This window comes from Oratosquilla oratoria, chromosome 26 (genome assembly GCF_046742065.1).
Source record: "Oratosquilla oratoria isolate Oo_2021 chromosome 26, ASM4674206v1, whole genome shotgun sequence".
In the NCBI taxonomy this organism is placed as follows: Eukaryota; Metazoa; Arthropoda; class Malacostraca; order Stomatopoda; family Squillidae; genus Oratosquilla; species Oratosquilla oratoria.
In genome coordinates, this window is record NC_134802.1 from 52,816,884 (window position 1) to 52,886,642 (window position 69,759).

The window sequence follows — 69,759 nt, forward strand, 5'->3', positions numbered from 1 at the left end:
CGTGACGTCCAGCAATTTTGTGCAACAATTTGCAACAATTTTCATTTCTCTTTCTCTCTTCGTCGTCTTCTTCCACTTTCCTCCATCTTCCCCTTCCCCTTAGCAAGTGGATTTGTTTTCTCAAAGTTTGTATCATGTCAAGACTTTTTTTTTCTCGCTAAATTGGTTACAGGAATGGCCTTGAATTGCTTGTCTTTATGATGATATTCCAAGGTGATTGAATGAAATATTCAGTTCCTTAGATGTCCAACCTGGACACGCAGACACACACACATTTTAGCTATAGTACGTCAGATCATGACCTCTTCAGAAACTCCTGTGGGACCCCCTGTTGTGTTGGACCTCACCCATGGTCAGTTGGGCTGAGCGCAAAATGACACCTGCGTTCTCTATTGCCAACTCCAAGTCGTCATACAACCGATACCATTATTACTATTTTCACTATGAATACTGAGAATCTTAATGACTACAGAAGCTGTGTCAATAGAAAAGAAATCTCTGCAGGGTCACCCATATTGAACAGGTTTTGTAAGAAAAATCAGACAAAGAGCAGCTCTCACACACAGTCGCAGGACTCACAGCTAACTGGCACATCCCTAATGGCAAACGGAAATTCCTCATATATACATGGGGTACCGTCATAATGACGACGTGGACCATTGGGCACTTCACCGAATATAATGAATAAGGTGACACCAGAGAAATATCTTGCCAGAAACCAGTTGGCACAGAGGTGAGATTACTGCCAAAAAACCCCTTCATAGCAACCATGAACAGCACAACCAAAAGAAAACCGGGAATTCCTGTTGGATCATCATCATCTAAAGGTCCTACTGCATTGCCTTGTGTGCTTACGGGCAGTGTACCACTGAATGTGAGTAAGTACTGTTCAAGTAGATCCAAGTCTTGGACATTAAATGACATGAAAAAAATGAAGATCTATACTTACAATGTAAGAAGTCTCTCAGAAGACCATAGGTTGGAGAGTTTAATGGAAGAACTAGACAACATCAAGTGGGACATCGTAGGACTGAGTGAAGTCTGAAGAACGGAAGAAAAGCTGATACAATTACAAGATGGTTACCACCTGTTCTACTATCGAGGTAAGGACAAAGAAAGATCTAGTGGAGTAAGATTCTTGATCAACTGAGAGGTTGCCGGTAATGTAGTCAAGTTCAGCAGTCTGTCAGACAGGGTAGCTTGGATTGTGATTAGGCTGTGTAAAAGGTACACTCTAAAAATAGTTCAAGTTTATGCACCAGTTTCACAGGGTTCAGATGATGAAATCAAGTCATTCTATGATGATTTAAGTCTGGTAATGGATCAAGAAAAAAGTACACATTGGTAATAGGTGACTTTAATGCTAAAGTGGGGAAGAAGGTGGGAGATGAGTCGTCCATTGGGAAGTTTGCAGTAGGTGAAAGAAATAATAGAGGCGAGATGTCAGTAAATTTTGGAGAGAACTACAACATGAGGATAATAAACACTTTCTTCCAAAGGCATAGGTCATAAATGGATGTGGAGAAGTCCAATTGGAACAACAAAGAACGAAATAGATTTCATATTGGAAGATGAGAGCAAAAGCGTTAGCAACGTTATGGTGAAAAAGTCCACACAGGTAGTGATCATAGAATGGTAGGTTGCACAGCTAAATTCAATTTCAGAACCGAGAGAAATAAACTAGTTTTAAGAAAGAAAATAAGCCTTGCAAAGGAGAAATTTCAGTTAGAAATTAAAAATAGAAGCTCTAAGAACTAAGGAAGATATTAATTTGAATTTAGTGAATAACATAAGAGAATTGGCAAAGAAAGTAGGAAGTACAAAAACATTAGAGAAAACAAATACTCCATAGCTACAAATGACCTAATTAAAAGAAGAAGGCCCATGCAGATTAAAAGCAGGAGAGACAAAAGAGAAAGAGTAGAACTAAACAAGCTTATCAACAAAATGTAGAGATTAGAGAAAAGAAAGAGAAACATGGATGAAATAGAGAAAATTATTCGGAAAGGTAAAAGTATTAAAGGGACTGAGCGCAGACATGCTTTAGGAAGACAGCAAATGATATGTTTGAAAGATGGAAATGGAGAAATCATTAAACGCAGAGACAGAATGGCAAAAAGAGTGAGTTTTACCAAAAGCTTTACTCATCAAAGACTGTAGTTGAGTCAGTAAATTCATCTGTAGACGTAGACGTTAGTAGTGTACCAGAGATTACAAAGGAAGAAGTAGAATTTGCTCTAAAAAATGAAACGGAGAAAAGCACCTGGGGAAGATGATATATTGATAGATCTGTTGAAAGACGCAAGTAAATTAGTTCATATTAGATTAGCTCAATTGTACACCCAGTGCTTACATCAAGAAAGTGCTCCTAAATCGTGGTGCAATGCTATAGTGATTTTGCTTCATAAAAAAGGAGACCAGAAGGATCTTAGTAACTATCGATTGATTAGCTTGCTATCAAATGTATATAAAGTATTCTCCAAGATCAAATAGACTAAGTCAAGTTTTAGATGGAAACCAATCAAGAGAACAAGCATGCTTTAGTAGTGGATATTTGACTCTAGACCATTTGCAGGCAATAAACCAACTAATCAAGAAAACAACAGAATACAATATACCTCTGTGTTTAGATTTTGTAGATTACAAGAAGGCCTTTGACTCGGTAGAACATATAGCAATAATAAACTCACTATGCAAGCAAGATACAAACAAACAGATCGTATGAGTTTTAGAAAAGATTCATGCGAAAGGTACCACTGTAATTCGACTACATAAAGATACAGAAAAAATCAAGATCAAAAAAGGAGTACAGCAAGGCGATACAATTTCACCCAAATTATTTACAGCTTGTTTGGAAAACATTTTAGAAGGTTGAATTGGGAAAAGAAAGGTTTCAAGATTAATGGTGAATATTTGAACCACCTAAAATTTGCAGATGACATTATTTTTATTTCAGAAAGAGCAGAAGACTTGAAAAATATGCTGAGTGATATCAACAGGAAAAGTCTCAAAGTAGGTTTAAAAATGAATAAGATTAAATCTAAAGTAATATTCAACACGAAAGTTCAAAGTAAAGATTGATGGTGAGAGTCTTGAAGAAGTTGAAGAGTATAATTATTTAGGCCAGATAGTGAAAGTGACGAAAGATCATGATAATGATATAAAAAGACGCATTACAATTGGTTAGAAAGTGTTTGGTAAGTATAATAAAATCGCGAGAAGCTCTCTACCTTTATGTTTGAAATGTAAAGTTTACAATCAATGCATTCTGCCAGCAATAATCTACGGTTGTGAGACTTGGACACTGACGAAGGCGATGGAAACAAAACTAAGGACTGCACAGAGGAGAATGGAGAGATCAATGATGGGAATAACACTGAGAGATTGAAAGAGAGCAAGTTGGGTAAGAGAAGACTAGATTGAAAGATATTGTGGAGGCGGTGAAAGAGAGAAGTGGAACTGGGCAAGCAAGTTAATATGAACGATTGATGAGCGATGGAGCAAGTGTGTTACTGAATGGACGCCGCAAGATAGGAAGCGTGAAAGAGGGAGACCAGACAGAAGGTGGAGAGACGAGATCAAGAAGTTAGCAGGAGTGACGTGGCAGAGGTTGGCGCAGTCGTGTGAATCATGGAATGCTATGGAGGCCTTTGTCCAGCAATGGACTCAGGATGGCTGATTTGATTGATTGATAACAATATGATTTGGCAATAGCCACTATTTGAATATTGTATATAAAATTATACCATTGGCAACCGCCATTGTTTTACTCGTGTACTGATTGGAGACCTAGATCATTCGAGTCACGGAGATTAAAGAGAACAAACCACAACTTCGTTTGTCTCAGTGCCTCCAAATCCAGTGTATACAACAAACAAAATATCTACATTCTGGTGGCAGAGGTTGGATCCGAAGCAACAAATCTACATTCTGGTGGCAGCTGTTACGGATTAGCGGATTTTACGTGCTGAGAAAATACGTCAGAGATCTACGCTCCGGTCGAACAAAACCACTTCCCAACTCTGCACTGAGCTGAGTCAAGCATCATACGAGCCAACGCTCTTCGCTGTATCGGCAAGCATCATACTAGCCCATGCTCTTCGTTGCATCACCAAGCATCATACTAGCCCATGCTCTTCGCTGCATCACTAAGCATGGTACTACGAGCCAATGCTCTTCGCTGCATCACCAAGCATGGTACTACGAGCCAATGCTCTTCGCTGCATCACCAAGCATGGTACTACGAGCCAATGCTCTTCGCTACATCGTCCAGCTGTCCACTACGAGTAAATTCATCTTCGCTGCACCACTCTCAAGGAAAAATCGAAGCAACAAACTCCTACATCACTCCTACCAACATTCCAGTAATCTACAAGACAACCCAACCTCCGCGGCATTATCCAACATTACTACAACGAGTTAGAGTAGACATCCTCCACCTTCTCAACGTCACCACCGGGTTGGACGACGACTTCCTCCTCCACCCTCGCATCTAGTTCCGCACCGCCACCGACGCAATCATCATCTACGTCTTCACACTCGTGTGATCTTCAAATCCACTTCAACGCCAAATTCTCTTCTTTCACATCTTCACTCTTTGTTATAGGTCATTCAGTGTTTATGTACCTCGATGACGTGATCATCGTTTCAAAATCCATTGGCGAACACTTACTCTTCACAATGTCAACTAGTAAATCAGGCCTCAAACTAAAGCTTAAGTGCTCCCTCCTTCAAGAAAGGAATATGCTTCTTAGGGCATGTCCTTAACTCACAATGAATTTTGGCCTCATAAACAAGGTCAAGACAGTCATTGATTTTCCATACTCTACCTCTATTGATCACATATGTTCATTCCTTGTTTTGCCAGGATTTTACAGGTGTTACATTTAAGGTTACGCTGGTATGGCAGCACCTTTAACTTCGCTATTTAAGAAAGACACCCCCTTAATTTGGACACCTGACTTAATGAAAGCCTTAACCACGGTGAAATAGTCTGTCTACATAAATCAGAGCTTGTACCTTTGAACTTGGAGACATTGTTTACACCCTCAACCACACATCCCACTTCGAAGCCCTCCCTTAAATTCTCTGGACCCTATTGTATCATGGGACATGAGTCAAATAACAAAGTCAAGGTGTGACATTCTTGTAAATTATATTTCTTATAAAATATAATGTATAAGAATGTCACACCCACCGACCCTTCTTCAAAAATCGACCTCGTCATTTACTACAAAACAAGAAGGACATCCAAGTTAGTTGTAAAGAATAGCTGCCTCCCTAAGACAAGTGAAATGCAAGAGGTGAACGTCGTGTACCAACACACATGTTCCAGTGGTGACTGCAGTCGCCTAAATTCTCGGTACATTGGCGTCACCACTACAACACTGTCTAAGAGAATTTCAGCACATCTGCAGGACGGCGCCTTAAGAAGACACTACCTGTACGAGCATGGACTAACACTTAAGAGGCACCATATGGAAGGCACCATCACCATCATTGAAAGAAATAACGACACCAGAAGACTAAAGATGACAGAAGCGGTGCTAATTTACAACCAAAAACCCGCTATTAATATCCAGCAGCAGCCTGAAACGTCGTTACCAACCAGAAGACAGAGGATGCACCCCGCGCGCTGATTGGCGGGCGGACGTTTCGGCACTCCGCTCTCCGCCGATATATACCGTCATACGACCAAACCGCGTCATTCTCTGTCAACATTTTAACCAGACAACACCTCCTGAAGATGGCCAATTAGGGCCGAAAGACGTCTAGAGGAAAACGACCGCACATTGGTGCGTAACATAGAAAAGATATTCTATAAACAGAATAATGCTATCTCAGCTGTTGACTTTAACAACGCATATATATATATATATATATATATATATATATATATATATATATATATATATATGTACATATATATTCCTTTGGCAACAGCTACCATGTAAACTTGTATGTAAATAGCACCATTGGCAACTCATGGAATGATTCAAGATGTACAGTCTAGACGGAGAGATTAAAGAAAATGAACCACAACTTCATTTATCTGAACGCCTCCAAACTCAATGTAGACCACAAACAAATCTACAAGACGACGTTCTTCTATATGGCCAGGATTACCCCACCCACCTTAATAATTTCAACACTGCTGGTCAGATGCAGAGCAAATGGCATCACTCTCGTTGCCGAGAAATTCATCCTTGTTGTCTCTGCTGTGGGTTCGTCCTGTCCACCAACGGAATCTTCGTGGGGCGGGAGAAAGAGCCATCGCAGATTTCCCCACACCAGCCAACACTACTGACCTTAGGTCATTTATGAGCTTAGTCAACTAGTTAGCGGTGTTTTCCCCAGATACATCCACAGCTGCCCAACCTTTACGGCCTTTGATGAACCCGCAGCGTACATTTGTGTGGGCTTCAGTCCACGACGAAGTCCTCCTGAAAGGTCATGGAGTCCTTGTTAAATCGACCATACCTGCTATGTTCGTCTCCCACCTGCACACCACTCTCCAGTCCGAAGCCTTATACTTAACCTCTTCACTCCGGGTCACATTGCACGTCTGGTAGCATCAGCTGCCCGACGTGCGATGTTGCGTCATAATAATCGCATTATAAAAAAATAAAGTCAGTGCTCAATCGTTCGTTCTCTTTCACCCGTGTATTTTGATAACCATAGAAAATATGATGAAGCCAGTTTAGAGAGAATGGAGGTTACGTAGGTACGACTACAATAAATATAATCAAGATGCCGACGTCGGCATCATCGAGTACCAACTTGCTCCTCATGCCGCCTACGTAGGCATCACCGTATGGAAGTGGTACGACATTGGCTACGCTCTGCTGCAGGACCATGGAGGAGGCCACCACTGGCTGGTTCAGTGTGGGTCCCATTTCTTAACTGATGCAGATACGTGTGAGGGACCTGGACCCAAGGGCATGTGCGTGGAACCCAGCTAAAGTTGAGCCTCTAGCGCCCTCACCTTTGGCCTGAGAACTCTCCAAGCGATATCCTCAGAAGGCCTTGTGGCCCTCGACCTGTGGGTAAGATAGTGGCCCAATCGGAGACAATGGAAAGAGGACCCGAAAATCTCCCAGGGATTAATGACCGAAATACCCAGGTCGGCCGATTTGGCCCAGTCTTACCTCAGAGGGAGAGAGTCGTGCAGAGCACTGTGAGGTAATGTGAAGAACCTGGACACAAAGGCGTGTGCGTGAGGCCCATGCAAACTTGAAGCTCTGGCTGAACTTTTGCCTTTCTGCCTCTGGCGCTGGAACCTTTGGCCTGAGTGGTCTCCAAGTGATATCTGCACGAGGTCTCGTAGGCCTCGACTTGTGTGTAAGATAGTGGCTCAATCGGAGGTAGACGCCAAAATGACCTCAGGTCGGCCGATTTGGCCCAATCTTGCCCTACAGTAGCAGAGCCGTCAACAGGGCACTATGAGGTACATGTGAGGAACCTGGAGACATAGACATGGACGTGGGTCCCAGGCCAAATTGAAACTGTGGCAGGAATTTTGCCTTTCCGTCTCTAGCGCCGGAACCTTTGGCCTGAGTGGTCTCCAAGTAATATCTGCAGGAAGTCTCGTAGGCCTCGACTTGTGAGTGAGATAGGGGCGCAACCGGAGGTAGACGCCAAAATGAGCCAAAAATCTCAGGTCGGCCGATTGGGCTCTACTTTGCCCTACAGTGGCAGAGCCGTCAAAAGGGCACTATGAGGTACATGTGAGGACCCTGGACACAAGGGCATGGGCGTGGGTCCCAGGCCAAATTGAAACTGTGGCTGGAATTTTGCTTTTCCGTCTTTAGTGCCTCAACCTTTAGCCTGAGTGGTCTCCAAGTGATATCCGCAAGAGATCTCGTAGGCCTCGACTTGTGTGTGAGATAGTGGCCCAATCGGTGTTAGATGTCAAAATGACCCAAAAATCTCAAAAGGATTTTTTAGCGAAATCCTCAGGTCGGCCGATTGGGCCCAGTCTTGCCCTACAGTGGCAGAGCCGTCAAGAGGCACTATGAGGTGCATGTGAGGACCGTGGGCAGGAGGGCATGGGCGTGGGTCCCAGGCAAAATTGAAACTGTAGCTGGAATTTTGCCTTTCCGCCTCTAACGCCAGAGCCTTTGGCCTGAGTGGTCTCCAAGTGAGATAGTGGCCCAATCAGAGTTAGATGTCAAAATGACCCAAAAATCTCAAAAGGGTACCCATATATTTTTTATCAAAATCCTCAGGTCGTCCAATCTGGCCCAATCTTCCCCCAAAGGTAGAGAGCCGTACACAGAATACATTGAGGTACATGTAAGGAACCTGGGACCAAGGGCATGGGATTCAGGGAAGGTTGAGGCTCTGGCTCTTTCCCGCCTCTAGCGCCTGCCTCTTTGGGCTGAGTGGTCCCCAAGTGATATCCGAAGGAGGCCTCATGGCCCTCGATTGGGACATCATCTCACCCACAGGTCGAGGGCTGCCTGGGTTCCTGTGGATTCCACTTGGACACCGCTCAGGGGAACAGTACGGGCGCAAAAGGCGGAAATGTGAAAACAAAAAATCTGAGAAAAAGGCTCCAATTTGGGTGGTCGCCACGCACAGGCCCTTCGGCCCAGGCTCCTCGCGTCAACATCACGGTGCACTGTCCTCTGGGCTAAGTTTAGGCCAAGTCGATGACCTGCAGATTTTGGCCATGATGGCAGAGTCACCGTGGAATTCAGCTAAAGTTGAGCCTCAAGCACCTTTGGCCTGAGAGCTGTGCGTAAGATAGTGGCCCAATCTGAGACGTCAAAAATGACCCGAAAATTCCCAGGGATTTACGAACAAAATTCCAAGGTCGGCCGATTTGGACCAGTCTTGCCTCAGGAGAGAGTCGTGCATAGAGCATTGTGAGGTAATGTGAAGAACCTGGACACAAGGGCGTGTGCGTGAGACCCAGGCAAATTTGAAGCTCTAGCTGAACTTCTACCTTTCCGTCCCTAGCGCCGGAACCTTTGGCCTGAGTGGTCTCCAAGTGATATTTGCATGATGTCTCGTAGTCCTCGACTTGTGTGTGAGATTGTGGCCCAATCGGAGTTGGTCAATATGCATTGAGCATGAAGTCTAGCTACGGCGCTCGTGACGTCGATCTGTGTTGACAGTGACATCCAGCTGCGACGATAGTGGCGTCTATGCATGGCCGGAGTCACGAAGCTTGTCGATGATCCAGGGTCGGATGGGTGCGCTCGGGTCAAAACTAACAGGGTCACCAAACATACATGTGTAAATTACTGGACTAGGTGACCTAGGGAGAGATTGACACTGGGTGTGGTTTATGCGCTTTATTCTGGTGGGTACCAGAATAAGGACTGACGTGGCGTGGTCCCCACGTGGGGGACCGACCGCGAAGCCCTAGCGACGCGCTACAGTACAGAGGTCAGAATAACTGAATTGTCCTGATCTTAATATCTGAATGGCCTGTCCATTTGGGACAGGCAGTATATATACCCAGGGCTGATCTGATGCCTTGACCAGATACGATCTAATTGGGGTGACCCATCCTAGCCTTGAGTTAGGTCAGACTGTCACACAACTCTATCATGCATCAACTTGTGCCTACAAGCATACTTGTAGGGTACATGTACATCACAATGTCTTCCTAGACCTTTCACCAATCATCCTGGTCGCCCTGGGTGGCATATGGAATAATGGTGAAAGACTTGGATTTTGTAGTGGGAGCATCTGTGAGTATATCTACTTTCTCAATGATGGAATGGGTGAATTCTGTGTATTATGTACCATATATGAGAGCAGTTGTGAAATGGGGGCAAGACTGTGGCAGTTCTTTGAGTTAGCAACTAGGTTTCCAGTCAATAAAACTCAAAGTAACTGCAATATTATTATTGTTTGACATCCATGAAATTATACAGGTTTTCTCTTTCAGTGCATACGCTATTACATAGGTTGTCACTATAAAAGTCAGATTATCTTTAGCTTCTACTTTCCCTTCCACAAGCAATCACCACACAAAAGATACCAAACACCTCATTCTACACTGGCCTACTGTCTTATCCACACAACACAATATCTTTCCTGAGTAGTTTGAGGATCAATCCAGTGACTGTTTCTGGTTCCCTTGGAACCATGGGCTCCCTGGAAGATAAACATGGGGCAAGAGATTGTTTGAATGGTTATTGCCCTCCTTAAATATCTCCTTTACCACTTCCACGTCTCTATCTCTTTGGCATGATATTGTACCTGATGACTGAAGTGCTACTTTATCTCTGATGAAACACTTACATTCTAAAAGTTAATCAGTTACATTCTTAATTATCATTTGGTGGAAAATAATACCTCACATCAATGAAACCATATAGTTAGTTTGTTACATCAATTATGTTAATCAATCTGTTGCACCAGGATTCTCTTGCAGAAGACCCATGGCCCTCAGGTTGCAATGACCACCAGATTGGCTTGAAAATCACTCAAAGAAGATATTTTGAGTAGTTGTTAAGAAGAGTAGAAATGAGGAATAGCTAAGTTAGTGGCTTTGGATTCCTTTATGAATAGAGATTTGTCTCCAAACAAAGGACATTGATACATGCTTCAGGTACAAAGGAGTACCACTGAAGTCTCAAGCACTGAATAGACACAACTATGGAGACAATGTGAAATAAGTTAATAAAGTATTAGGTAGTCTTCATACTAAAATAGCAGTATTCTTATCTATTTTCTACAAACAAAACTATTTATAACCAAGGTCTGGAAAGATCTTTGTTCTATACTCAGACCAATCAGTATCACAATTGAATATCCTGGAGAAAAAAGCTTACTTGGCGACACTTAGTTTCTTTGCAAAGCTAAATAATTTCTTTACACAACCTTCAGTAATGTTATATCACATTAAATATCCAAAAGTTCATTAGATTGGGGAATATATCTGACATACATACATATACCAAGGCTTTTTCCCCCTTACAAGGGAGGTAGCCAAGAAGGAAAAGGCATAAAATCATTCCCACCCATTCCATCCCTGAATACACTCCACACCCTCCACCCTCCCTATCTTAGCACCTCCTGGACAACAGGTCATCCCTGCACCTTGTCCACTGCCCTGGGTCAGAAGCAGTGTCGCCAGACACAGCACATCCACAGCAAGGCTGCTTCATTAAATTGGCGACCCCCCCTCTCTGTCCCCCCATGCATAAAAGGACACACCAAATAAATATACAGGGCTCCAGCTAATATAATGAATAACGTGGCACCAAAAAAGTGTACATATTTGACCTAGTTCCGGACCAAAAGGTCTCTTGTTGGCATACTCTTCCTTTGTAAATTTACTATCATGGGTCATGGTGTAAAATACTCTGAACATGTTAATCCTTTTCAATGAATATGCATTCACGAAATCACAAAAATTATCTTTATTTTTTAGCAAATGGTAATATCAGTTGCCTCCAGTTTTACTGGCGGGAAACCTGCAGCCCCACCATGGCTGACAACAGTCCTTGGGCCCTTTAATAGATTTCCCTGGGAAGAAATGTTGAACTGTTGTCTGCATTATATTAATTAGGAACTATTTCTCTGCCTATCAGAGTTGATTCATTAACACTGATAGGTAGGCTTGAGTATTTTAATGATTACAAGAGTTATCCTGATTAGATGAAAACCTCTCCAATTCAAAGACGAGATAAATTTACTTATAATTGGAGAAGAAAGGACAAATGAGAGATTGGGTGGTGGGAGTGAAACAAAGACGATCTAGGAATCAATTTACTCTAATGTTTCGACCAACTTGGTCTTCTTCAGAAAGTTTTTACATGGGTTACAATTTATATCACTCCTATAGGGCATTTAGTCAGAGTAAATAAATTCCTACATTGTCTTTTGTTTTACTCACTCATAATTGTATGACCAACCCTTAACTGACATGTCCCTGGTGGTAAACACAGAAAATTCTTATATAGGGGATAATGATGTCATAGACCATTGGACACCCAATAAATATACAGGGCTCCAGCAAATTTAATGAATAATGAGGCACCAAAAATGTATTTCACCAGAATCTGTGTAGCATGGGAGTGAAATTACTGCCAAAACTTCTCACATCTCAACTAAATATAATATATATATACATACACACATACATACTGTACCAAAGGTCATCTCCCCTTTATGAAGGGATGACCAAGTCAAAACACACACACCTCATATACATTAATACCCAATTAATGTCTCTCCCATCTCAGTACCTTATGGATGATGGGTTCCTGCAATGCAGGAAGGCACAGCACTTCCTAAGCAGGGCTTGACAGATGGAGCTGGTTTACCCCCCACCACTTCATCATATTGCAACCCTCATCCTCATTTCTCATTTGCTCAAAACAATTTATGGAGTAGACAAAAATAAAAATATCTTTGGGCTGTGTCACCCTTTCATCCATTTGCAATCCCCCTCTGATTGTGCTTATATTTTTCACTCTCTTCCCTTTACAAATTTATTTTCCTGGCTAGTCCCAGATTACTTCATTCAGTTCTGGACAGCACCTCTACTGGGGTTATGAAATTACTAGATGCCATCAGCTAGGAACAGTTGTAAATGACTGGTTGGGATAAATACCATCACAACTCATTCACTAGCCAAACTGAACTAAGCAGTCTGGCAGAAGGATGTGTGTTACCTTGTAAGAAGGAATTCAACCAAAATAGATTTATCCTGTTTCTACTGGTGGGGTGCTACACAGCAGAATAAAAAAATCCTGGCAGTAGATAGATAGGAAAAAAAGTACCTTTCAGTACAGAACGGGTTAAAATTTAAAATGTCACAAATCTATATGACCATGTCTAAGCTCTTACACAAGGAACGAGTAAGAGGGATTCTTATTAGCTGCCATTTTGGATTTGGTAAGTCTTATCAATATCAATAAAATAACTTCAGCACCAGAATATAAGTTGGATGGAATGTGTGGTAATAATTATTTTAGTCTCAAGTTTCATTGACTACAATTAACAGCCAAAGTCCTTTCCAGTGGTGAAAAAGTTTGGGAACAAATTTCTAATCTGAGAGAGATCTGAGGCCTAACCCAACACCAAGTGCCAGGCCCATGAAGTTGCATCTCTAGATAGAAACAAGAGTATTGATGAATTTTGAAAATGGCCACCAGGGAGAGGATTTTCTCTGTCATTTCATTTGCAGGACCATTACATGCTGATACTAATATTTGGTCATGAATGTACAGTATCAATGGGTGAATTTTAAAAGCCAATCAGTGTAATCTAAAGCATGTTGGTTTTGCATTTACTTGGATGTGGGTTCAAGTGTCAAACTTCTCTCAAATTCCCAGCAATGACTGTTACCTGTCTCAACAGTGCAAGTGCATAGGGCAAAGGTGATGCCTTTAGCTACAGCTATGTGCCTCATGATGTAGGGTCTTCACCTTATTCTTCTTCCAATTATTTGCACTAACATAATAGTTTTAATCAAAAAGTGAGACAGAATGGAAAAAAAAGTTACATGCCACAGGACAGTCACTCCTGAGAACAGAACTTTTGTGTATCCTCAAAGAATTGATTTACAACTAATGAGACTTCTTGGGAATGAGTTAGGTGAAGATGATGCCTCCCTTCCATGTCCTTAAAGACAAAGTGAGGTGAATCTTGACGGAAGCTGTTCAACATTATTTCAGTCTCCTCAGGAGTTGAGTAGACATGTCCATTTTTGGCCTGAAACAATTATGAATCACATTTAAATTGAATAATATTACTAACAAAAAATAAACTACTACTACTTCACTAAATATCAGCTTTGCAGAAGGTTGATACAAAAATAAATAACAGAATCATCTGCCTTCTAACAGCACTACATAATGGAAAAAGTATTTTTTAGTTATCTACACAGCTACCACTCTGATACCGACTTATCCATATCTAATTCTAAATGTATAAAATCATGCAAAAACAGTTGGGAACATACAACATTTGCTCCTCTCTGGGAGCTGTTGTTGACTAACTCCAGAGGAAGAAATGATGAATACTGACCCACAGACCCCTAGTCAGAATCTCAGGTCCCAACCACCACCATCACCCTTATTCCTACTCATATTAAAACTGGAGTCATTGAAGTGGAGTATGCTATAACCACTACCCACAAAAACCACCTTGACTTTCTTCAAAACCAGGGAGTCTGATGGCCTCTAATTACTTGAGTTGTCCTGCAGCACTCACCTGCAGAAATCTTTTGCTTCTGCAGTCAGACTCAGGGACAACATTACCATTTCATTATTTTGTAGGGTTATATTATGTTTAGTGACCTATCAATTTGTAATTATCAACCAATTCATACCCTGAGTTCAATGAAGGAAACCTGTATCATACTGTGAACAATATCTGAGAATATTTTTCAGTTGCCTATAAGACTGACAAGTTAAACACCATTTGAGGACAGAGGCTTCATTTATACAACGTTTCGTTTATTACAGCTTTTTCAAGTACTTGATACACCAGCAGATGTAGGACCTCTACAACCATAGCATATCAAGTGGCCATTCTGCTTAGGAATGCCATATATAAGCAGTGACTTTGAGGCAGAACATCAGAACTCCAACAAGTAAGTATTCTATATTAATATGACTATATTTTCCATTATCAGTACATCCTACAACAAAACTTACAACTACTCTATAACATCTCACCTTGATGACCAAAATAGGACAAGTAATTCTCTTTGCCATTTCTGCCCAGGCATCAAAGACCATGAATCCAATAAAGTAGGTCTTGGCTCTCAGATCTCTTGTAAGAACATATCCTTTTCCATCATCACTCATTCTTGCCCCACGCTGCAGAATAATTTTTGCACTTGCTTCATCTAGGGAGTCACTTCCTGCAATAGTTCTTTTCACAAGGTCTTCTTCACTGTACACTATAGGAGGTAGTTCACATTTTCTTTCATTGTCAATGTAGTTAAGAATGTATCTCTTGTACGAAGATGCATAACTCTCAATGGGCTTAGAGTTTGCCTTGATTATGTCTATGGTAATGAATGCATCAACATCTTCAGGGAATATGGCACAATACCATATGCCAACTACAGCACCCATACTATGGCCTAAGTAAGTAAACTTTGTCCATCCCAGTTTGGTTACTGCTTTCTTAACAGCACACACATATCCTCTCGGGTCATAAATATATCCTGGGGGAAAGTGGTCTGACAACCCATGACCAGGAAGGTCTAGCGATAATAATGTAATTGTATCTGGGAAGTTTTGGGCTAACAGATCAAAGGTGTTTGCATTATCTAACCACCCGTGCAATCCTAGAACAAGTCGTTTGCCAGACCCCAAACGTTTGCCCCTCAATACTCCCCAACCTATGTCAATCTCTACTTCTTCCCACGTAGATGTATGGCCATTTGTTAACTGTTCTCCGTTTATTACCTCCGCCATGACGAAAAAATTATGACGCGATCACGCTAATAGAAGTTACAGAAAAATATAATCTATAGGCCAAGATACAACCACTTCTGCCTCTCTTTCCCACTCGAATGAGTTCGAGAAGCGAGGAAGCTGCAGACGATGTTTTTAGTTTGAAGAAAGACACGGACTAAAATAAATCACACAATTTTTATATATTCTTATTTTTCTTAATAATAATGGACAATTTAGAATATTTATTGTACAAATCATATGTGACCAATATTTCTAGGACTCTAGGGAGATTGATTAAGTGACATCCCCTACGAACTATCTTCACTCATATTATTGATTTTTTCCTGGTACCTTTCGTTTATATCGTCATTAAATTACCCCTTTATCATTCCTAGGAATCCCGTCTCTTCTTTTCCACTTGTAGTGGAGTACGACTCAAAAGTTGGAGGGGCCTTTCGACGATGATAGCCGACGATTGAATAATTGACTACTGAATAAAGGTTTTTTGCAACTTCCATCATGAGTCGCACGACTGAACCAACTCCTACCACGTCACTCCTGCAAATTTCTTTAACTTGCCTTTCATTCCCATCTCAGGATACAAACCGGACGCTTCACTTCCCCCGCTCTATAAGATAACAAAGTTGCAATTAACATCTGATTCTTTAATCAATCAGTTGTTCAGAGTCCATTATGGAACATGAGCCTCTCCCATCTTCTGTCATATCACTCCTACAAACTTCACGATCTCATCTCCCGTCTAGTTTCTTCCATACTTGCGACATACGACAATGGCTTGAGATTATCCACAAGGATAGAAATGCCGGTAAACTATACAGTCCTAACAATACTTGCTACATCTACTATTGTAGCGATATTGTACTGTAATAAGTAATTATAGTGATATTGTAATACGATAAATGGTGGTAGTTTAAATGTGTGTCTTTTAACATGTGCTTAGTTTCGCGCGATCTTAGCATAATTAGGTCAGATGTGCCACTATATCCCCATTCAAGCTTATGCATCACCGCCATGTGGTACAATGTCATATCATGTATGCCCATATATCCCATATGTAGCTAGTTCCTCCCTTCTGCCTGTACGCATAGTGGTATGCAGATGTTTTACGTACGTACTTACGTCCATAACACAAAACTTCCGCTTATATTGTATAGGTAAGACTTGACCTCAAGTTGGGTCTGGCAGAACTGTATACCCGAATGTCCAAATGTTAGGCCTCAGTTAGTCACATCCAGTGTTGCCGGACGACCTTTGTGTCTTTTTATGATAAGTGCGTCTCATTATCTTATTGTGGTTCAGTTAGACACTTCGTGGCATTCGTACTTATCCTTGACGGTATATTTGACTGTACTTAATCTATTTTTGTATGTACAGTACACCCTCGATATAACGGACGATATGGGGACAGGGGTCTGTCGTTATACCCGAAGATCCGTTATAACCGAGGATCCGTAATATCCGATGGAAATACCGAACAGATCCGTTATATCCTGAAGTTTGTCCGGTATTAGAAATTAGCAGGATTAGAAATTACAGTAATCACTTATATCCAAACTATACTTCCGAAAACCAAGTCAGTGTCTATCATTTAACTATTCATCCAGTCCCATATCTGGTTGGTATCACGTGGTACTGACCCATTGTTGTGGATGCGTATATAGTCTCTGACATCTAAACTTGTCTCTCCTTAGAATCAACCACAAGGACAGTGCCATCCACAAACAACATTTGTTTATCTTCATTGTCCTTCCACTCTCATCCACCAACTCCAAACCTCTGCCTAGCACTATTGCTTCACTCTCCTTAGCCACCTCATTTATCTTTATGGTGTACCATGGTGACATCACACAATCCTGATGGAGCACCACATTCACCTCAGACCATTGACTCTCTATATTCTTGACTCTCACACAAGCTTTACTAATCATGTAACTTGTGACCATCTTCAACAAACATTGCCATATTCCATACATCAGCAATACACAACACAACACTTCTCTATTAACCCTGTCATACTCCTTTTATAAGTCCGTGAATCCCCAGAACGTCCTTACATTTCGTCAAATATTTGTCACATAGCTGTCTTGCTGCAAATAATTGATCTCCACACTCTTTTCCTCAGTTAAACCCACATTGCTCCTCCTCAATTACTCCCTCCATTCCCTTCTTTATCCTTTCAATAAACACACATATTACTTGCCACACTCAACAGACTGATCTGTCTTAAACTTCCTTTGAATGGGTTTTGGATATTATAAAGGGAAAAAGAACTTTTGGTACATATGACCCCATATGAGAACATCAGTGGTATTCTTGTTCCTCACCATGGGGTGCTTAGAAAAAATAAATGGATTCATAGGAGTGGTAAAGGAGAGATTCAAGGAGGGATAATTATACATAATTTTGTTCTCTTGAAGGATGACACCTCATCTGTGAGGTCCTTAGCTGGGAGGGGAATAAGATTGGTTTTAATGTGTATGAAGTGTGTGAGCTTTGACTTGGTTAATTCCCTTATTAAGGGCTTCTGGTATACATACTGAATGATGTCTAAATGTACATTGTGTTCCTTGATTTTTATTCTGGGTACTGCCAAATTTCCTTCTGCTTATTTTTGATAAATCACCTTTCTCACCTGTAAAGGGGATGGCCATACCATGGCATACACACATTCTGCACCCATCCAGAAACTCATTTGTTATCCCTCTTACCTTAGCTCCTTGTAGATGAAGGTTCATCCCTGTCTCCTGTCACACTGCTCCGGCCAGTGGCAATGCAGCAATACACAGTACTTCCAAAGCATGGCGTGACAGCCAGACTCTGTTGTAATCCCCCTTTTCACATTATGTCATCAATTGGGGGCTTATGCCAGGGAATATATTTCTTCACCCACACACTGGTGTCAGTCCCAATGGTCGTTAGTAGGATATATTTTCTTCATTATGTTTAACTTTAGTCTCTTTCCTAGTAGAAAGTGTGTTGGCTTTACTTGCCAACAGCACTTCATATTCTCAATTATTATCAAAATAGAATACAAAGATATAAATTAAATCATACTCTCTTTCATGTTTTTAATAATTATCTTTATCTCCAAAGATACTTGCAAGCACTGTAATAACATCTTGTGTATTTGCTCCAAGATGCTGGCTATACGGCCTCTCCTCTGGTCATATAACCAAACGCCCACTTTGGGTCAGTGCCACTTTGACGTGGAAATAGAACTCACCTTACTACCAATGCAGACTTGGAGAAGCTCTTCAGAAGCTGGACAGAGTGCTATGCTGTGATGTGCGCGACTATCATATATTTCTATGTAACTTTGTAACAAACTGTAATATACATAGATTTACAACAACAAAATGACCTATAAAGTTTTAATTTTTGAACCCTTCTTCTTTGTGGGCCATCTGACTGATTGCAGAAGCCAAGAAAAAAGTGGTGGCAGCAATGGGATATTCAAAACCAACACAGTGATTTTGGAGAGTGAAATATTAAAATGCAACAAGTACTACAAGAAACATGGAACATAAGAGAGGAAGAGTTTAAATGTGTTCAAGATGGAATGTCTGAGAAGTATGGCAGGGGCAGAGTGAGAAACGAGGAGGTGAGGAGAGTGGGGGTAGAAAAGGAGTTGGGAGATAGGGTTGATAAAATAATATTGGGATGGTTTGGACACATGGAAAGAATGAATGAAAAAAGATTAGTAAAAGAATTGTGGAAGGCAGAGGTGGAGTGAACATGAGGGGGCAACCAAGGATGAGATGGATGGATGGGATAAAAGGAGCATTGGGAAAGAGGGGGATGACTGTTGAAGAAGGAAGGGAGAAGACAAGATAGGAGTGAGTAGAGAATGGTTGTGTATAGATGATGCTGTGATGCATGGAAAGGAGTGGGTGGGGGATGGGGAGGTTGGGAAGTATGTGTAAATGATATTTTGATGTGGCACAAAAGGGTTTCTCCTTGTCTTTTCCAGACTAAGACGCAAGGAAGAGATACCAACATTATTCTTAGAGGGTGTCATATTACCATATGAAGATCAAGTAAAATACTTGGGTCTGATTTTGGACAAAAGGTTGACATTCACTCATCACATAAACGAGGTTATACGCACTGTTAAACAGTGACTTAATATACTAAAGGTAGTGTCTCACTTCAACTGGGGAGCAGATCGTACAACTCTAATAAGGCTTTACCAAATATTGTGCCTTAGCAAAATCGATTATGGATGTCAAATTTATGGATTGGCATGTAAAACTTTATTAAAGAAGCTTGATATAGTCCACAATATGGCTTTGCGGATCTGTTCGGGAGCTTATAGAACATCTCCAGTGGATAGCTTGTATGTGGACGCAGGAATTCCTCCCCTCTACATTCGCAGGGAGGAATTAAGCCTTAGATTTATATCTTGTGTCTTGACATCAAAACAAAATCCAAACTTCAAATATGTAAAGCAGCTGGTAGACAGAGCTCCAAGAAAAAGAACTCTGCCGAAACCTTTAGAAGTGAGATGTGAAGTTGGGGCAGAGGAGGTAGGACTTGTTCCTATTACAATTGCTGAGATCACGCCTCCCAAATTCCCTCCTTGGAACCGATGCCCCACTGTAATTTGTCCTCTTAAAAACAAGAAAAATAGAACTGCTGTAGAGCTAAAAAGTGAATTTTTAGAACATTTAGCAGTACATGCTGATTTAGTTTTTATTTATACAGATGGATCAAAATCCCAAGATAGTGTTGGTTGTACTGTTGTATCTGATAGCACACTTTTAAAGAAAAAGTTGTCTCATTTTAGTTCTGTTTATACTGATGAACTGCTGGCAGTCAGCAACACCCTCAAATTTGTTTTTAATTCTGTTCCATCTAATAAGAACGTTGTTATTTATACAGACTTCATGAGCATTCTATCCTCTCTAAATACATTATTGCCTCTTCACTTTTTAGTCCAAGAATCTTAAAGGAAATGAAAAATGAGATTGTTGTTCCATTAGAAATTATTTTCAAGAAATCCATCATATCTGGAGATGTCCCAAGAGAATGGAAGCTAGCTAATGTTACTCCCATATTCAAAAAAGGTGACAAAAAGAAGCCAAATAACTATAGGCCTATAAGTTTGACTTAAATCGTAGGAAAAATAATGGAAACTATCATCAGAGATGCTATCGAACATCATTTAGAAAGTAACGGTTTGATAAATGATAGCCAGCATGGTTTCAGACGGAAACGTTCTTGCGTGACTAACTTACTCGAATTCTACAACACAGTTATCTCGAACTATGACAAAAGAAGCAATATAGATTTAATATATCTAGACTTTGCAAAAGCTTTTGATACCGTCCCACATGAAAGACTACTTACTAAATTAGCTTTACACGGAATAAGTGGTAGCCTATTAGGTTGGACTAGTAATTGGTTGAATGGTCGAAAACAGAGTTGTTTTAAATGGAAAAATGTTAGAAGTGGAGTTCCTCAGGGTTCCGTTCTTGGGCCACTTCTATTCATAGTATATATAAATGATATAGACCATGATGTGGAGGGAGTGAACATGAAGGGACGTCCTAGGATGAGGTGGATGGATGGGGTGAAGGGGGCTTTGGGAAAGAGGGGAATGTCTGTTGAGGAAGGACGGGAGAGGACAGAAGACGGGTGAATGGAGAATGGTTGTATATGGATGATGTTGTGATGCATGAGGTGAAATGGGCAGGGGAATGGGGGGTGAGGTAGTATGTGTGAGCAAAATTTGACGCAGCCCAAAGGGATTTCTCCCCATCTTCTCCTTTTATGCATGGGGGGACGGAGAGGGGGGTCGGCGATTTAATGAAGCGACCTTGCTGTGGATGTGCTGTGTCTTGCGACACTGCTTCTGACCCAGGGCAGTGGACAAGGTGCAGGGATGACCCGTCATCCAGGAGGTGCTAAGATAAGAGGGAGGGTGGAGGGGTGTGGAGTGTATTCAGGGATGGAATGGGTGGGAATGATTTTATGCCTTTTCCTTTTTAGCTACCTCCCTTATAAGGGGGAAAAAGCCTTGGTATATGTATGTATGTATGTATTTTAGATGAAGTGTCTGAGAAATATGGTAGGGGTGTCAAGGTTGGATAGAGTGAAAAATGAAGAGGTGAGGAAGAGAGCAATGGTAGACAAGGAGCCGGCAGATAAGACAAATGAAAAATTATTGGGATGGTTTAGGCACATGGAAAGAATGAGTGAAGAAAGATTAGGAAAAGAGGTATGGAAAGCAAAGATGGATGGAGTGAACTTGAAGGGATGACTGAGAATGAGATGGATGGATGAGGTGAAAGAGGTGCTGAGCAAGAGGGAATGTCTGTTGAGCAAGGAAGGGAGCAGGCAAGGGATAGGGGTGAGTGGAGAATGGTTCTGCATGGATGATATTTTGATACAGCCTGAAAGAATTTCTCCCTATCATCTCTATTTTCCACATAAAGGGATGATGAGAGAGGGTTGCTGTGTAAGTGACATGGCCCTGCTGTGTATATACTATGTCTTGCTGCATTGCAACTGACCTGTGTGGTGAGCAAGAGACAGAGATGACCCTTCATCCACATGGAGCTAAGATGAGAGGGTAACAAGAGTAGTATTTACATAACTGTAGTATACAGAAAAGGAGCAACACTTGTACAGTCCTGTCTCCTATTCTCTAATTTTCTAACATGCCTAGACTCAAATTCATATATAGTTCCAACTTAATCTATATCCTTGATTTCCAATTCTCATTAGATTTTATGTGTTGTTTGAGCTTGGGCTATATCACCTTCTAAGCTATTCCACATATTTATGCATCTATATGGAAAACTGTATTTCTTCACATCTTTTAGACATGTGGTCTTTCTTGATTTAATCCCATGACCACTTAAGCCCTTCTATCTTTAATAAGATCTCTACCGTCAATGCAATCTATTCCCTTTAGTGAACTGAATACTGAAATCATATCACCTCTGTCTCTTCAATCTTTTATTGTTGGCAGATCCAGTAGTTTTAGTGTTTCCTCATATGGTTTATCTGCCAGGCTTGGGACCAGTTTGGTTGCTGCTCTTTGAATTTTCTTGATCTTGCTTAGATATGGCGGGTAAATTGAAACAGGTGACAAAAATGACCCAAAATCCAAAAAATCTCAAAGGAGAAACCATATGAATTTTGCCCAAAATCCAAAGGTGACCGATTTGGTCCAAACTTGCCTCACAGGTAGAGAGTCGGACAAAGTACAAAGACAGGTAGACATGAACAGCCTTAGCTCAAGGGGGTGGCGGTGGCACCCCTCCAAACTTGGGCCTTTTCACCCAGGATTCACTTTTTGGCCTGTGGCACCAATACCGTATCCCTGAGTGGTGTCAAATTGGACTCCAATGAAGCCCTGGACGCCCTCGACCTGTGGGTGATATGGCGGGTAAATCGGAGCAGGTGACCATAATGACCAAAAAATAAAAAAATCTCAAAGGAGAAACAATATGAATTTTGCCCAAAATCCGAAGGTGACCGATTTGGTCCAAACTTGCCTCACAGGTAGAGAGTCAGACAAAGTACAAAGCAAGGTAGACATGAACAGCCTTAGCTCAAGGGCGTGGCGGTGGCACCCCTCCAAACTTGGACCTTTTCACCCAGTATTCACTTATGGGCCTGTGGCACCCATACCGTATCCCTGAGTGGTGTCAAATTGGACTCCACGGCAGCCCTGGATGCCCTAGACCTGTGGGTGATATGGCGGGTAAATCGGAGCAGGTGACAAAAATGACCAAAAATCCAAAAAATCTCAAAGGAGAAACCATATGAATTTCGCCCAAAATCCGAAGGTGACCGATTTGAACCAAACTTGCCTCACAGATAGAGAGTCAGACAAAGTACAAAGCAATTAGACATGAACAGCCTTAGCCCAAGGGCATGGCGGTGGCACCCCTCCAAACTTGGGTCTTTTCACCCAGTATTCACTTTTGGGCCTGTGGCACCCATACCGTATCCATGAGTGGTGTCAAATTGGACTCCACTGCAGCCCTGGACGCCCTCGACATGTGGGTGATATGGCGGGTAAATCGGAGCAGGCGACCAGAATGACCCAAAATCCAAAAAATCTCAAAGGAAACCATATGAATTTTGCCCAAAATCCGAAGGTGACCGATTTGGTCCAAACTTGCCTCACAGGTAGAGAGTTGGACAAAGTACAAAGCAAGGTAGACATGAACAGCCTGAGCTCAAGGGGTTGGCGGTGGTATCCCTGAGTGGTGTCAAATTGGACTCCACGGCAGCCATGGACGCCCTCGACCTGTTAGTGATATGGCAGGTAAATCGGAGTAGGTGACCAAAATGACCAAAAATTAAAAAAATCTCAAAGGAAAACCATATGAATTTCGCCCAAAATCCGAAGGTGACCGATTTGATCCCAACTTGCCTCGGAGGTAGAGAGTCGGACAAAGTACATAGCAAGGTAGACATGAACAGCCTTAGACCAAGGGCATGGCGGTGGCACCCCTCCAAACTTGGGCCTTTTCACCCAGGATTCACTTTTTGGCCTTTGGCACCAATACCGTATCCCTGAGTGGTGTCAAATTGGACTCCACGGCAGCCCTGGACGCCCTCGACCTGTGGGTGATATGGCGGGTAAATCGGAGCAGGTGACAAAAATGACCAAAAATCCAAAAAATCTCAAAGGAACTATATGAATTTTGCCCAAAATCCGAAGGTGACCGATTTGGTTCAAACTTGCCTCACAGGTAGAGAGTCGGACAAAGTACAAAGCAAGGTAGACATGAACAGCCTTAGCCCAAGGGCCTGGAGTTGGCACCCCTCCAAACCTGGGCCTTTTCACCCGGTATTCACTTCTGGGCCTGTGGCACCCATACCGTATCCATGAGTGGTGATATGGGTGATATGATGTGGGTGATATGGTGGATAAATCAGAGCAGGTGACCAAAATGACCAAAAATCCAAAAATCTCAAACGCGAAACCATATGAATTTTGCCCAAAATCCGAAGGTGACCGATTTGGTCCAAACTTGCCTCACAGGTAGAGAGTTGGACAAAGTACAAAGCAAGGTAGACATAAACAGCCTTAGCCCAAGGGCGTAGCGGTGGCACCCCTCCAAACTTTGGCCTTTTCACCCAGTATTCACTTATGGGCCTGTGGCACCCATACCGTATCCCTGAGTGGTGTCAAATTGGACTCCACTGCAGCCATGGACGCCCTTGACCTGTGGGTGATATGGCGGGTAAATCGGAGCAGGTGACCAATATGACCCAAAATCCAAAAAATCTCAAAGGAGAAACCATATGAATTTCGCCCAAAATCCGAAGGTGACCTATTTGATCAAAACTTGCCTCACAGGTAGAGAGTCGGACAAAGTAAAAAGCAAGGTAGACATGAACAGCCTTAGCCAAAGGGCGTGGCGGTGGCACCCCTCCAAACTTGGGCCTTTTCACCCAGTATGTACTTACGGGCCTGTGGCACCCATCAAATTGGACTCCACGGCAGTCCTGGACACCCTCGACCTGTGGGTGAAATGGCGGGTAAATCGGAGCAGGTGACCATAATGACCAAAAATCCAAAATATCTCGAGGTGAAACCATATGAATTTTGCCCAAAATCCGAAAGTGACCAATTTGGTCCAAACTTGCCTCACAGGTAGAGAGTCGGACAAAGTACAAAGCAAGGTAGACATGAACAGCCTTAGCCAAAGGGCGTAGCGGTGGCACCCCTCCAAACTTGGGCCTTTTCACCCAGTGTTCACTTTTTGGCCTGTGGCACCCATACCGTATCCATGAGTGGTGTCAAATTGGACTCCACGGCAGTCCTGGACGCCCTCGACCTGTGGGTGATATGGCAGGGAAATCGGAGTAGGTGACCAAAGAGGCCAAAAATAAAAAAAAATCATATGAATTTTGCCGAAAACCGAAGGTGACCGATTTGGTCCAAACTTGCCTCGCAGGTAGAGTGTCGGACAAAGTACAAAGCAAGGTAGACATGAACAGCCTTAGCCAAAGGGCGTGGCGGTGGCACCCCTCCATACTTGGGCCTTTTCACCCAGGATTCACTTTATGGCCTGTGGCACCAATACCGTATCCCTGAGTGGTGTCAAATTGGACTCAACTGCAGCCCTGGATGGCCTCAACCTGTGGGTGATATGGCGGGTAAATCGGAGCAGGTTACCAAAATGACCAAAAATCCATATGAATTTTGCCCAAAATCCGAAGGTGACCGATTTGGTCCAAACTTGCCTCACAGGTACAGAGTCAGACAAAGTACAAAGCAAGGTAGACATAAAAAGCCTTAGCCCAAGGGCGTGGCGGTGGCACCCCTCCAAACTTGGGCCTTTTATCCCAGTATTCACTTATGGGCCTGTGTCACCCATACCGTATCCATGAGTGGTGTCAAATTGGAATCCACGGCAGCCCTGGATGCCCTCGACCTGTGGGTGATATGGCGGGTAAATCGGAGTAGGTGACCATAATGACCAAAAATCCAAAAAATCTCAAAGGAGAAACCATATGAATTTTGCCCAAAATCCGAAGGTGACCGATTTGATCCAAACTTGCCTCAAAGGTAGAGTCGGACAAAGTACAAAGCAAGGTAGACATGAACAGCCTTAGCCCCTCCAAACCTGGGCCTTTTCACCCAGTATTCACTTTTGGGCCTGTGGCAGCCATACCGTATCCCTGAGTGGTGTCAAATTGGACTCCACGGCAGTCCTGGACGCCCTTGACCTCTGGGTGATATGGCGGGTAAATCGGAGCAGGTGACCAAAATGACCAAAAATCCAAAAAATCTCAAAGGAGAAACCATATGAATTTTGCCCAAAATCCGAAGGTGACCGATTTGGTCCAAACTTGCCTCACAGGTAGAGAGTCGGACAAAGTACAAAGCAAGGTAGACATGAACAGCCTTTGCCCAAGGGCGTGGCGGTGGCACCCCTCCAAACTTGGGCCTTTTCACCCAGGATTCACTTTTTGGCCTGTGGCACTAATACCGTATCCCTGAGTGGTGTCAAATTCTATTCATCGACCACCCTATTAGTAAACCAATTCTCGCCTATTTCCTTCTTAAATCTAAATTTGTCCAGTTTATACCCATTACTGCGAGTCCTGCCCTGTTGTTTTATTATGATGACCTTGTTTGCATCACCCTTGTTATAGCCTTTGATCCACTTGAACACTTCTATTAGATCACCGCGCACTCTGCGTCTTTCCAGAGAGTGTAAGTTTAGGTGCCTAAGCCTCTCTTTGAAGGCAAATTTCCGAGTCCTTGTATCATTTTGGTCATTCTTCTCTGTACTGATTCTAGTGAATTTACGTCCATTCTGTAGGACGGAGACCAAAACTGTACCGCATAGTCAGGGATGGGTCTAACTATCGCTAGATAGAGTTTTATAATTACCTCTGCACTTCTATTCGTTACCGTTCTAGCATTGAAGCCTAATCCTCTGTTAGCTTTATTTCTGGCGCTAATACACTGCTTCCTGGTTTTAAGGTCCGGACTCACCAGAACTCTCAAGTCCCTCTCGCACTCAGATTTTTAAAAAACGTGTTATCTAAGTTGTATCTATTTTCTGGGTTGTGTAGCCCTACGTTTAACATGCTACACTTAGAGATATTGAAGTTCATTTGCCATTTCACCGACCATGTTAACAGCTTATTAAGGTCATCCTGCAGAATCGTCTCCTGACCTAATTAGGCGTCCTATTTTAGTGTCGTCCGCAAACCGCAATACCGTATCCATGAGTGGTGTCAAATTGGACTCCACGGCAGCCCTGGACGCCCTCGACCTGTGGGTGATATAACGGGTAAATTGGAGCAGGTGACAAAAATGACCCAACATCCAAAAAATCTCAAAGGAGAAACCATATGAATTTTGCCCAAAATCCGAAGGTGACCGATTTGGTCCAAACTTGCCTCACAGTTTTGCCCAAAATCCGAAGGTGACCGATTTGGTCCAAACTTGCCTCACAGGTAGAGAGTTGGACAAAGTACAAAGCAAGGTAGACATGAACAGCCTTAGCTCAAGGGCGTGCCAGTGGCACCCCTCCAAACTTGGGCCTTTTCACCCAGTATTCACTTTTTGGCCTGTGGCACCCATACCGTATCCATGAGTGGTGTCAAATTGGACTATATGGCAGTTCCGGACGCCCTCAACCTGTGGGTGAAATGGCGGGTAAATCGGAGCAGGTGACCATAATGACCAAAAATCCAAAAAATCTCAAAGGTGCCATATGAATTTTGCCCAAAATCCGAAGGTGACCGGTTTGATCCAAACTTGCCTCACAGGTAGAGAGTCGGACAAAGTACAAAGCAAGGTAGACATGAATGGCCTTAGCCCAAGGGCGTGGGGGTGGCACCACTCCAAACTTGGGCCTTTTCACCCAGTATTCACTCATGGGCCTGTGGCACCCATACCGTATCCCTGAATGGTGTCAAATTGGACTCCACTGCAGCCCTGGACGCCCTCGACCTGTGGGTGATATGGCGGATAAATCGGAGCAGGTGACAAAAATGACCAAAAATCCAAAAAATCTCAAAGGAGAAACCATATGAATTTTGCCCAAAATCCGAAGGTGACCGATTTGATCCAAACATGCCTCACAGGTAGAGAGTCGGACAAAGTACAAAGCAAGGTAAACATGAACAGCATTAGCCAAAGGGCGTGGTGGTGGCACCCCTCCAAACTTGGGCCTTTTCACCCAGTATTCACTTATGGGCCTGTGGCACCCATACCGTATCCCTGAGTGGTGTCAAATTGGACTCCACGGCAGTCCTGGACGCCCTCGACCTGTGGGTGATATGGCGGGTAAATCGGAGCAGGTGACCATAATGACCAAAAATCAAAAAAATCTCTAAGGTGAACCATATCAATTTCGTCCAAAATCCGAAGGTGACCGATTTGATCCAAACTTGCCTCACAGGTAGAGAGTCGGACAAAGTACAAAGCAAGGTAGACATGAAAATCCTTAGCCCAAGGGCGTGGGTGTGGCACCCCTCCAAACTTGGGCCTTTTCACCCAGTATTCACTTTTGGGCCTGTGGCACCCATGCCGTATCCCTGAGTGGTGTCAAATTGGACTCCACTGCAGCCCTGGACGCCTTCGACCTGTGGGTGATATGGCGGGTAAATCGGAGCAGGTGACCATAATGACCCAAAATCCAAAAAATCTCAAAGGAGAATCCATATCAATTTCGCCCAAATTCCGAAGGTGACCGATTTGATCCAAACTTGCCTCACAGGTAGAGAGTCGAACAAAGTACAAAGCAAGGTAGACATGAACAGCCTTAGCCAAAGGGCGTGGCGGTGGCACCCCTCCAAACTTGGGCCTTTTCACCCAGTATTCACTTTTGGGCCTGTGGCACCCATACCATATCCATGAGTGGTGTCAAATTGGACTCCACGGCAGTCCTGGACGCCCTCGACCTGTGGGTGATATGGCGGGTAAATCGGAGCAGGTGACAAAAATGACAAAAAATCCAAAAAATCTCAAAGGAGAAACCATATGAATTTCGCCCAAAATCCGAAGGTGAACGATTTGGTCCAAACTTGCCTCACAGGTAGAGAGTCGGACAAAGTACAAAGCAAGGTAGACATGAACAGCCTTAGCCAAAGGGCGTGGCGGTGGCACCCCTCCAAACTTGGGCCTTTTCACCCAGTATTCACTTTTTGGCCTGTGGCACCCATACCGTATCCATGAGTGGTGTCAAATTGGACTCCACTGCAGCCCTGGACGCCTTCGACCTGTGGGTGATATGGCGGGTAAATCGGAGCAGGTGACCAAAATTACCAAAAATCCAAAAAATCTCAAAGGAGCAGGTGACCAATATGATTAAATGAAGCAGCCTTGCTGTGGATGTACTATGTCTTGGTGTATTTTTTCTGACCTAGGGCAGTGGGCAAGATGCAGGGATGACCCGTCATCTAGGAGGGGCTAAGAAAAGAGGGAAGGAGGGGTGGTGAATGGGAGTGGAGTATGTGGGGATGAAACGGGTGGGAGTGGATTTATGCCTTTGACTTTGGCTACCTCCCTTGTAAGAGGGAAAGGCCCTTGGAATATGTATGTACTACAAGAGTATCAAAAATTATTTTCTTTATTTAATTATATAAGCTACCAAGTGTCTCATGGTGTTGTAACATTCCCTTTGTGTATCTCATCCTCTCACATACAGCCACGGATACCTACAGTCCACATCACAAGATTGGCTCAAATTATCATACATTGCTGCTCAAGATGGACATCTGGCAGATTCACCAAAGAACTTCCTACAAGACAATTACAGATGTAGTATTCACAGTGAATATCAAGAAATATTCTCCAAGTAAGCATTACTAGTAAAATTACCTTTGACCTTCCTACGAGGCCTTCAGAACAAGTTTTACATCAGGCATCATAAGTATTCTCCAGGGAAACATCATCACCAGTTATCTTTGATCTTCCTACAAGATCTCCATTCCAGTGTTCAAAAACCATACTAAAAGGACTACAGGATCCCTACAGATCCAGCAGTAGGATATTGTTCAATATAGGGAGTGGAAACAACTTTCCCCATCAAGAAGGAATTAGGATGAAAACTATTTTTCTCAGCATGTGGGACAATGTCGATGCACATTGTCAAAATTCAGCATGCCAGCCACCTCCTCTGCTCCACACCACCCTTTGCATAGCATCTTTCCAATCAGACTCTCATGGTGCTCTGGTGTTCTATTAGCATCTTTAATTTGAACTATTATTCTGTAAATATTTGTCTTGCATTAACAATCATAACTTAAAGGGGACATTGCACAAGAGGGTAATGTCTGTTGAGCAAGGAAGGGAGAAGGTGGATGGGGATGAGTGGAGAGTGACAGTGTAGAGATGAGGGTAGGGGTACTTATCTGTGAATGATATTTTGATGCAGCCTGAAGGGATTTCTCCCCATCTTCTCTTTTTCTGCATGAGGGGATGGGGAGGGGGGATTGCCGATTAAGTGAAGCGGCCTTGCTGTGGATGTACTGTGTCTTGCTACATTGCTTCTGACAAAAGGCAGTGGGTTGGATACAGGGATGACCTGTCATCCATGAGGAGCTAAGATGAGAGGGGGGAAAGGGTGCTGGATGTGAGTGGAATTTGGTGGGGGTATGTATGTGCCTTTGACTTGGTTACCTCCCTTAAACCACATCCACACAGTGGAGCACTGTCTGTCAGGGATGAGGGGTTTGCCAGTCTATGGGCACCTTTAGTGGGCAAACCATCAAACTGCCCATTCCCAGTGCTACTTGAGGGCAGTGGGTTGAAGTTTGACGTCACTGCCAAACACACAAGGTAAAGCGCGGGCAGACACACTCAGCACCGAGTTAGTAGGACATGATGTCCACACCACCAAATACATATTGGTCTTGACAAGATACAGTAACATTAACCTGTATAGAGCACACAAATGTTTATGGAATGTAAGGTGTGACACCATGGTGATCGTACTGCACTAGACCACCTACTCACAACCCCTGCTTACAGCCGACTAACCACCAACCATCACAGTCAGCCATGTGGACACCTTCGTGGGCATAGTCTGGAGATTTTGCCTGCTTAAAGCACAGCTCGACCGTGTGGATGTGGCATTATAAGGGGGAAAAAGCTCTTGGTATATGGATGGAATTATACATATATACATGTACCAATGGCTTTTTCACCCTTACAAGGGAGGTAGCCAAAAAACAAAGGCATAAATTCTACTCCCATCCATTCCATCCCCACATACTCCACTCCCATTCACCCCCCTCACTCCCTCTTACCTTGGCTCCTCCTGGGATGCAATCATAACTTATGAAATATTATTATATGGTGACCCTCCTCTTTTCATTCACTTGAGAAACCTCATGGAGTAGATGAGGACATCCCTTTCAGCTTATTACTTCCTTATCATGAACAATCATTATTACTCTCCAGTCTCTTCCTACCTTCTGCACTGAAAATTAATTCACAGGAGAAGCAAGAACCACACTCAATGTTCAGGTCACCATCCAGCACTAAGATAATATTAACAAAGAATAAGCCTGGCCACAGAAATAATCTGTCCCAGATGCAACAAAAATACAAAAATGAAGACCCAATTTTATATTATCTTACCTGTCATACCCAGACAACAATGCAGCAATTCTTCCTTGAGTAACTTATGGGTCAATCCAGTGGCTGTTACTGGTTACCTTAGAGTTGTGAGTCTCCTCCTATGGAGACCTGTGGCAACAAGACTGATTGATCTATTTTGCACCCTATCTTCCTTGCTTGAGACATTCCTTTGGCATCCAGCACTCCTATCACCTTGTCCATCCACCTTATTCTTGGTATTTCCCTGAAGTTCAAGTCATCCACTTCTGCTTTCCACATTTTTTTTTTATTACTTTTTTTTTTTTTTTTTTTGCTAATTTTTTCACTCAATCTTCAGTGTGCTGGTGATGTAATCAGAAGCATGTGATGGTCTTACATTTGCTTGGTTGTGGGTTCAAGTCTCTTACTTCTCTCCAATTCCCAGCAGCCCAAGTCTTGGTTTAGGCTCCTTATCACCTTCATTCTTTTTATATATGTCCAGACCATCTTCGCATTTTCTTATCAACTCTATCTTTCCACTCCTACTCTCTGCCTCACCTTCATATTCTGTCTATCCTCCTTGTATTTCTTAAACACTTCATCTCAAACATGTCAAGGCTCTTCCTTTTTGCCTTCTTCAAATTAAAAGTCTCTGCTCCATACAAATGGGTTTACTATAGTTTTAATGAAAAAATAAAACACTTTTGTCAATTAAAAATCAAACTGTTCATAATACAGAACATTCTCCTTTATTACAAAATTTCTAATACTAGTTAGTACTATACTTTTGCCTTCTTGGGATCTACATTGTCTGTGTCATCATCTGCTTCACGCTTTTGTGACGGCACAGAGAAGTTGGGGATGAAAGGATGGACAAGCTTTGTCACGACCTTCTGATGCTGGACATCGGAGGAGTCGATGCTCACTTGAATCCGCACGTGATCGAAAGGACGGAACACCAGAGAGCCACAAGTAATGGATAAGTCCTGGAAAAAGAAAAAAAGGCAACTGATCACCACCAAGAAACATATTACTTTACAGTTAATATCCCTCATCTCCTGAGATGGGAAGAACCACAACTAATGGTAATGGGTAAGTCCTGGAAGAAGAAGAAGAAGAAGAAGAAAAAAAAAAAAAAAAAAAAAAAAAAATATATATATATATATATACACACACACACACACACACATATATATATATAATAATAATAATATTGATTACTATAAAGAAACAACATATCACTTTACAGTTAATATCCCTCATCTCATGAGATGGGAAGGGTGGAGGGGGTGGAAGGGAGTGAAATGGGTGGGAATAAATATGTTCCTCTGACTTGGCTACCTCCCTTATGAGGGGGAAAAAGTATTGATATATAGATAGATCCCTTGTCTAAAATCAATCTCACAAACAAGATCTTTAATCTTCACAGATCTGTACTAAAGTATTTTTCAATAAGTTTTATACCAAAACTTCATAAAAAAGAATACTGATAACACCTCTATACATCACATTTCTATCATGCTAACTCTTTTGGCATAAAGAAGTACTTCACTGATTTTATTCTGGCTAATACTAGGCAATTCAATTTTGTGAAATGGTTCAATATACTTGTTGCACTTCATAAACTGTTGTACCAATACACCTGCTTTTCCCAACAATGATATCAACAATGGGTACCTGCATGTGGTAGTCCCACATGAAAGGTTTTAGACAATCATCTCCCAATCAATCATCAAATGCCATCAACTCTCATTTCATGGACAAACCCAATGACTATGGCTGGATTGTTTGGGGTCACAGGCCTTTAGGAAGACGTGTGTAACAGAGTTGATTTAATTTCTTATTACTGGGCTTTGAAACAAATGGAAACAAGCTCCACCGCAAGGACTTGAACCTTTGCCGTAGCGACCGCTTATTCTGAAACAAAGGCGATAGCACCGAGCCAGCCAGCCCGTACATAAAGAACCACACAATTCCCGACCTGGAGGTTCCCTGATGGTACTAGGTCGGCTCGGTCTCTATTCTAATTTCACTGAGTCTTTATTATGGCAAGCCCTCTGACAAGTTGTGTGTCATTTGTCAAAATGACACACAATTTGAAACAAATGTCTACTCTGGCCACTGAATTCATCCATGTAATGGTTGTGGAGGGTTGCTGTGTAAGTGAAGGGGCCCTGCTGTAGATGTACTGTCTCTTGCTGCACAGCTATTGATCTAGGCAGTGGGCAGGAGACAGGGATTGCCCTTCATCCACAAGGAGCTAGGATGAGAGGGAAACATGGATGGTGGGGAGCCCACTATGGCTCAGTGATAGCATGGGTTGTTCTATACATACATACATACATACATATACCAAGGCTTTTTTCCCCCTTACCAGGGGGGTAGCCAAAAAGGACAAGGCACAAAAACATTCCCACCCATTTCATCCCCGAAAACATTCCACACCCCTCCACCCTCCCTCCCATCTTAGCACCTCCTAGATGATAGTGATGTGCCAGAACCAAAATTTTTACCGATACCGATACCGATATATTTTTTAGCATTTTACCGATACCGATACAGGAATTTAATGGGTTACCGATACCGATATTTTGCGCATTGCTCACAACGCCTTGTACTTTATTGTGCACTTTTTCATAAAGCTCTGGGATAGTTATGTTAGAGATGTATTTCCTGCTTGGGATCTTATAGTTTGGTTTTAAGTGATTAAGGAGCCTAGCAAATCCCAGATCTTCTACAATAGATATAGGTTGACAATCTATTGTGATCATTTCAGCAATATATTTGTGTACCTCTTTTGCTGGAGCACTGTTGATGTCCCAAATCTTTTTGTACTGGAGAGTAGCTTCAAGAGTTGGCTGTTGAGATACCTGTTTTGCACTTGAACAGCCTGTTTGACTTTGACTAGAAGTTGAATTTGAAATTTTTAGCTTTTTGGTAAGTGGAACATTTAAGAATGAGGCAAGTGTTGGGTTTGATTCAGCTGCTTTTTTCTGCTCCAATTCGGCATTTCCAAACTCATCAGGATGTTTATGTTGAAGATGCTTTCTAATATTTGTTGTTGTTTGGGTTTGCCTGTTTATTCCTCCTCTGCTTAATATTGTATTACAGAAATTACAGGATACTTTTGAAGAATCATCTTTGCATACTGTCACTAGATTCCATATAACACTTTGCTTTGACTTAGGCATTATTGCTAATTCTGGCAATTCTAATTGTAATTTAATAAATTTATCACAATATTGACTATCTGAAAAATGCAAGTTCAAATATTAAATATAAATAAATAATTACAATAAATAAATATTAAGAATGAGATCGAAAAGGGTAATAGGATAATAGCCATCAGCTAGCTCTCTTCTCTTCTTACATAAGACGCAAATGATTCCACAACCACATGGCGTGAAAGACACCCTTTACTTTATATATTTATATAATTATTTATTTGTTTCATGAATGAAAGTAATTTAACTTAAATTTTCTCTCAAGGTATCGGTATCGGTATTTATTTTTCAATACCGATACCGATAGCTTGAAAATAAACCGATATTTACCGATACCGATACCGAAGCTTCGGTACATCACTACTAGATGATGGGTCATCCCTGCACCCTGTCCACTGCCCTGGGTCAGAAGCAGTGTCGCAGGACACAGCACATCCACAGCAAGGCCGTTTCATTAAATCGGCGACCCCCCCTCTCCGTCCCCCCATATAAAGGAGAGGACGGGGAGAAATCCCTTCGGGCTATGTTCTATTCAAGTGCATTAATAATTTTCTCTTGTGTATGTATATCTAGGTTCCAGGAGGATCCAAGAAAAGAATGAATGAATGAGTGAGTGAGTGAGTGAGTGAGGGAGGAAGGGGTGGTGAATGGAAATGGAGTGGATGGGGATGAAATGGGTGGGAGTGAAATTATGCCTTTTGATTTTGGCTACCTCCCTTGTAAGGGGAAAAAAGCCCTTGGTATATGCATGTATATCTACAGCAGTAGTATTTTCCTACCTGGTCATCAAAGACAAATTTTGGATATTTTTCTTCTTCTTTTTCTTCTCCATCAACTTCCATTTTCTTAGAATTTTTCTTATTCTTGTCTGCCTTCTTTGGCTTCTGGTCCAAGTACAGAGTCAGCTGCTGGCCAATAGTGGGGACCAGAACCTGGATGGCGTTTTTGTGTAGGAAGAGGATGTATGCATCATACTCGCTCACCTTCCCTCGTAAAGATGCCTGGAAAGAGTTGTAGATTTGTATTTAAATTTCTTGAGACATATGTGTCTAGGGATAAATGTAAAGAGAAGACAGTACATATGAACAAAGACTGCCCAAATTAGAATTACCAACTCTGGAACAAAGAAGGGAAAGAGGAGACCTACTGACTATCTATAGAATTATGAAAGGAATGGAAATCTTAGATAAGAATGATTTATTGAAATGGACAATGGAAAAACAAGAGGATACGAAAAGAAACTCAAAAAAGATAATTACAGAAGAGATCTGAAAAAGAATAGCTTCCCACACAGAGTGATAGATACTTGGAACAAATTTGACAAATAAACAGTGTGTGCAAACACTATTCAAGATTTGAAGAAAAAACTTGATGCTGAGAGATACAAAGACGGGTCACCACGAGCATAGCTCCCTTCCCGTATAATACAACTAGGTAAATACATAGGAGTAATTGTGCCTGTATGGAATTCAAAGGAGTCAGAAAGGTGAGCCTAAATGTGTTTGACATGAAGTGCTTAAGAAATATGGTAGGGGTTACAAAGCTAGATTGAGTAAGAAATAAGGAGGTGAAGCAGAGTAGGGATGATGCTGATAGAGTGGATTGATCAAAGAATACTATCGCATACCTTCCCAAACTGTCACTAACTCCCTTAATCCTTCCTCTGATCCTGCCACAAGTACAATGTCATCAGCAAACAACAACTGGCTCACCTCTCACTTTTCTCCACCCTCTTTAACCCTCTGATCCTGCCAAAAGTACAATGTCATCAGCAAACAACAACTGGCTCACGTCTTACTTTTCTCCATCCTCTTTAACCATCTCCAGTCCTCTACCCATTACCCCCACCTTTACCTCCCACATCACCCCATCTGTGTATAAATTGAACAACCATGGCAATAATGACACATCCCTGATGCAGTCCCACCTTTACTTCAAACCACTCGCCATTTCCATTTCTAATTCTAAACAGGCTCTACTACTCTTGTAATTTAGCCAATTAGTATGAATAAATATAGACTCAAAACATGATACAACTTCAGGTGATATGGAATGCTTACGATTGCTGTGATAACATTAGATGCTCTTCCAGCATACTGAGCCATCTTGTGTCGGTAGTTGATGTGCTGGGCTAGATCTGCACACTTTTTGGGATCCAGCAGATCTGCATAGGTGCTGTCAGCTTCAATAATTACTCCCAGCAAGCGATGGACAATGATGTCAGCATATCTGGAAGAAGGTGTTTATATTTTTTTCATTTAATGAGCCTAAATTTCAAACATTGGGGTGGGAGCATGAAAAGTATTTTCTCCTTGTAAATTTATAGGAGGTAGCAAAGTCAGCATGTATCCACTCCCACCCACCACACTTGTTTCTCTCTCATCTTAGCTCCTCATAGTGCTAAGATTTGATTTCTTTTCCTTTTTGAGGAAAAAATATAGTATACTATGTTATAAAGATATAATGAAACCTAAAATAGTGAAATGATTATGCATATAAAACATAACTAACACTACAGTCAGATGAAAGAAAGAGTTGAGTAAGCAAAACTATACATTTTGATTGTTATCTGCAATCCTCTTAGTTGTGATTTACGAACGTGTTACTACATTTCTCAGAGGTGATAGCCTACATATAAAACAATATATTATATATTCAAAGAGAGAGAGAGATACCTTCTGATGGGGGATGTGAAATGTGTGTAGGTTGGTGTGGCTAATCCATAGTGATAGTATTCTGGAGGTTCCAGCGTTCCTGTGCAAAAGTAGAGAGCCTGCATCATGCACCGTGTCGTCATGATCCGAAGCATCGAGTTGAAGAAGGGGTTATCGTCTTTTGTTGCATGGTTCAGCGACTCTGCCAGGCTCTTATTGCTTGATGTATTCAGTTCTATACCCTGTTGAAGACAATAAATATCAATAGATACATATATCAAGGGCTTTTTTCCCCCTTACAAGGGAGGTAGCCAAGTCAAAAGGCTCTCACTTCCACCCATTTTATCTCCACATAATCCACTCCCATTCACCTCTCCTACATACATATACCAAAGGCTTTTTCCCACTTATAAGGGAGGTAGCCAAAAAACAAAGGCATAAAAACCACTCCCACCCATTCCATCCCCAACATACTCCCCTCCACTCCACCCTCTTATTTTGGCACCTCATGGATGACGGGTCATCCCTGCATCTTGCCCACTGCCCTGGGCCAGAGGCAGTGTCACATATCAATTACAAGGCTGCTTCATTAAATTATTGTCCCACACAGGACACCAGCCAGCATTACGACAGTACCAACACAGAAAAGGCCTGGCCACAGATTCAAGCTGTCCCAGATGCAACCACCACTCAGAGAACACAGAACACCTCATACTACAATGTTCCACACTAACAATCCCTAGACAACAACACAATATATTTTATTGGTAGTTTCCTGAAGACCACAGGTCTTCTGCAAGAGAGACCAGGTGTAATGGATTGGTTGATTAATAAAGTGAAGTTCAATGGGGAGGATTTTGATTTCTGTGTGATTTTAGTGTAGTTTTATATTATTCTCAATAACTTATTTTGTATGGTCTGTAAAGTATCTACATTTGTTTGCTGAACTGGTGGAACCCAAGCTGTGAAAATGTTGTTGAGTGAGCTTCTCAAGAACTGCTTGTAGACTATGATTAGTATCTTCCATGCAAAACCAATGTTTGCAACTGATTTGAGTATATCTATTCTCTTGTTGATTTTCACTGCTAGACCTTTGATGTGTGGGTTGAAGGTCTCGTATTGAGAGTGCGACCGAAGACTTTTGGGTCCTTTTCCGCCCAAAAAAGGGAGGTACTACAACCAGGTGTTGTACCGCTATGTTCTCTGTCTTCCTGGGGTGGTTGAAAAAATAAATATCTATATACCAAGGGCCTCTTCCTGCTCATAAGGGATGTAGCCAAATCAAAGGCATGCACCTACTCCCACCCATTCCACTCTCACTTCCTTCTTATCTTAGTTCCTTGTGGATGAAAGATCATCCCGGTCTCCTGCCCACCACCCAGGTTGGAAGCAATGCAGCAAGACACAGTACATCCACAGCAACACTCTCTCCCTGTCCTCTCATACAGAAAATAGAGAAGATGGGGATGAATCCCTTCAGGTTGCATCAAAATATCATCCATACACAACCATTCTCCATTGACCCCTATCCCTTGTCTTCTCTCTTCCTTACTCAACAGACATTCCCCTCTTGCTCAAAGCCTCTTTTTCATTATTCATCTCATCCTTGGTTGTCCCCTGAAGTTCACTCCATCCACCTTTGCTTTCCACCTTTTTTTTAATCTTTCTTCACAATACCTGACTCTTGGCTGCAAGAAGCAGAGGATCGAAGTTGGAGGCTGGTGGAGCTGGATGCCGTCGCAGCAGAGCACATGATGGGAAATGCTGAAGTGTCGTTTCAGCGGCCGTGACATTGGCAAGCAACATGAACTCCTCCACCATGCTCATGGTCTCCAGGTGCTGTTTAGCGACAATGTCCACCACTGTGTCAGTGTCTGGGTCAATATGGAACTTAACTTCCATACTAGCCAAAACCAAGGCTCTGAAATATATTATTATAGTTAGGTATATCACCAGGGCAGTGGACAAGATGCAAGGATGACCCGTCATCCAGGAGGTGCCAAGATAAGGAGGAGTAAAGAGGGTAGAGGGGAATGGAGTATGTAAGGGATGAAATGGGTGGGAGAGATTTCTAAGCCTTTGTCTTTTGGCTACCTCCCATGTAAGGGGGAAAAAGCCTTTGGTGTATGTATGTAGGTACAATGGGGTCCTCATATATGGAGGTAGGGTTGTTTTTTTCTGATGTCTGTTTCACAGTGCCACTGGTCCTTTATGCATGGAATTATCAAATGTGACAAAATAAGAAGCAACATGATTCGTGAATGGACTTGGGAGAAGCAGCAGAACTGGCTAACATGTGATAGTTTGTGTTATGAAAATGGACGAGTGTAAATATCCTTGAAGGATTCATCAATCAGTTGTACAAAGAGTGTAAGGAAAGGATATATACATACATATACCAATGGCTTTTTTCCCCCCTACATGGGAGGTAGCCAAAAGACAAGGCATAGAAACCACTCCCACCCATTCCATTCCCTACGGATGGACCAAGGAAAAAAGAGAGTTGACCGGGTGGATGAAGCCAAAAGACCTCACGGTAAGTTTGTTGATCATGTGAAAACATGTATGGGTGAACAAGTGAATTGGAGAAGAATGTATAGATGAAAGGAACATCGTGTTCCATGACAAGGGTACACTGAGGCTGAAGTGGGAGTATTGTTGAGGAAGGAACAGAGTGCAATTTTCACGTGATCTAAGCAAGGAGAGAAAGATACCTGTGCAATGAGAATGAGACTGAAAAGGGTGAGGTTGTTCCTCTCTCATCTTTTGCCACTTCCTTTTAGAAGTAATTCCATTCAAACTGAAGAAGACACAAACCAAGCTTGGCTACTTAATGTGGCATATTTTTCTAGAGGACGGGTTTTAACCCCTTCCATACGGTGCCGCACACGTAGGCGTCATGGACTTAGATCTCGATGGCAGCAGCCAATGCCAGCCGTACGACGTGTCGTAATAATACTCGCATCATAAAATATAGTCACCGCTTATATCGATCGTTCTCTCTTCACCCGTGAATTTTGATAACCATAGAAAATGCGATTACAAAAGAATTAGAAAGAATGTCATTATGGAGGGGCGACTACAATAAATATTATCAAGACGCCGATATGGCAGCCTCGCGAATACACTCGCTCCCCATGACGCCTACGTGTGCGGCACCGTATGGAAGGGGTTAATCTAAAAGTTTCGAAGAACACAGATCTTACCCATCATCAATTCTTTTTTGCTTGAGTTTCTTAGCAAGCATGTTCAGGTTCCTCAGGGAGATTGTGAGGTCATCGTTCATGGCTGGGTCATCAATGCGCTGCTGCGCTTCCTGGTAACTCAACTCGCCTCGAGACTTGATGATGGTTTTTCGAAATCTGGAGGAAGGAGAAAATTCAGATCAATTGGTGAATTTATTTCTAGCTGCAAGGGGAGTATTGTGGCAGAGTAGATTAGGATATCTAGGTCTAGAAATAGGAACCCAGGCGGGTGACACTTTGAATCCCACTAAAAAGCTGGTTTTGTTAGGCCTAAAGGTCTCCTGGAAAGCAGGAGGAAGCTTAGAGAGAGAGAGAAAAAAAAAAAAAAAAAAAAAAAAAAAAATATATATATATATATATATATTATACTCACACACACATATATACCAAGGTCTTTTCCCCCCTTACATAGGAGGTAGGCAAAGTCAAAGGTATAATCCACTCCCACCCATTTCATCTCCACATACTCCCCTCTCAGTCCCCCAAAGTTAGTTTACCCTGACTGCTTCATTATATGTAGCTCGGAGATTCCTATTTCAAAAGTTTTCTGACGACAGGTCATTACCAAAACTGGACAAAGGAGGTTATCAATCTTTAGATGAGAGTGACTCTTGTATATCTTCTCTGACTATTGGTTTCAGCTTTTTTAAAGGTTGAAGCCTATTTTGATAAACTGTAAGATGATGGCCCCTATTTTTTTTTCCTGACTACACCCAGGTCTCTTAATTTAACACCTGCCAACTGCCACTTGTGTGGACATTTGGGTCCAGGACATAAACTTGCTTTGGGAATTAGCCCAGGGCATAAAACAACACCAATTCCTAAAGTGGGTTTATGTCCTGAGCCCAAATGTCCACACAAGTGGCATTTGGCAAGTGTTGGATTAAGAGACCTAGGTATATCACTAATTCTTGACTTCTTAATGTGAGGAGGAGAGCGGGGGTCAAAAAGGAGATGCAAATTAGACTGATAAAAGAGTACTGGGATGGCCTGGACACATGGAAAGAATGAAGAAAGATTAGTAAAAGAGATGTGTAATGTAGAAGCGGTTGGGGTGAACTTGAGAGGATTACCAATGGATAGATGGGGTGTAAGGGCTATGAGCAAGAGAGGAGAGTCTGTTGAGCAAAGAAGTGAGAAGGCAGGGTATAGGGGTGAGTGGAGAATAGCTGTGTATGGATGATACTTTGATGCAAGGAAGGGAGGGGGTGGGGGATGAGGGGGGAGTGGTTATGTATGGGTATTTTGATGCAGCCCAATGGGATTTCTACCTGTCTTCTCTATTTTCTGCATGTGGGGACATGGGATTTGCCGATTAAGTGAAGCATCCTTGCTGTAGACATACTGTGTCTTGCTGTGTTGCTTCTGACCCAGGGTAGTGGGCAGGTGACAGGGGATGATCCTTTATCCACAAGGAGCTAAGATGAGACGGAGGAAAATGTGGTGGATGGAAGAGGAATGAATGAGAGTGGGTGCGTGCCTTTTGACTCGGCTACCTCCCTTATAAGGTGGAAGAAGCCCTTGGTGTGTGTGTGTGCACATAAATATATATGTATATTTATATATAGATATATAGGTCACCATTTCTATTCTATTCAGGAGCCTCCCTAATTTTCCTACAGAGTCGTGACAAAAGAAGGTCTGGGAGGAAGTCTCCGACCAGAACCTTAGTACATACATATACCAAAGGCTTTCTTCCCCCTTACATGGGAGGTAGCAAAAAAACAAAGGCATAGAAACCACTCTCACCCATTCCATCCCTAATACACTCCGCTCCCCTCTACCCTCTTCCTTCCCTCTTACTTTGGCACCTCCTGGATGATGGGTCATCCTTGCATCTTGACCACTGCCCTGGGTTAGAGGCAGTGTCACAAGACATAGCATATCCACAGCAAGGCCACATCATTAAATTGGCGACCCCCCTCTCCGTCCCCTCATGCAGAAAAGGAGAAGACTGGGAGAAATCCCTTCAGGCTGTGTCAATTTATTTCTCAAACATACTTCCTCACCCCCCATCCCTCACCCACTCCCCTTCATGCATCACAGCATCATCCATACACAATCCCTCTCCATTCACCCCTATCTTTTGTCCTTTCCCGTCCTTCAACAGACATTCCTCTCTTTTGTAATGCCCCTTTTACACCATCCATCAATCTCATCCTAGGACGCCCCTTCATATTCACTCCTTCCACACCTCTTTTACTAACCTTTCATCACTCAACCCTTAGTAACTTAAGTTATCAAATTATATCATTCTTTACCTTGATGACAGAACTTCAGCCTCGGGATTCACTTCCCACATTACGGAGAAAGCAAACCGATCCACTTCCCCTCTCAGTGAGCAAAGGTTACTGCTCAATAAATCTGCAAATGAAAAAAAAAAAAAAAAAAAAAAAAAAAAAAAAAAAAAAAATTTGTCTTATATTTTGGCTTAGGTATGTATGGAAGCTCGCTGGCTGAGTGGGTTAGGGCGTCGTTATTTGCAGCGAAGGTCGAGGGGATGGTGGTTCGAACCCTGCCAACGGTGAAGTTGAACCAAGGGCATGGTTCATTAAATTCAACGCTACAAAAGTTCTCTGTGATGGGCACTGTCCTAGCCTTCCGATATGGGGGGAGGGGGGGGGGTTGTGACATTAAACCATATCACATGTATGGAAGAACATGAAGAAGAATCATGTGTTTACAAAATATCAAACTATCTGAAACACTTAGGCCCAACAACAATAAAGGCCCTGACAGGCACTCTCAGCCTTTTCTGGAAGCACAATAAATCCCCAGCAATTTGACAAAGAACAGACACAATTCCCATCCTAAAACCATAAAAACAGCCAACATCCTATGGACAAATTTACCTGGCACCATGTCTATTCTTCGACTTGTGAGGTAAACAGTTGTACTGCGATGCTGAGCCTCTTTGTCGAGGGCAGTTCCAGGGCGAATGAAATGTGAAACATCAGCAATGTGTACTCCAACCTGGAATGATGCAAAACATATATTTACGTATGTTCAGCTTTTGCTCCTCAGTCAAATTATGTAATCCTATTAAAAAATTCAAGGTTGTCTTTCAACCTTCTTACATACATATACAGAAGGCTTTTTTCCCCCCTTACAAGGGATGTAGCCAAAAAAACAAAAGCATAGAAACCACTCCCACCCATTCCATCCCTTACATACTCCACTTTCCTCTACCCTCTTCCCTCCCTCTTATCTTGGCACCTTCTGGATGATGGGTCAACTTTACATCTTGTCCACTGCCCTGGGTCAGAAGCAGTGTTGCAAGACACAGCACATCCACAGCAAGGCCGCTTCATTAAATCGGTGACCCCCCCTCTGTCCCCTCATGCAGAAAAGGAGAAGATGGGGAGAAATCCCTTCAGGCTGCATCAATTTATTTCTCGTAAACACTACCTCACTCCCCATCCCCCACCCATTCCACCTCATGCACCACAGCATCATCTTTACAAATCCACTGGTATATAATAAAATTATTATTATTTCTTTTTATAACTTGCCTCATAGTTGCCATTGGGTAAGACTCTACAATGCAAAGCATCATCAATATCCGTGCACCCTGGGGGATCAACTGAACAAACATCGATGTGGCGCAAGTTCTCCCGTTCTTCTTCATCCTGTGAAAATGACAAAGAAGTATCATGATTCTCATCTGTGGTAAGATGAGGATATGAGGAAAGTATTTAGCAAAAGGTAAGGACTTTTTTTTTTATGGACTTGGAGAAGGTATATGATTGAGGTCTATCAAAAGAAACACCACGTGAAAATGGAGCCTTTATTAGTGTAATGTTTTGGTTGTTACAGCTTTATCATGTACTTGTTTCGTCTGTAACAAGCAAAATGCTGTACTAATAAAGACTCCGTACTTTTTTTTTTTGGAGACTGACTGACTTGTTGGCAATTGCCAGTTACAAACATATGACTGTGATGAATGAGAAACTTTGTGGAGTGTTACAAATGTATGGAACAGGGGGGAAATCTGCTGGATACAGTAAAAATTATTTACATGAGTAGTAGGACACAATCCAGTGCCCTGGTCTCTCTTGCAGAAGACCTGTGGCAACTCTCCTCTGGTTCTCCCACTGATTACACAGGGAAGAAACATTAGACTATAGTTTGCACTGTATTAAATAGAGTGGGATTGTTTCTATGTCACTGGTTTCAAGTGGTAGGACAAAGGGAGCAGTCATCAGTTGTCAGCTCTCCTTACTTAAAAAAGTTTAAGGAAATGGAGTCAAAGTTGCCAGACAGATCTTGGGTCTGGTCTGGAGACCAAATTTCAGTGAGAATTTTCAAGATGGGCAGCAGGGAGATTATTCTATACAAAGGATTACAAAGGCGGAGCATGCCGACAGGAGACCTTTTGATCCATATCTAGGTCGGATGCAGATGGGTCTTGTAGGACCAACAGTTGTAGGTCCCAGTTATGAGTGTATGTGGGCAAAAGTAAAGTCATGAGATGTACTAAGAATGATGATGGTGGCAGGTTGAATGTAGAAAGGGTGAGGGGCTTGCGGAAGTAGAGTTGTATGTACCTGGGGTCATATGTGGCAGCTTATGGAGTGGATGTGGAAGTGAATTTCAGAGTAAAGGAAGTGGGTAAATGCCAGAGTGGATTGAAAAGTGTCACGTGAAATAGTTATTTGGGGAGGAATGTAAAAAGAAGGTTGTATGGAAACAATATAGGCATACACTTAGCCCTCAATGGAGTCAATGGACAAAATCAAGTGACTCATATAAATTTCTAAGGTTGCAAATTATATGATCATGACATATAAAACTTGATCTTAATTATCCTTGGTAAGCCTGATACTGAATTACAGTAAATATATTGAAATTATCAAATTGATCAGACCAATCATATTTATAACCCCTTTTGTCCATTAATTGAGGGATGTGTGTATACATTAACTCACTGTAAATCCCACACATTGCAATCCTGCAGCTACAAGTACACCATTATCAAGACATCTTCGCTAATGTAAACAAACCTTTTCTGTGATGATCCAAGGCATCTTGGGTAAACACTTGAGGACCGATTCTGAGAACCTAGTATGTGGGCAATCATGTTCTAGAAGAACCACCTCGTTCTCAGTGTCCTTGTCTCCAATCGTGCCTAACACACGGACAAAGTGGCCCTGTTTGGGGAAGAAGAAGAAGAAATATAGTATATATAATTTAATATTCAGTATTGCATGCACACATATGACAAAAGGCACTTTATCCTTTGTAAAGGGATAGCCAAATTATTCAGTTTAATGTCATGAACTCCCCTCTCACAAGTATGATTACTCAAGCTACTTGGACAAACTTTGCATCCACCCACTCTTCACCCATTTGTTTTCTTCTTTTATCTTAGCTTTAGCTTTTATCTTAGCTCCTAGAGGTGCTCAGATGAGAGGGAGGGTGGGAGGGGTGTGGAGTGTATTTAGGGATGAAATGGGTGGGAGTGTTTTTATGCCTTTCCCTTTTTGGCTACCTCCCTTGGAAGGGGGAAAAAGCCTTGGTATATCTATGTATGTATCTTAGCTCCTTATGGATGACGAGTAAGAGGCACTGCACCTCCACAGAAAGGCCCAACAGCTGAAGCTGGTTTGCCCCCAATGCTTCATTAACCACTTCTGTACGAGTCAAATTCTCGTGTGCAGCAACGGTTGCCATATGTATGATGCATCACACTACTCATGTTATAAAATATAGTCACTGCTGTATTACTCATTCTCTTTTACTATGAGTAATAATAAACAGAAGATGTGATCAAACCAGTTCACAGAATCCAGGGGTAACTCATGTATAGCTACAAAAAATATATAATCAAGATGCTGACACTGGCATCCTTGTGTATCTACTCATACCTCATGATGCCTATGTAGATGTCATCATACTGAAGTGGTTAAATGGTGATCCTCCTCCCTTGTCCACTTGAGAGTTTACAGTGCAGACAAGAAATTACTTGAAAATACAGGTAAACGTCGACTTACGATGGCATTAGGTTTCGATAGAGCCATCGTAAGACGATTTCATCGTAAGTCGATCCCCAATTTGTGTATCACTGTTCCGTGGTCACTGTACCTAGCCTACCTGTATATTAACCACCAGAGATACTGAATATAGCCTATTAAACATGTACAGTAGTTTATTTAATTATTTTTATCCTTTTTACCATATTCAAACACTATAATATGTATTTTCAGTACGGAACTTAAATCTCGCGGGCAGCAGCCAATGCCAGCCGTACGACGTGACGTAATAATACTCGCATCATAAAATATAGTCACCGCTTATATCGATCGTTCTCTCTTTCACCCGCGAATTTTGAAAACCACAGAGAATGGGATTTAGGCCCCTTTGAGAGAATGTAAAAACACAGGGGCGACTACAATAAATATAATCAAGACGCCGATATGGCAGCGTCGCGAATCCACTTGCTCCTTATGACGCCTACGTGTGCGGCACCGTATGGAAGGGGTTAAATTATCATATCGTCGTCGTCGTCGTCGTCATCGTAAAGTCGAACAATCGTAAGTCGCGGCCATCGTAAGTCGACGTTTACCTGTATATAGATATCTCATCCATCTACAACCACTCTCACCTATCTCTCGCCCTCTCCCTTCCCTGCTTGACAGGGATTGACTGAAAGCCTATCAGAACAAAACACCATCAACCAATTTCATACTTTCTTGAACTCTCCAAGAAATCAACCCATAGAGAAATCACTCCCGAGACAAACAAGAATTGCTCTAGCACATCTACATTAACATCACCACTTGAGACTCCATCAGTTCTAAGACAGAACTGGCCTGGCAATAGACACTAGTTGTCCTAGATGCAACCACCACACAAAGAACACGAAACATCTAATACTACACTGTCCTAAATTCGTACATACATACATATACCAAGGCTTTTTTCCCCTTACAAGGGAGGTAGCCAAAAAGGGAAAGGCATAAAATCACTCCCACCCATTTCATCCCTAAATACACTCCACACCGCTCCCACCCTCCCTCCTAAATTCACTCTTTACATAATCTCTTCAGTGAATCTTATAGATGAACTAGTGACTGTGATAATTTCCTAAATATATATATACATACAAACAAGCCCACCAACCTTTGGGTTTCTTGACTGTCGTGGCCAGGAGTCGATGGCAACAATCAACCGTTTGTTGTGAAGTGCCTCAGCCTGTCGTGTCTCGATGGCTATGAAGGGAATACGTTTGTCAGCCGGAACAAACAGATGACGCAGAGACTGCAAAATGGGTAGGAATTAAATTAATAAGGAAGAGCAATTCAAATCAAGATAATTATCATACAAATGGTTATTTCATCACTGAATTTTTATTTCCACACCACACTAAGGTAATGACAGCATGTTATCATGCAGAAGTGAGTGCATGGTAGTAGGCAGCTAATGCTTTAGGGACTGTTCTGTGGTGTCCCTACTGATGATCCACACATTCTTTGTCTATGTAAGAGTAAAATCTCTATTCACATAGGAACCATGTTACTTTGGTACTACAACTGTCCCTCCTTTATGTTATTCCCTTGAAAATGTCCTTTACCACTTCTATAGCTCTACCTCTTCTTATGCCCTGTGATTTGGGGTGGGGGTGGAGAATTCTGTTATTGTGATTCCTATGCAAGTTATAAAAGGTGACAAAGTGGGATGGAGTGATGGGACTAGGGATCCTCCTCTCTGTATGTTCATCCTATGAGAAGTCAAGGCATAAGAACATTTGGGAGGAAAAACCCAACCAGGACCCTAAAAATTTGGCTTATTACATGCGTGTGGTTGTGGTACAGATGAATGTAAAAGGGGAATGGATTCGCAGTATGGGAGAAGGAATATGGTGGATGTGTTAGCATGAAATGAAATTAAGTTGAAAGGGAGGGATGATTTTGAGTTCGGGAGTGTGGTGGGCAGAATGTCAGGAGTTGTGAGGGGGAGAGGGAGGAAAGGAGTGGCTCTGTTGGTAAGCGATGAGATAGGAAAGCACATGGTGAAGTGGAAGTGTTTTTAAAGGTAATGTTGGTGAAGGTGAAGCTAGGATGAGAGATATGGGTTTTTGAAAGTGCAGATGGACCTGGTAGTGAGACAAAAAAAAAAAAAAAAAAAAAAATCCAGTTCCTGTCACACTGCTTGGATCAAAGGTAATGCAGTGAGGTATAGCTCCTCTACATAGTACATACATACATATACCAAAGGCTTTTATCCTCCATACATGGGAGGTAGCCAAAAAGAATAAGGCACAGAAACCACTCCCACCCATTCCATCCCCTACATACTCCTCTCCCCTCCACCCTCCCTCTCATCTTGGCACCTCTTGGATGATGAGTCATCACTGCATCCTGTCTACTACCTGAGTCCAAAGCAATGCAACAAGACACAGCACATCCACAGCAAGGCCACTTCATTAATTTGGCGACCCCCCCCCCTCTCCGTCCAGAAAAGGAGAAGACGGGGAGAAATCCCTTTGGGCTGCATCAACTTATTTCTCATATATACTCCCTCACCCCCCATCCCCCACCCCCTCATACATCACAGCATCATCCATACACAACCCTTCTCCATTCACCTCTACATAGTAATATACTTTATAAATCTCTGCTCTGGCTGAGGCTAGGCAAATTCATTTAACCGAGTTTTGTATGCACGATTTATACTTACATCTGTAATTTCATTCCTCTTTATAATTCCACAATACTGCCTCCACTTGCGGCGGATGACACCAACCACCCGTCCTGTTGGCTGCTTCTCTCCTGACCCCTGACCCTCTTCCAGCATGGCTTTCTCTTTCTCCAACTCGTTGACTTCCGCTGCATTTTCATCTGGAAAAAGTACATATATCTATTCTGTCTATATAGCAAAGGCTTCTTTCCCATTATAAGGAAGGTAGCCAGTCATGGCATACACTGACTCAACTCTATATACGGTAAACTCTCGATATAACGGATCTTGATATACCAGATATCAGATATAACGAACAAATAATCTGACCGGTCAAACTCTCGCTATAACGAATTTTCATCCATTATAGCGAGGGATTCTCGGTTATAACGGATCTTCGGATATAATGACAAACCCATCCACATATCGTCCATTATATCAAGGGTTTACTGTAACACGTTTTCCTTGGACGACTTATGAACCAATCTGATGGCTGTTGCCGGTTACCTGGAGGCTGTGGGTCTCCTGCAAGCGAACTGGGCCAATGGATTGTCATAAACCCCTCCACTCACCATCTCCCTAATCTTACCTTTTTCTTCCTCTTCTTTTTCTTGGTCAATGACTACTGTCGAAGGAGCACTCCACTGTTCCTTGGGGAATATCTCCACAGCAACGACATCATCATGCAGAGAGCGGTTGAGGTTATTTCGGCCCTGAATGAGGACTGCCTTGTCGAAGCCCTGTACCATTACATTGGCTTCCAGATAATTGTTTCTTGAGGTCTTCAGTACACCTTGATGGGCCTTACCACTCTGCAAAAGCCCAAAAAATAAATGAAATAAAGTAATAAATAGATGGAGGGGGGGAGGGCATTCAGGGTGTCATTATGGACCAAAGGTCTCCTGCTAGTTTCCTCTTCACAGAGCTGAAAAATTTAATCCTTCATTTTACTGAACAAAGTAAGATATCTATTACAGTTTAAGATTAATATCAGACTCAATTTCCAATTCTAACACAGGCTATACTACATACATATACCAAGGCTTTTTCCCCCTTTCAAGGGAGGTAGCCAAAAAGGGAAAGGCATAAAAACACTCCCACCCATTTCATCCCTAAATACACTCCACACCCCTCCCACCCTCCCTCTCATCTGAGCACCTCCTGGATGACGGGTCATCCCTGCACCTTGCCCACCGCCCTGGGTCAGAAGCAGTGTCGCAAGACACAGCACATCCACAACAAGGCCGCTTCATTTAATCGGCGACCCCCCCTCTCCGTCCCCCCTTGCATATACGGAGAGGACGGGGAGAAATCCCTTCGGGCTGCGTCAAAATTTACTCACACATACTACCCCCCCGCCCATTCCTCCTCATGCAATCACAACATCATCCATATACAACCATTTTCCACTCACCTCTGTCTTCTGTTCTCTCCCTTCCTTCCTCAACAGACATTCCCCTCTTCCCCAAAGCCCCCTTCACCCTATCCATCCACCTCATCCTAGGACGTCCCCTCATGTTCACTCCCTCCACATCTGCCTTCCATACCTCTTTTACTAGTCTTTCTTCACTCATTCTTTCCATGTGTCCAAACCATCCTAATATTCTTTCATCAACCCTATCTCCCAGCTCCTTTTTCACCCCTGTTCTCCTCCTCACCTCCTCATTTCTCACGAGAGGTGAATGCTAGGGTAGTGGGTCAGGGATTGGAGATGGTTAAAGAAAATGGAGAAAAGTGGGAGGTGAGCCAGCTGTTGTTTGCGGACGACACTGCGCTTGTGGCAGGGTCGGAGGAGGGATTGAGGAAGCTGGTGGCAGAGTTTGGGAGAGTATGTGATAGAAGAAAGCTAAAGATAAATGTGGGTAAAAGTAAGGTGATGAGATGTACAAGGGGTGAAAGTGGCAGTAGACTGGAAGTGAACATTAAGGGAGAGTGACTGGAGGAAGTGGATAGTTTTAGATATTTGGGTGCAAGTGTAGCAGGAAAAGGTGGAGTGAAGGTGGAGGTAGAATGTAGATTGAGAGAAGCGAGTAAATGCCTTGGTGGATTAAAGAGTGTAATGAGGAATAGACATTTAGGAATGGATGCGAAGAGGAGACTGTATGAAGGAGTGATTGTGCCAATAGCACTGTATGGGGCAGAAACGTGGAACATAAGAGAAGAAGAGAGAAGGAGTTTGAATGTGTTTGAGATGAGGTGTCTGAGATGTATGGTGGGGGTTACTAGGCTGGATAGAGTGAGGCTATACTACTCTTGTAAAAACTCTTGACTGCCCTTAACAGCTTTCCCCCAATCCCATTTACCACAAGGTGTTAAGATAGGAGGAGCAATGAATATGTTTTGAATGGATGTATTCTTTGGCTTAGACACCCCTCTTGAGAAGGAGAAAGACCCTTTGGTATATATGTGATTTGGTTTAACATCACAAACTCCTCTTCCCCCACTATCAGGAGGCTACAACAGTGCCCCTTACAGTGGACTTAGTAGCGTGGAATTTAATAAACCATGCCCTTGGTTCAACTTTGCCAGTGGCAGGATTCAAACCGCCATCCCCTTGACCTTTGCAAGTAATGATGCCCTAACCTGCTCAGCCAGTGGGCTGATAATTTCATTCAATTGATGGACAAACACTTGTTTGAATATAGTTTTAATCAACTTGGGCTCCTCTTCAGTTTGTCTTATCTGCCACAAAGCTGATTCTATCAAACCTAAAAAATATGGGACCACATGAAGAATCGTCACCACAGGTTTCGACAGGGTGACAATTCTTCATGTGGGCTATCCTAAGGTGACTATTCTTCATGTGGGTTATCCTAGGGTGATAATTGTGCATGTGGGCTATCCTAGGGTGACAATTCTTCATGTGGGCTATCCTAGGGTGACAATTCTTCATGTGGGCTATCCTAGGGTGACAATTCTTCATGTGGGTTATCCTAGGGTGACAATTCTTCATGTGGGCTATCCTAGGGTGACAATTCTTCATGTGGGCTATCCTAGGGTGACAATTCTTCATGTGGGCTATCCTAGGGTGACAATTCTTCATGTGGGCTATCCTAGGGTGACAATTCTTCATGTGGGCTATCCTAGGGTGACAATTCTTCATGTGGGCCATCCTGGGTTTGTGATTCTGCGTTTGTATAAGTTGATGACAATATTCATAACCTTCATTCAACCTAACCTAACGTAACCTAATCTTTATTCCACTGTTGATATTCAGCGTATAGGGTGACGATTCTTCTGGTGGGATCTCATGGGGTGACGCTTCTTCATGTGGGGGTTCTGGGGTGACATTTCTTCATGTGCCCCAAAATATGGGATATCTATTATGATAAATGAGTCAATCATGTTCTATCCCTAGTGGCTACTAACCACTGTCAAGTGACTTTGTTCATTTGCAAAGATTAATACAAAATAAAAGAGGACAAACCTTTATAGATGAGCGCATTTTTTCCATGGACCAGTGAGGCATGTATAGGCAACGATCATCGACTTCATTATCTTCATCCTTGTCGTCTGACTGTGCAACCATGTCCAGTAAACCCACCACATTGGTCAAACTTGAGACATATTCCAACACTGCAAAAAGATCACAATAACTAAGCAGAAAAAAAAAAAAAAAAAAAAAAAAAAAAAAAAAAAAAAAAAAATAATAATAATAAATAAATAAAAAATAAAATAAACAAATAAAATAACAACAAATCAAATCAAGTATAAATAAATAACATGTGGAAATGGTCCACAAGTCAGAAACACAAAAACACATATACACATGCATGCACACAGACAAAGGAGACTATATGCCAGGAAGATATTAAGAAATACAGTTTTTCATACACATAAATCAACTCAGGGAACAGTCTTAAAGAAGATATCACCCAATCTAAAACCATAATTTAAAGCTGGTATGACAGATGCAGAGGAGAGTCATGCCAAGATGATGTCTCCTTTCCTGAATATTATAATTAGTTAAATGCACAAATGGCTTGATGGTATGGTGGTACCATACTCAACCACTAATTCAACAATTCAATCTTGAGTCTCATCCATAGCTGAAAATTTCAGCATTGCTCCACTATGAGCTGGTATTTCAACTCTGGTGGGCAAGGAGTTGTGTGTGTAAGGTTACAGTATTACCCATAAATCAGGTCTTATGTGAGCTCTGAGCTCTTATCTGGAAGGTTTACAGGTGTCAATCATGAGTCAAATGCATGATACAAGCCCATGGTGAATCGCACATGTACATATGCATACATACATATACCATATACCAAAGGCTTTTTCCCCCTTATATATGCACTGCTTCTGACCCAGGGCAGTGGACAGGATGTAGGGATGGCCCGTCATCCAGGAGGTGCCAAGATAAGAGGGAGGGAGGAGGGTGGAATATATAGGAAATGGAATGGGTGGGAGTGGTTTCTATAACTTTTTCTTCTTGGCTACCCCCCCTGTAGGGAGAAAAAGCCTTTGGTATATGTATGTATGTATATATGCATACACACAGAAAATAAGATAAAATCTAATCTCATTACGCTAAAAGCCATCACACCATACATAAGATAGAACTTATGACCTCATGACCTTGACCTCACCTGTGTATGCTTCCAATTCCATGGCTCTTGCACTATCACAGTTCAGTTTGTCATTGGTCAGGAGAACCACACCCATGTTATTCATCCAGAGATGTTGTTTGTACCACCAACAGGCAACACGGATTGCCCGGTCGTTCCTGTCGTTGACTGACTCTTTGACTTCTCGTTCCACATAGCAGTCACTGAAAATAAATAAATACATCTATCCACACCAAAAGGTAAAAGGGAATGTCTGCTGAGCATAAAATGGCTAAGGCAAGAGATAGGTGTGTGTGGAGAATGGTTGTAAATGGAATAGAAATTGACGCAGCCTGAAGGGATTTCTCCTGGCCTTCTCTATTTGTGTACGAGGGTATGAGGGAGGGAGGTTTGTCATGCAAATGAAGTTGCTGACCCTACTGTGGATGTGCTGGGTCTTGCTGCATAGCTTCTAACCCAGGCAGGGGACAGGGATGACTCTTCATTCACAAGGAGCTAAGATAAAAAGGAAATTTGTGATGGATGGAAGATGGATAGGTGGAGGTGGATGCATGCCTTGGCTGGCTACCCCCTTTATAGGGGGAAGAAGCCTAATGGTGTATAGATTGAATAGATATACATAGATACATATATGCATACAAACATATACATATACCCTTTACAGAGGAGATAGCCAGCCAAAGCATGCACCCACACAACCACTCCACACCCATTTCTACATACATTTCTATTTACTTTCCCCTAGAGAACACAAATAAATAGAAATATATGCAAACAAAGAATTAAATCTAGGCAGGGCAATGTTAGTGATAAATAAAAATCAATATTGATTCTATGCAGTTTTGGGAACAAGCTGTACTAGAACACAATTTTATCTGAAATAACTGCAACACATTCCAAAATACATGAACTTGACTAATGGTTTCAAATTCAAATTAAATTACATTAACAATAGCATCATATCAATATGTTGACTAAGAATATTTCAATAGAACAAAAAATGACATAAAAATGGGGTAAAAACAAACAATTAATAGCAATACCCGTGATGTTCATTTGTAAACACATAAAAATGTTTTGAGCTGGTTTCAATGAGATCCCGCAGCCTTTTGTATACTGGCAGTGATCGATGTTTCACCTCTTCAATCACAGTCTGGGGCACAACCACATTTTTTATAGCCTCGTGAGATAACACATCAATCTGGAACACACGATTTCATTCTAGCAAGGAAGTATATATATTTAATTTAAATCTCCATAATTTCAGAAGGCTTGCCTAGCATAAACAACGTGACATTGAGTCACACGTATGAAAGACATGCCAGAATGATGACCTATTTATAATGATGGTAAAGAGATTGAAATATTTCCTGGCATGTTTTATTCAATGAGATCAAAATCAAACAATTTGTTTCAATCCAAGTAAGACTTCAACAAAAACAAAACAACCTGACCTACCTGGTGAAGAGCTACATTTGTGTCAATAAACAGGAGATGACCAGTCTTCATGAGGGAACTCTCGCTGTGAGTGACAATCTCCAGTGGTCTATTGTCCCCCTCACACTGTCCACAGCCTTCCAAGCCGCAGTAGACATCATCACGTAGGTAGTGTTCCCTGACAACCTGAAATATCAATCATTTGGATGAAATCAGTTCTGACATGAAAAATATTGAAAGAGTAGCTGTTGTCGTTCCCTAGAATGTCTGGCCATGCAGTCCCTGCCTCCCTGAGGAACACCACAGTTGGAATGGGGTTTCCCCGCTGATTACCTTATGTATATTGTGTTATTGGATACATGATTGTGTAGAATGCAGTCTTCAATAGTGTGTTGTATAGTATGGGGTGAAGTGTTGCATCCTGTGATGCAGTCATCCAACATCTCCTGGTGTGGCAAGATCTTTGTTGTGGGATTACCCGCCAACCCCAAGAGTTGGGAGCCAAACAACTGCAAGAATACTTTGCAACCTACCCTTACACAGGTGGCACCAATACCTAAGAGCAGCTTTGGTTATCCAGGCGAGTACCACAACCCTTTTTCCAACAGTGAAATACTAGTTCTAAATGGTTATTTTCAATGTTATTAGAGTGTACTTAAAAGGCCGAAGAAGAAAGAAAATATATGGATATATATCACATGTAAGTAATGTTTATGGCATTTGATATGAAGGGGATGAAGCGAAATATGCTATGTCCTTTATCTTTTGAAGGGGCCAGAGTTGGCAGCAGTAATCAACTCTTAATTAGAATTAATGACTTCAAGAGTGTTTTCTGGCTGGTTTGCTCCCTCGTTCTGAATGTACACAGTACCCACCTAATTAATACTCTGGCTATTTCAGTGATGTTTGTTATATGTTCAGAGAAAGATGCATCACTGCTCACTGTAATTCCCAACTCCCAAGTCTCTGTCATATTCTTTTCCTGAATTTTCTTTTCACTGTAAGGGTATTTAGTACTGGATTTTATGGTGTGGTTTGGACTGTAGCACAGCATTGTGAACTTTTCCTCCAATTAGGTTTGAGTTATCTTCAGTAGATCAATGTAACACTACCTATGTCTATTTGGAAGTTTTTGGTGTCTTCTGTATCTAGGATTGTGTTTCTGAATTGGGTGTCATCCGTGAAAGAGATTGCTTCAGCATGACTCAAGTTGTGATCAATGTCTCCTAAATGAATAATGAAAAGTTGTGGGCCAAGGATTGAACCCTGTGGTACCACACCCCACTTTGCTCTGTCAGAAAGCTCTGTTGCCACATTCCCAGATGCCAAGATTTATTCCTAAAAATTTCTCTTTGCTGTGATTTAAGATGTCCTCTCCAGTATTTTCCTTAATTCTGTTCTATGTCTCATTACAATTTGTCTGTTTCTTGAGATGAGCCTTCTAGTCTTTACTGACCTTACTGGGATGTGTTTCTATCAAACTTCTCAGCATTTGTCTTTGAGGGACTTTAAGGTCAAGGAGCTGCCTAGTGTAGGCCTTACGGTCTCTTGCAGTCTCCTACATTCTTATGAGTGTGGGGGCTAAGTGGATGACACAGTTCAGTCTCTCCATGTATAAGGCGAGGGCATTGAGGCCTTGATAAGCTTTACATACCTTGGTAGTGTAGTGTATAACAATGGTGGGTCATGTCAAAATATACTTTGAAGGATTGTCATTATACATGGTGTTATGGACTTTCTTAGTCACAATATATAGCATTGTTGATATTTGTGCAGGATGATTTGAATCTTTAAGTCACTTGTACTCCCTGTCTTGCTATACAGTTGAGAGACTTGGACACTGAATGCTGACTTGAAAAGGTATCCCAATGTCTTTGGTACTAAATGTCTTCAGAGAACCATGGGTTATTGCTGGAATAACTTTGTATCAAACTAGAGACTGTACAGTGAGATTTAGTCTAGGTGCTTGCTGGACAACTTGGCCCACTGGCTGCTTGAGACACTATGATCTATAAGACTGAAGGTGGAAGAAGCAGACGTCTGCTTCTTCCACCTTCAGTCTTATTTGTCATAATATAGTCACTATGATCTATCTTTGTTTTGATAGATGTGGAGGTCTAAGAAATTAAAGTATTATAAATTCATCTACTCTAACCTAACCATGGTGGGGTGACTTGGTCGAGTAGATGAGCCAAGTTGGCGATAGGCTGAGTTGACCGTACACCGTTTAGGCCAGTTACCAGCATAACCATAATTTACAAATGTCAACTTCTGCTATATCTATATGAGCATGTAGCATGTTTCCCTGATGAGTGATGTTGATCCTATTCAGCGTTGTCTCCATTAGAGACAACCTTGGAAGGCTGGGGCAAGTTAATTGAACCTGTTGTTAAGAAATGTTTGTAGTGGGAAGGGTGTATGTATGGGAGCTTGCTCAGACAGACTTTGGTGACTGGCGCTGGTGACTGGTGTGAGTGAAGCACTGCACTCCCTGGCGTATGCCCCCAAATGATGATGATTGATTATAGTCTCATCACACTGCAGACAGAGTATGGGCTATCTCTATGCCTGCTTTACTTATTTGCTTTTGGGTGTTGATTTCCATAATTTAACCAAAATAAGCCACCATTGTGACAACAAAAATGGCCTTATAATAAGGCCATTTTTGTTGTCACAATGGATCACTAGTAGTAACACTCAAGCTGTTCTTCAAATATATACAAATATAAACTTACAAATCCATACTTTAACACAAGAAAACTTATAAGAAAAGACGGATTCCATATGATATATTAACCAATCATGATGAAATTCACACATGCTCAGTTTTTCGATCGAGTTCAGACTTTAGTAAACTTCTTCCACATTTCTGAGTGGTCTTAATTTAACCATTATTTAATGTCGTGCCCTATTCTCACCTTTATACAATACCTATTCTTATATACTAACTAATTTAGTAATTCTGATTTCCAACGAGTCAGTGAGTTGTTTACATTCACCTAGTGAATTTTACACTTCCTGATATACCTTGATAATGTTTCCTTTCTTCGTCTTCCTATAAAATATCTTCAGTTTTCTCTCTTGAATTCCCATGGTGCTGTTTTTCAAATTGCATATGATACTCCCACACCATTAACTTCTCTTCCACAGACACCACAGTTTCACACGTCTTGTTTGTTTACTTCGTTAGAAACACACGGATGAAAACGTGATAGAAAAATATTAACAAAGTTTCATTGTATTTATGAATTCGTATAATTCATTACTTTAAATAAAAAGAAAAATTAAACTAGAAAATTAATTTTCTAATCATCTATTCTTAGTAATGCTTTCCATATTTTCTTTTGTATAAAAACTTATTTTGCTGCGTGCATGGGAGCTCGACCACTGATCTGCAGATCAGTGAGCTCGACTCGTTTACCAGCCAACAAATTTTATCCCATGAATTCTTGCATTGTCAGAGAAATTCTCAATAGTTGAAATTAATGCTGTGGGCCAACCTTGCCATGGTGAATTATTTCAGGTGATTGATCCAAGTGGTTAGATATTGAAAAAAAATATCTTTTTATTTGCTTGTATTTCTGTGTTATACATAAGGAAAACTCCTTATATACAATATATCACTGACTGTTATTTATACTTCTTTATTATTTACGATGTGAATGTTAAATATAAAAGATGCAGAGATTGCTGTATCGAATGGATATACCATGAGGTACATTTTCATTAGTTTCTTGGAGTTTTCTTGAAATCTACATTATATTGAGAGTGGCAATTGCCAACAAAATGGCCAGAGTAGCCACCATATGAGGATGAAACTTTTATTAATAGTACAACGTTTCGCTCGTTGATTTTTTCTAGTACATGGAAACAAGCGAAACGTTGTGGATAAAAGGCTTCATTCTCATATGGTGTCTACTCTGACCAATTCTACATGTCCTTGTGTCTCATAATTTAAATAATAGCGCAATAGCATGGTATTGTTAAAAAACAACGCATGATTTTAATTATTCATGGTAAATTTACCAGTGACAAATATATTTACCACTGTTCTGAGCGAGTTGAAAAGTTTTCTTTTAATATGGTACTATAGAAAACGTACCAGAAGATGAAAGAGGAAATTAAAATGAAAAATAAATGTAAATGGAACAACTACGCTGAGATACAAGAATAAAAATGAGGTAACACCACAAGGATTAAGAAAATGAGAGTAAAAGAATTGGTGAATACAATAAAACGAAAGACAACAAAACCTTTTTGAAGTTATTACGTCTATTTAATACTAACACAGCTGAGATGGAAAGAAAAAATATAAAATAAAAATTTGTAGACATACAGAGAATGGAAAACAAAAATTAGAATAGAGAAATGTTATGGTGGAAGACCAGTCAGTTACATGATACAGAAGAGAACAAACCAACAGGAATAAATAAAAATGCATATTGTATAATAAAGAGGAGGAAGACCTATTTCACTTCACAAGAAAAATGAAAAAGATATATTTATTGCCAGGGACTGAGAGAAGAGAGAAATGAAATAAAATAATTGAAAAACTATATCAGTAATGAAGAACTTGTAAAAATTCAAATAGCTATTCGAAAAACTAAACTCATAAAGGTAAATTATTAGATAAGACAACCTGCACGTCAAACCGTGGAACAGGAAAGATTAAAGAAGTGAATAGAGAAAACAGAGTATTGTCGTGAAAAACAAATAAAGAAAAAGCGCGTTATAGGCAGTTAGGGAAATAAATAGAATATTACACGTAATTGGTGAGAAATGTAGTAATCTATTTGTAAATCACAACTAACACCACAGTCAGACGAAAGAGAGTTGAGTAAGCGAAACTATATATTTTGATTGCTAACTGCTTTATTTAAGAAAGCATCCTTCTTCCATTTTGTACTACTGAAGAGGATTGCAGTTAGCAATCGAAATATATAGTTTTGCTTACTCAACTCTTTCTTTCGCCCGACTGTGGTGTTAGTTGAGATTGCAAGTAACGCTAGAAAAGAAAAATGCCTCAAATTCAACCTGAACCTGGTAGATACATTGAGGGTCACATTTATGTGTGAAACTCGTTTATTAATTATTTTATCTGTCCATTCTTCTCTTCGATGGGGGTACTAACAAAGATGATATTTTCTTGAATAAGGTAGAATACCATAAATATATATGAATTATAATGATGGGGTGAGTCTGTAAGCTACAGCACTGGTTGATTCTATCCATGGTATCATTTTCGTAAGATCTGTTATTCGGGGACAAGTAAACAGTAACGAAGTCAGAAATAAAAATTTAAACTAGTTTTGAAATAATCTAGAATGAGTAGTAAATATAATCAAGTATTATCATTGCAAGAATTAATTCACGCTCCTACATTAACTCCTCTGAAGATGGATTTAATTTTTTTCTGAGAATTATTCTCTAGTTCCACCTCACCCCCGTGTCTTAAATGAATATATACTTCACTGCACGGTGTAGTGAAAGAAGTTTAATTCTTTATTTACTAGATACCATATATAGGTATATCATTTTCTAGAGCCATGTCTGGATGATAATTTGAAACAAAATTAGAAGCAAAATATTATTCTAAATCTGTTTAGCTTAGCACAAACATTTTGGTACTTTAATTTTGATAATTTTGAAGAATCGCCTTTGCTGTCCGTCGAGCGACTCTCAATGTTTATTTTCTTCATGTTTCTGATATTATTTGGGGGCTGATCTAAAGATATGCGGTCACGTGTTTACAAATATATAATGGGGAGTTATCTCTACTCTTCTCGTGACCATTTCTGCTCTCTTGACACTGCACACCCATCCAACCCAGGTGCCTTACCAGTTGTAACAAATTTCAAAGCTCCCTGTACCTCATCTTTTCTTTTTTCCACATTCGATCGAAAACTTGTTTGTTCTTTTAATGACGAACGTGTGGATGAGATAACGTAACAAGGAGCGAACAGACACATCGCTTATGACATGCTGTTATGTTTTTAGGCAACTCGCACCAGAACTTGATGGAAGATTCTTCTTCGAAATCACAAGGGGGAGGGAAAAGGAGGAGGGAGAGGGAAGAAGAAGGGGAGGGGAGGGGAGGGGGCAAAATGCAGCCGATAAAGGTCGATTCACACACATCAGTGCCGTATCAGTACCGTGTCAGTTCAGTGTCAGTGATATCCGTGTCGCTTCCGTAATGGTTGGGGGAGGGGAGAAAGGTCAGACGAAAGAGGGTGGGGGACTGGGTGGAGTGGGAAGGGGTGGGGGTGAAGGGGAGTGAGTGAGGGAGGGAGAGGGAGAGGAGAGGGAATGGGTAAAGTGCAGCAGATAACGGTGGGTGAGGAAGGTCGGGAAGGACTTGCAGGACACTAAGCGACGGTATCCTTATTCCTGTGACGGCGTGTCAGGTCGAATCCATCACAGGTCATCGAGAGCCGTTCGTCAGGAACCATCCGGTTAATAAAATCACCTGGCGACATTAATGGGCTACCAAGGCGGCCCGCCGTGGGTCGGAGGTAGGGGACGTGTCTAGTAACTGCGTGGGGATTTCGGGGCGTCTGTTCGAATCCTGGCCACGGTGTAGAGATTAGGAAGGGCATCCCCTCTGAGTAATGACCCATGACCTTTGTTCACCTGAGATTACCCGAGGTGACCTGGGAATCACTACATCAGCTTCTTCCGGGTATCGGCAATGGCATCATATCGTGTCACTGACCACTTGTAAGGTTAAGGTCCGGGCGGGGACAGCCCGGAAAAAAAGTGCAACCGTCCACTTGTGGAGTGTCTACGTGAGGTTCCAAGTCCGTCTGTGCCTCCTCTTCCCCCCCTCCCCCATGCCCTCCCCCCCGCATTGTGGCGATAATGTTCTTACTCCACGTGAACAGTTCATGAATCCTCCACCTCCACCCTCCCTCTCTCCCTCCCCTTCAACCCCTTTGTGATGCTAGAAAGTAAGAAGACGTTATCGTTCGTTCTACGTGGGACGACTCGTTTTTGGATTAGTGGAACAAGACGTGGTCAGCCTCTTTCAGCCTCATCGGACTTCTTGAAAAGTAACTCTACCAAGGTTGACAGTCATCACAGCTTCAGGCATCAACACAATTCTGAAAGTAATCCTCTCGAACATAACAAACCCGCCAACTTAAAAAAAAAAAAAAAAAAAAAAAAAAAAAAAATATATATATATATATATATATATATATATATATAAATATATATATATATAATATATATATATATATATATATATATATATATATATATATATATATATCTAGGCTTTGACAGGGTTTGATAGTATCCCATACGAGAACCTACTGACTAGATTCTCCTAAGGAAGGACTTGCCACACATGCTCTTGTAATCATTCTCTAGGCATTTAATAGACTGTAATGATTCACCTGACAAGCACTGTCGTAATGCATATGGATCCTGTCCAAAGGTGGGCACAACTAATCTTTCATAGTCATCTTTTAAAACTGGGGAATTCTCTCATATTACCCAAGAAAGGGGATCAAGTTTCTTTACTGATATCTGGGATATACTATTTTGCACAACTTGTTTTTGGACACTCCTAATATTTTCTAATTCGATTTTCAACATCACTTTCTGCATTTCCAAGTGCGATATATAACCATTTGCCTCAACTAATGTTCCCTCTCCTGCTGTTCCGTACAGCAAACTTATCACTTTATCATTTAATTCTTCGACACCATTAAAAGCCAGTTCAATCACGTGATAAATACCAGGTGAATTTGCTCCTACCAGCTGCCAGTTTCCTCTTCGATTTGTCTAGCTCCTCGTCCAGCCCTATCTTGAATTAACGTTGAATTTATTTTAATTTTTATTTGGCATTGAATCAATATACATGAAGTGCAGATAATGAAAAAAAACACATAGTTCGAAATAACAATTACAAATGCCGACGATAACACAAAAAAGCATGTAAGCTTATTTCCAATGTGGACTGTCCTAATGGTTTAATTTCAACCTGTAATACAAATTAATACTTGTGCATAGATCCTGGCTGTTCAATCTTTACATGGATGGGGTGGTGCGAGAGGTGAATGCAAGGATGGCCCAGCAGAGATTTTCAAAGTCTGTGATAATGGTTGTCACATCTAGGTTGAAGCCAATTTGGTCACACTTATTAAGAATGGCCTGAAGAAATTCTTCATAAGATGCTTGAGACTTCTCAGACAGGAATGCATATACACATGTGATGGCTGTGTTTCCCAGGGGGACACGAATGGCATATAACTGGTGGAATAGCCTGGGGGCTGTGGAGAATGTGCCGTCCATAAACCAGGCTGAGTTCCGGCACAAATGTTTGAGCCCCTCATCAGTTGCATATACAATGATCCTGTTGGATGATGAGACATTGTCATAAATAAGGAAACTGCTGTTGTGTGGTGGCCCCGTAGTCTTCCATTCTCCCTCAATCCTAAGTTCTTGCAAACACGTAGGGTCTTTTGGAACAAGTCCCTTCTGCAGATGTCTGACAGAACGCTTGACAGATGCAAGATGCCCTATGGCTGCTCGCACCTCTACAGGTTGATGGACAAGTGCATCTGCTACAATCTGTCCTGGCCTGCAGCGGTTTGCAGTAGCTGTGTGCTTTCACCTTTGTAGCTGCGACATGAGCAGGATAAGGACCATGGCTGTGGGGTGTTGTCGCAACTACCTCCTTCATCTGTATATCTGTGTGAGCACTCCCCCTACACGAAAGGGCACTTCTCTGGGAACATTCCCATCGGATCCTTGTCTTGTTGGCACTTCTTGGTAAACATATAACCTCCTGCACATATCTTGGGCCCTCCTTTATTATTTTTGATGACCCCCACGGTGGTACAGATTTGACTGAATTCTGAATTCCTAGGAAAGACCACCCGCTTGCGCGGGATCGGTTTTTGTGGGAGGGGAAGAATGTCTGTAAGAAAATGAAAAGATAGTAGTGTATAAAAGAGGGCTATTGCTACCGGGCGAATTAGCGAGCGATTTGGGGCTGCTGTTGATTCTGAATTCTGAATTCCTAGGAAAGGCCATCCGCTTGCGCGGGATCAGTTTTTGTGGGAGTGGAAGAATGTCTGTAAGAAAATGAAAAGATAATAGTGAAGGTCATGCTCCTTATATAGGGAATGTTTATACTGATACTAGGAAAGGTGAGAACACACATGACAAAACTCTGCTGAGTAGTTTCAAACCTATTCCATGAAACTCTGTTTTTTCACACCTATTCCAACGAACTGTTTATCTTTAGGCTGTTTTTTTTCTGTATTACATTTTTAAGGGGGGCTTTTGTCCGAGGGTTTTTTGTCTGGGGAGGTTTTGTCCTAGTTTTTATTATTTCTTTTTTATTATTATTTTTTTTATCCTAGTTTTTTTTTGTCTGTACCCGCACCACGTCAAGGTGTCAACTCTCGGATAGGCTTCCACTATTAGTAATAAACAAATTGAGTTGTGTATGTTTGTAAGTCGTGAAGAGAGTAGCTAAAGCACCGCGACAAATAAAAACAAGATAAAATGATAGAGAATGATTCACCGTTCTTCGGCTGTGGTCGTACCGCGTCCATTACAAGGTAAATGTACTGGATGGCAAAAATAAACAAGACCTTCGTATTATGTCAATTGCAAAGTGAATTAATGAGCTGGATGGTGACGCTGAAGTGAGCCCAAAAGTGTCAGCCAAGACTTCCACACATGATCGAAAACTTGTTTGTTCTTTTAATGAATAACGTGTAAAAAATGTAAAGTAACAATGAGCGAACAGACCCATCGCTTATGGAATGCTGTCATGTTTTAGGCAATTCGCACCAGAACTTGAGTGAAAATTCTTCTTTGAAGGGATCACCAGGGGGGAAGGAAAAGGGGAATGGAGGGGGAGGGGGACAAGGGGGGAGAGGGCAAAGTGCAGCAGATAATGATGGGGGAGAAAGGTCGGGTGGTGGAGGAATGGGTGGAGTGGGTCGGGGGTGGATGGGGAGGGAGGAAAGGGGGAGGGGAGAGTTCATGGACTGTTCACGTGGAGTGAGATCATTATCACTACAATGCGGGGGGTGTGGGTGTGGGGGGAGGGGGATGGTGGGGGCGTAGGGGGTGGAGGAGGATGGGGGGGATGGGGGTGGTGCATCAGGAAGCGCAGGCGGAGTGGGGTGTTGTATACCTCACGTAGGCACTCCATCAGTTGGTGGTTGCTCTTGTTCGGGCGTACAGGCTTTATCACCCCCCCCCCCCCGTCCCTTAATGTTGTGTCATAATGTATACATTATACTGTGGTAGGCGCCGAATGTATTTATTAAACGGATGGTTCCTGACGATTGGCTCTCGATGGCATATGACGGAATCCATCTGACCCATCGTCTGGTGCCAAGCATATATAGACACCGCAAGAATAATGGTATTGTCACTTACCTGTTCTGTAGGTCAAATTTAACAATCCCGCCGACTTCATTAAAAAAATAGATTTGATATATCTGGATTCTGATACGGCTTTCGATATTGTCGCACACGACAGACTACTAGATAGACTCGGATAAAAATGGAGTAGCAGGCAACCTGTTAAGTTGGACCAGAAGTTGATCTGGCGTAAACAGTAAAAAAAAAACTCCACATTTTGTTTATAGGATGTGTCATTGATATAGATTATAAACTGAAATATGTTTCATCCAAATTACGCTAATTTTACGTTATAAGAAGTGGTGAATGATCATTTGAATCAACTAGATAATTACAAACATTCAGACAAACTGGTGTGGTGTACATGTACCCCACAAGCATTCTAGCACCGATGCAAATTGTATGCATTTGGAGTCGGAGTGTATAGGGCCTGACGCTAGTATTGGCAAGCCAGAAAGGATCACTGCGTTAGGTCACGTCGCGTCATGGCGTCGGGTCGGTCCCGCGTATATATCTGCCGGCCACGAGCGGGCAGGCCAGTGAGTTTTTCTCTGTACTCAACTTGTTACGTGTTAGGCCTTCGCGGTCGGTCCTTCAGGCCTGAAAATGAGCTCTCTGCAATGAGGTAACGAAAGGACAGATTTAGGAGAGGCGGGGTACTGATCACATTCATGACGTCACACCGGTAAATCACTCAAAATTTCCCACGCCTAACTGTCTGACCATATACACCTTGACGTGGTGGATAGGCTTGTGAATCTTAGTGATTACAAAAGCTATGTCGATAGAGAGAAAATCTCTGCAGGGTCACCCACATCGAACAGGTTTTGTAAGAAAGATCAGACAAAGAGCAGCTCACACAGTCGCGGGACCCACTGCTAACTGGCACGTCCCTGATGGCAAAGAGGGAAAATCCTCATAGATATATGGGGTACCGTCATAATGACGGCGTGGACCATTGGGCACCAAACATAATGAATAATCCACATATTTCCATGAATCTATATAAAAATCGTGAAACATGGCACCAAAATAATAAATTACTTGGAGACTACAGTGTTGAATCCTTATCTTATTTTTACCCCTGAAACCCATTTCTGTGAATTCTTGTTTATTGTAAGAGAAAACGTACTTTTTCCTTATCAGGGTGAAATTAGACTGGAATTTAGACCTTCATATATTCTCTTGTATGTCCCAGTCAAGTTAATTTGACAAAGAAGCTACCTATTCTATGAATTACTTTTTTTTTCTTCTAATTATACATACATACATACTTGTACTTTTTGCACTGAAGATGTAATATACGAAAGCGCTCTGCTTCGTTAGTTTCTTTTTTTTCCAAGTGGTCTACTTTACATACATACATATACATACCAAGAGATTTTCCCCCCTTACATGGGAGGTAGCCAAAGTCAAAGGCATAAATTCACTCCCACCCATTTCATCCCCATATACTCCACTCCCATATACTCCACTCCCATGTACTCCACTCCTCCCTCTTTTCTTGGTTCCTCTTCTTATCATAACTGCCAAAATTAGGGTAAGACTTCTGGAGAACATAGGTTAGGAGTCATTTCTGTAGCATAATGTAGTATAGCTCAGGTCACGTGCCATATCCGTCTCTGGTCCCCTTAACTCCTACATATGTTTTCTGTGTAACTTAGTGTGGAAAAACAGTCTAATAAGGACCACAATGGAAATAAGCTTACATGCTTTTTTTGTGTAATCCTCGGCATTTGTAATTGTTATTTCGAACTATATGTTCTTTTCATTATCTGTACTTCATGTATATTGATTCAATGCCAAATAAACTTATTATTATTATTATTATTATTATGTCTGCGCCACTGCATATCAAACGTATTTGAAAACAATAACAATAATATTGACAATAATAATAATTATAGTATTAATAATGATAATGATAATGGCAATGATAATGATAATGATAATGATAATGATAATGATAATGATAATGATAATGATAATGATAATGATAATGATAATGATAATGATAATGATAATGATAATGATAATTATATAAAAAGATAAATTGTTAAATAGATAAGTAAATGAATAGAAAATAGATAAATGAATAAATAGATAAACTGATAAATACATGCGTAAATAAATAAATAGATAACTAAATGAATAAACAGATAAATAGATAATAGGTAGATAGATAAATAATAAACAATAGATAAGCAGGTGCAGTAAGATAAATGAATAGATAAACAGATTAATTATTGATAAATAAATAAACAAACTGAAGAAACATATAGATAGAGTGATATTATATGTTTTAACGTCACAAACTCCCCCCCTATCGGATGGCTAGACGGTGCCCCTCACAGACGACTTTGTAGCGTGGAATCTAATAAACCATGCCCTTGGTTCAACTTCGCCGGTGGCAGGATTCGAACCGCCACCCCCTCAAATAAGGTAATATGGATTGGTGACCCTAAGCGCCCAAGGAGTGTTACGATTGACGTCATACGATCTTGTTGATCTCAGTTGACTTCTTTGTTACGATGACGTCTTCTAGACCATTTTCTTGTTGACGTCAGGCTTTGACGATGACGTCAGGTAATTAAATTCACTTGTGTGTAGGTTTCTTTGGGACATACAATAAGAAACTCTAACATAAAATGTATAGTACTGCTATAGATCACTAATATTCTTTGTTAACAGTAACAGTCGAGACTGTGTTCGGATAGCTTAGGAAAGTGGCAGTCATTGGGAATCGAGCTTAGGTTCGTTCCTGTATTAGTTTTCCACTGTGACTCACTTCCCCGACTCGTGGTGAGATTGTGTTGATTGTTGTTGGCATATAGCAAGCCGCATTAAACTTCCAGTGTACTCTCAACCATACCCATCTTTGCATCATTGTCAACCTTCAAAATATGCGTGTACACACACACACACACACACACACACACACACACACACACACACACACACACACACACACACACACACACACACACACACACACACACACACACACACACACACACACACACACACACACACACACACACACACACACACACACACACACACACACACACACACACACACGTTTGAAGATAGGTATGATAATTGAAAAATAAGAGATAGGGTCCCACGTGTGTTACACATATACACACACCATTGTTACAGCTAAAGCTGGTTTCACATTTCGCTTTTTGTGGATTTTCTGTCCGCTTTCCCAGTTAGAGACTCCCTCCCACATCTAGGATGAGACAGCTCGTATCGAGAACTAGGGGGTCGGAGGTGGGCAGAAATCGGCACGGGGTTGGTGGGTGGGGGAGGGGGAGATAAAGAAGATAAGAGAGAATGAATGGCGAGATAAGGCGGGGCTGATAAACTATGTTGGCGTTGTTCGCAGGCCAGTGAATAGCTAAGGAAGAGGGTACGAAAGATAACGAGGTGGAACAAGGCTGCTCCTCAGGCAAACGGGGGCAATGGCTCTTCAAAAAAAAAAAAAAAAAAAAAAAAAAAAAAAAAAAAAAAAAAAAAAAAAAAAAAAAAAAAAAAAAAAAAAAAAAAACAATGGCGGGGGTCTCGCCCAGCGGAGCATAGCGTGATCGGCACGGGATCGGTGAGACCTATTTACTCGTCTACACAAAGTACACGTTATCGCTTGTTCGACATCCTGGCAACAGTATCCGGGTGGTGACTGTACAGTATGTTGGGTCAATACCTCAGGGGCTTTAGTGCCACCTCTGCGGATCAGAGTCACATATTCTTCTATACTTTAGGGATCAGAGGACGTTTGCAGAAGGATACTGAGCCACTTTGAACTCCTACTAACCCTTCTTTCTCCTACCTTCCTTAACACTCCTGTACTGTCCTTAGGACTCTGGACCTTCGCTTTCCAACCCCGTGTCAAGGATAGACCCCCCCCCCCCCCAGCACCACGTATTCCCAACGCGTCGAAAACTACATAATTAGATAGACAGGGGGCTTAATATGCGTGTTATTTTTTAATTAATTTTATTTGTTTATATATATATATATATACATATATATATATATACATATATATATACATATATATATATATATATATATATATATATATATAAATATATATATATATATATATATATATATA

At 41.6% G+C, this 69,759-nt stretch overlaps 2 protein-coding genes across 2 annotated transcripts; both read right to left on the reverse strand.

Moving 5' to 3' along the window:
* Nucleotides 1–9,856: 9,856 nt before the first annotated feature.
* Nucleotides 9,857–15,537, reverse strand: LOC143039589 (putative serine hydrolase). The gene is made up of 2 exons (XM_076209820.1): nt 14,652–15,537; nt 9,857–13,683 (listed from the first exon to the last, which is right to left on the reverse strand). The coding sequence occupies exons 1-2, from the start codon at nt 15,399–15,401 to the stop codon at nt 13,489–13,491; spliced, it is 945 nt and encodes a 314-aa protein (XP_076065935.1). The 5' UTR covers nt 15,402–15,537; the 3' UTR covers nt 9,857–13,488.
* Nucleotides 15,538–32,142: 16,605 nt separating this feature from the next.
* Nucleotides 32,143–58,458, reverse strand: Dis3 (exosome complex exonuclease RRP44-like protein Dis3). The gene is made up of 18 exons (XM_076209821.1): nt 58,275–58,458; nt 55,269–55,433; nt 54,854–55,011; nt 53,832–54,013; nt 52,670–52,818; nt 49,832–50,054; nt 49,243–49,403; nt 47,686–47,823; nt 45,567–45,713; nt 44,076–44,192; nt 43,416–43,536; nt 42,825–42,927; nt 40,525–40,680; nt 38,996–39,239; nt 37,340–37,560; nt 36,725–36,893; nt 35,444–35,665; nt 32,143–32,426 (listed from the first exon to the last, which is right to left on the reverse strand). The coding sequence occupies exons 1-18, from the start codon at nt 58,338–58,340 to the stop codon at nt 32,220–32,222; spliced, it is 2,949 nt and encodes a 982-aa protein (XP_076065936.1). The 5' UTR covers nt 58,341–58,458; the 3' UTR covers nt 32,143–32,219.
* Nucleotides 58,459–69,759: the final 11,301 nt, after the last annotated feature.

What these genes read in the sequence shown, in the direction of transcription:
- LOC143039589 (XM_076209820.1), bottom strand. Translation starts at nt 15,401, where the DNA reads ATGGCGGAGGTAATAAACGGAGAACAGTTAACAAATGGCCATACATCT. An exon ending in GTCCTATTTTGGTCATCAAG is followed by an intron (nt 13,684 to 14,651) that starts GTGAGATGTTAT and finishes TAATTGTTTCAG; the next exon opens with GCCAAAAATGGACATGTCTA.
- Dis3 (XM_076209821.1), bottom strand. Translation starts at nt 58,340, where the DNA reads ATGGGAATTCAAGAGAGAAAACTGAAGATATTTTATAGGAAGACGAAG. An exon ending in TTTACAAATGAACATCACGG is followed by an intron (nt 54,014 to 54,853) that starts GTATTGCTATTA and finishes ATTTATTTTCAG; the next exon opens with TGACTGCTATGTGGAACGAG. An exon ending in GACAGTCAAGAAACCCAAAG is followed by an intron (nt 45,714 to 47,685) that starts GTTGGTGGGCTT and finishes TTCCCCAAACAG; the next exon opens with GGCCACTTTGTCCGTGTGTT.